Here is a 72,089-nt window from a genome sequence, read left to right as displayed (position 1 = left end):
CAACATTTTCATAATGCTCTCCGCATGCATGGCACCACCGCCCAACTGTTCCAAATCGCTCGTGGCGTACAACTTTCAACGTGTGAAATATTATGCAAATTTTATTAATTACACATAGTTCTCGTCTCGACAGTTAGTTGTTAATGCATTCTTCGAAAATTCAGGTAGTTTTATTTAATTTGCCGTGTTGTGATGATCAAATCTTAAAAGTCAAATTTAACCCACTTCCAGTGGTTGGTTTGATCTGAAATATGATATGCCATAATGTAACGGAAGACTGAAATGAAATTTGAAATTTATTTTATTTGCAAAACATCATGTACATGTTGAGATGTTAAAAGTATATAAGATTGATAGTGAAGGCATGCAGAAAATGTTGAATATTAAACAAGATGAAACAAGGATAATAATAATTAAATTCAATGTCAACAATACTATTATTAAAGTATGAATACAAATACAAATTATCAATTTAAATGAAACATCATTAATAACGTAAGATACAATTTTATTTAACTTATAATTATGACGTGTAATGCAACTGAAAAACTTACTCAAATTAATAACAGAACTAAAGATAAAATTAAAAGGCAATAAGTAATAATTAGATTCAACGTCAAGTTTACAGAAATTTAAATTATCTAATTGAAAAGAAACTATAAAATATACGGAAAATTAGTAAATTAAATATATATATGAGCATCGGCAGGCCTCCCACTAAGTGGACTGACGACATCAGGTTGCGGGGGGATACAAGTGGCGAGTTATCGTTAATTAGTGGCATTCTAGGGGGAGGCTTTTGTTCAACAGTGCACTATCAGCCAAATATGTGGTCTACCACCTTAAAGTTGATAATCGCTTGCATGTGATAAAACAATAATGCCAATAGACATGACTGTCAACTTGAAAGTTCGACTTTAGCGACATATTCATTTGTAAGGAACTTGTTTAAAAATTGATAGACTACTTTTTTGGCTGATGGTTCATCTTCCGGCTGATGATGGCGATGATGAATGTAATTTGGATTATAGTGCAAATATATTCAACAAAAATGTCAGTCAGCACAAAATTGAATGTATTGTAGGATGATTTGTGTTGTAGGATAATTTTATAGGAATTTGGTGTAGAATGATTTAGTTTTGCGTGTTTGGACTTTGTAACCACTTGAATAATGTCATTAAAATTTGATTTTTTCATTATTGATCTTTTATTTCTGAAGATGCTTATACCGCGATGTATATTTTGTGAAAATTCTCACGATTTATTTAATTAAGTGTCATGGAAATTAAGTATCGGAACTTCATTTGCGAGATATAACGGTTCATGCGAGCAAAGCCACGGGTAAAAGATACCTAATTAGTTTATAATTTACTATTATAAAATGCCATTGTACAGACAAAGAACATGAAATAAACTCAACCAAGTAATAAACTCTTCAGTTTACTTTAAAATAGACCCCTATAACATAATAGAACGTCATTCGTTTTCCACTGCGGTCGACATGCCTGTAGCGCGGTAAATCGCCGCCTGCGCCGCGTGGCCCGGCCACAAAACTGCCTTTTGATAGACAGCCGCGGCCGGAATCCAACGTTCAATGCTCGTGTCGGAAACAGTGGAGAATTTTTCATTTAAGCGCCATTTGTGATTAATTAAAGGCTTTTTGGGTCGCATGTCGGTTCGGTAATTGTTTTGGTTTAATTATCGTTATGTGGTTTAACCGATAATTGTGGCTGATAATCCAAACTAATAAATTAAAATAGTACTTAGTACTTATTGCGAATAAGAAAGTGCGCGTTCACGAAAATGTTAATGGTAACCTACATTCTGATGTTAATTTGTATTTTTTTTTTCATTTCTTACTAGGTTATTTCCATGGCTTCGTCTGCCTAGAATTCATTTCCTAGAATATGCAATTCCTCAGGATAAAAATTATCCTAATTTTTCTTCATACCAGATTACATCCTAATCGGGTAATCAGCCTAAGAGTGAAAGAGTAACAGACTTACAGAACTTATAGACAGACAGTTACACATCTATAAAATTGGTAGGATGGATTGAAAGGATGTAGGACAGGATCACAATGTTAATTGACGAATTAAATTTGAAAATAGTTATCTTAGCATTGGATACGCAGTTCGCACCATTGTCTTATTAGCTAATAATTATCGTTATATCGTTATAGATAAGAGAAAGGTGACAAGAACATTTGTGATAAAAAGCATATTTTTATTGTAAAAAAGGCCAAGGACATCCATCTGCTACCTGTTGGGTTGATGAAAGATTCAACCAACTAGAACAGATTATCCTCACGTTGACTAATTACAAGATCTAACCCAACCTAAAGAGGGAAAGGGAGGAGATAGTTAAAAAAAATGTAGGCGCTACTTTGTTGAGGTTCAGTGTATAAGGGGGCCTAGTGGTTTCACCTATCGTCTCTCAAGCAGAGGGTCGTGGGTTCAAACTCCGGCTCGCACCTCTGAGTTTTTCGAAATTCATGTGCGGAATTACATTTGAAATTTACATCGTGAGGAAACCTGCAATGCACAAACAACAAGTGGTGCGTGTAAAGTTCTCAATCCGCACTGGGCCCAACTATGGCCCAAGCCCTCTTGTTTTGAGAGGAGGCCTGTGCTCAGCAGTGGAACGTATATAGGCTGGGATGGTAAATGGTATACGGGGGAAAACCGACCCTTGAAAAAAAACAACCCTAAAACAATTGAACCGACTAAAAAAACATAAAAACTATTTCCTACCAAATTGAAGTCGGAACCTCAGCACAAGCCAGCAGGAGTGACAGAAGCCCATTAGATATTATTGAGGTGAAGTAGACGACTATATTCATGTCCACTCTTGCCTTGTGCTGAGGCACCGACTCTTTTACCTTGTACCTATATTAAAATAAACATTTAAACGCAACTAAGTACAATGGTGACTGTGAAGTTCCCAATCCACACTGGGCCCGCGTGGGAACTACGGCCCAAGCCTTCTCATTACGAGAGGAGGCTTATGCCCAGCAGTGGGACGTATATATGAGGACAAATAAGGTATCTGAGTCTTACACGCTGTTCAACAGAGCATTGCTTTTAACTTACCCAGAAATCGCATTTACCCCAAAAACAATGAGCGCACGGGTCCCGAAAATCACAATTACGCGATAACACAAAAAAAATATCGCGCTTTATCTCAGAAGCATAAAGCGCAATTACCCCGCCAAACGTTGATGGGAAGGAAGCACATTCCCCGAGAACGGGGGAAGCGTCCGCTGCGAAAAGCTAAATAGATATTTTATCACTTTTAATGCCCATTTAGCCGGCTTCGTTTGAATAACAACGTTTGCAATGAGTTTTTCGGATTGCGTCGCGATTCCGATGGTAAACGTAGTACTTTCTTTAAATTACACTATATGTACCTACTACTTACTTGTATTATCAATGAGACACATAATAAAATTTAAAAATTTTAGGCATTGTGTAGAGAACATTAGAAATATTTGTTACTTAAAGAAAGAAAAGTAAACCCTTCATTGAGAGGGAGCTGATCATATCTTGACAAAACTGAACCGCTATATTTGGGAACGTAAAATATTCCACAAGTGCTCTTCATAAAACTTCCATCGAAATTTCAGTGCTATTCCGGAATTTCAATTCAATTGACAGACTAAGTAGTAAGAGCGAGTAAAGAAACAAAGAAAACATTCGTGACAACATGGGAAGAATCTATAAAAATAAAATAAAAAATAACATAAAAAATATGCATGTCAGGAAATGATCCCAAATCAGCAATCTTAAAGGTTGCTTTGGTTGTATCTTCATTTGGTTTGGTTGAATCTTCATTTATCTTTTCTTCTTCGTGATATAAGAAAGTAGGCATTCTTTTTCAGTAACAGAACTTCCCAATTTGATTTAACGTAAAAAAGCCTTTCCCAGCCCCACCTTACTCAGCAATTTATCCAGAAAGCGACAACGTTCCCCCTAAATCGAACACTAAATCTAAACATGCAAATATTTCATTCAAGTCACCGAAATGGGCAATTACAGAGGGCTTGCAGAAAGGAAGCGTTGTGTAAAAAAACGTTCGCGACCGCGAAACGCTAACCGGACGGAGTAACGTCGGGCCGAATCATTGGGAACATAATGTCACGGCGTTCTTTGAGTTAATGTCTTTGTTATGCTGTCCAATTCCAGCTTTTTGTTACAGAATAAGAATGTTGTATTATGGTATGAGTATGCGGCTGTTTCATAATTTTTATTAAAGCGATGGTCGTTAGCGTAAGTAAATATTTTTGAAAAAAACTGAAGTAGGTAATAACGGTAGTAATAGTAAGTAAACCATCATCTTAGGGGTACATAACTCCCACTGTTGGGTACAAACCTGTTACTCAAAATGAGAAGGCCTGGACTTCAGGTCTTACGCAATGCATTGCGTACCTATTGAGAGGTTAGTGAATAAATAATAAATAATTCACACCAATTGACCTAGTCCCTAAGTAAGCTTAGCAAAGCTTGTGTTATGGGTACTAAGCAACGGATAAGTATAATTTTATAGATAGATACATACTTAAATACATATTAAACACCCAAAAACCGAGAACAAACATTCGTATTTTTCATACAAATATCTGCCCAGACACGGGAATCGAACCCGGGACCTCAAGCTTCGTAGGAAGGTTCTCTATCCACTAGGCCATCTGGTCGTCTAAATGCTTCCTCACAAAGTCCTGAATGATCAGAAGATACCTAATGATCATTCTTGATAGTCATTACTTGCCCGTGTAAAACAAGAAAGTCCATTTAGGGTAAAAATACAGGCTGTCCCATAAACCAACAAAAATTTAGCTTATTACAGCAATTGCAATGTGACGCTCGTAGCAGACTCATAACCGTAAAGCTGGTTGCAAATATAACAGTGTCATAGTTTGTAGACCACACGCTGCGTGCCGTGGCATAATCGGAGGAGCCTGTTCATGCTGTAGACTGGGTGTAGAAATACCTATTAATTTATGAGTTGTTGGAACAGCCTGTAATTGTAGACGAGGCAACAATAACGAAGAAAACTAGTTTTTTTTTAGTTTGAATTCAGAGTGTTATCATAATAATAACTTCGGCTAAGTACGAGTTGGACTCGTACATCCGACCGTGGTTCTAGTCAGGGTCAAAAATATGCATGCCACAAAATACCTGCCTGCTACATAAAGTACAGCCACTGACAGAAAATAGTTCTACATTTTATTTAAGTGTGAAAGCTTGTTTGACATTACCACCGCTAAATGTTATCTTGATCAGAAAAACAATTTTCATTACAGGATATGGAATAAAAATGAAAAGGCTGCCTTTCCTCGCTCTTCAGGATTGCTTAAATAATATTAAACCTGCACCTCTTCAAGCAATTTTACTTAGCCAATTGCTTTTAGTGTATATTGTCTATGATAATAAGTAAGCATTCGTCGATTTTGGTAGCGCAAAGATACGCGCAGAAGATTCGCAACCTTGCCTTTATGGTGTGCTTTTTCTGGCGCTCAATTGTAATAACATTACTACCTATATTTATTAAGAAGTAACGAAAGCGAAACACTGACCAAAGCCTCGCTTTATCATATTAATTACACTAACATATAGTTAACACCCACAAAAAGGCGACAAATAAGTCAATGGGTTTACCTTTGACATTTTATTTCTCTGAACTGCGGTGTGGTGTATTGAAACTTATATAAGTAAAAAGTTACATTGTTTATGCGTGACCAAGACGTAATTGATCCAGTGGACTAGCCCACCTTACATATATTGGGCTACCATTACAAATGGAGGGCTGTCATGCGATCGCACATCCAACGCGACTATTACAAAATTAGTTAAAAACAACAAAAAGGCCTTTATTTTTTATTTTTAAGGGGTCTTAATGTAATGAAATAATAATAATTTCAATATCATAACCATATCTAACTTAATATCTCGATGTTAGTAACAAATCTATACTTAGACCATAATGATGTCTGAAATAAATATGTTATGATTGATTACGTATTACAATATTTTCATCCAAGAATGCTTTTTAAAAGTACCTGAAGGTTAATCGCGATGAAAACGTTAAGAGCTAAAGATATAAGAAATTTGGGACTGTGATAAAATGGGACGGATAAATAAATCATCATCATCATCATCATGTCAGCCGAAAGACGTCCACTGCTGGACATAGGCCTCCCCCAAGGCTCTCCACTCAGACCGGTTTGTGCTTTCCGCATCCACCGCGATCCCGCGATCTTAACCAAGTCGTCGCTCCATCTTGTTGGAGGCCTACCGACAGCTCGTCTCCCGGTCCGCGGACGCCATTCGAGAACCTTCTGGCCCATCGGCCATCCGTCCTGCGAGCAATGTGCCCCGCCACTGCCACTTTAGTTTCGCAATTCTTCGGGCTATGTCGGTAACCTTAGTTCTACTGCGGATATCATCATTTCTAATTCTATCCCGCGGATAAATAAATATTTAACTTATAATTACATTAATGCGTAACCCAGTAAAGTGGTTCTATGGGGTGCTTGACAAATGACCGATAAACAATCACATTTGCTCTTTAATAGAATTAGTTTCAGTGATAGATTGATAAGAGTGAAGTAATGGGCAAATTAAATCATGATCTGGGGTTGATTACGCATTAAAAGGGAAATAATGAAATTTATGAAGCAATATCACGAATTCTAATTAGTAAAGTTCAAGGTTTTTAACCGACTTCAAAAAAGGAGGAGGTTCTATGTTCCAATGTTTGTATTTTTTTTAATGTATGTTCGCCGATTACTCAGTCAATTGTGGACCGATTTTCAAAATTCTTTTTTTATTCGAAAGGGGTACTCTTTTGAGGTGGTCCCATTGTCACCAAGTCAAGATCTGATGATGGGATCCTAGGGAAACCGAGGGCAACCCTAATATTTTTCACCTATGGCGATTTTGGCATTTTTAGCATTGAAATAAGCATTTACATTCAGAAAGTACCTATCATTTGCTAAACTGGACCTGATGAAGAAGACCGTAGATGACCAATGGAACTCGTCAAAGCTAAGTAATGCTCGCTCGTCTATAAACGATCATGATTAATATACCTAGATAAGCGGCTAAGAAGGAGCTTTAAGTTAATGATTTTTTCGAACTGATCTGATGCTGAAGCCGGAAGGTAGGCAACGGAACTCTGTTATAAAACAACGTACCTAAGCCGTGTTTGGGCTTAATGGAATCGTTGTGAGATGTTCTTTGGCTACGAATCACTAAAAAGTGAGAAATAAAGAAAATTTTTAACAAAAAAGTAAAACCGACTCCAAAAAAAATTTCATTTTACGTAATGCGATAAGAATAAAGCTAAAGACTTTGGATACATCATACAACCTAAGTCTCTTCAAGGGTTACTGAACCAGTGTGATACCTTTGGTCTCATCTGCACTTTTTCATCAAGTGAGATAGGAGTCAATCACCGGTCAATGCTATTATGTAAATAAATACATGAAATAAAAATAATCTATAATTATGTATTTTTTCAGGTACCGTTGCGTCTCTAATACATTAATAACATCGACGTGATATTTAGATTAATTACTTATTTAAATATATTGTTGCTCTAAATTAAAATGTTCTTATGTTCAACGATACACATAAAAAAACATTAGATGGAAATTAAATAAAAATAACATCGAATAGAATAAAGTGGACCCCACTCAGCATAGTGTTACGGGAAGCCGCAACGCTATTTTTCAGTGGGACCCATGTGAAAACTAAAAAATATAACTAAAAACATACAACACACTATGACGACACGAACGCCACATCGTTTAATAGTAGATTGTACAACAAGAGCATAGAACGAGCCATTTTACCTCGGACGTTCATATTAGTCACCCGAGCCGAGGGTGGATAGACACGTCGAGGGGAAAACGAGTTTAATGCTCAAGTTTTACACTCTGCTTTTCACTTCGATTGCGAGGGGATGAAATAACAGCAATGGCGACATTGTTCACTTACTAGGTAGGTACCTTTTATTTTTCATGCATTGTTAATATAATTATTTCTTTTTAGTTTTATTGATTTATTTGATTGATTTTTAGTTTTATACAAATTAAAAATTATTAAAAAAATATAGAAACTTTTTTGTTTGTGGCTGTTTACGCCTGATTCCCTTGGTCTTAGACGTAGATTTTACTTTATGCACTAGAGCATAAAAAATTATTTTATGTCGCCTAGTATAAACACGAACTTTACGAGCATGAGAATTGAAAAATATCTTTAAATCAAGTAATCAAACTAGCTAATCAAGAATACTGTCAGACTATCAGTAATTCTTGATTTTCAACTGTTTCAAGCGACAAAGTATGAAGACCAACATTTGGAGAATTAATTTGCACGTAGCAACAGGATTGCAGACTGTTGCTTATGTCGGGAGCATGTTGAATGGGTTAATTTAAATTCAACTGGTCAAAGAGAAGGAAGTAACAGCAATTTTGCTGTGAAATAAAATGCACTGTATGTGTAGAATCTTATTTAATAACAACGTATACTTAATTAAAGTTTGAGTAGAAATATTAGCTCTATTCTTTTGGTTGTGCAAATGCCTGTATCTTTCGGTTCAGATAGGAATAATAACCTTACCAATATTATAAATATTTCAAGAGCGGCTGAACCAAAAATGAATGAAATGAAAGTGAATAACTAAGAACCATCGCAAGGAATTTGGCTTCTACAAAAAAACTACATAATAATAGGTATACCTATTCAGTTCTACAGGATGACCATTTAAAAAGTTCTGGAAATATTACAGTACCGAAAAAAATATGACTGACAAATTATGTAAACATTATAGTTATGACTTTTAAAAATTACGCGACCGGATACGCACCCAAGTTTTCATCATCATCATATCAGCCATAGGACGTCCACTGTTGGACATGGGCCTCCCCTATAGACCTCCAGATGCCTCGGTTGGAAGCGACTTGCATCCATCGTGAACCCGCGACTTTAACCAGGTCATTCCAAGTTCAATGGCATGGAAATACCTCTATAATAACCAATTTCCTGAGCACCCACACTTACGCATCGCAATTCTGTGCATGCGCAAAAACTTTCGACAAAACAAATTGGCGATGAATGAAATTCGCAAACCGCTACCGCTGGCGTTCCTGCAGACTCGAAACTCGAAGTTCGTATCGTACCGTCCCTCTCGCTCTCGTATTAAATAGTATAAGTGTCAGAAGGACCGCACGACACGAACTGCGAGTCTCGACTTTCGTAGTAGCCCTGCTGCAGCGTGCGACTAAACTCGACTGCAGCGATGCGACGTGCCTTGCATGTTTAATGTCGAAAAGCGGATTGAATGAAACTATTGTTCAGTAGCAGTTGAATAACAAGTTTAAGTCGCACTGTTTGAGTAAGATGGTTCCGTTATGGTTTGCTAAGAGCTGGTTAAGAGCATGTTTGCTTAATTGGAAGGATTCAGGCTTTTTATGCTAGGATTTTTATGAGCTGCATTGTAGTGAATCTTAGGCCTGTTAAAAGTTTTTTTTTTCAATTCGCCTGGATGGCAAACGAGCAAGTGGGTCTCCTGGTGGTAAAAGATCACCACCGCCAACCTAGAGACCTAAGATGGGATACCTCAAGTAGCAGTAATTTCTCCGGCTCTTACTCTCCACGCCGAAGCGCAACAGTGCAAGCACTGCTGCTTCACGGCAGGATTAGAGAGAAAAATGGTGGTAGCAATCCGGACGGACCTCGCACAAGGTCCTTCCACCTGCTATTTTTTTATTTAAATGTTTTGCATTCTCGTCTTGATGTTTTTATTGAGTTATCAAGTTCTCAATCGGCAATATACGGAAAATAAAAAATATCAAAGATACAAATAACCAGTGATGAATAAGCTTGAATAACAATTGCATCTTCTTTAATGTCATGTTTGTGGAACCCCGGTATCGACAAACGGGGTGAAGAAGGTACACAATGCCTTTCAAACCGAACAGTTTGTCTCTTCAGTCAAATTGAATAAGAATCCCACCGTGCATTGTTATACTAACGGCCTTATTCAGGGAGACTGTTTTAAACAAACTTTAGCAGTTGTTCGAGTTGGTATACCATCACCTTTGTTTTGAAACAATTGGCTAATCTAATGACTCTAAGAATGACTAGTCATTGAGTATCGAAGTATTTAGTCTCGTGCTAATAGGTACTTTTCAATCGATAAACAACTAAGACACATAATCTCATAAAGATCTCATAGCATAGATTACGTACACGTGTAAATTTGGAACGTGATTCAAAATGAGTATTTTAAGCTCAGTTAATACTGGACAAAATTAGTCTCATTAAGTTTGCAGTTTCCATTTGAATTCGTCATTTAATTTCAACAAAGCATCAACTCTCTAAATTTTATCTGGCTCATTTTAAGAAATAAGTTAATGCATTGTCCAGCATTAACAGAGCTTGAAGCACTAATTGTAATATGTTCAAAATTTACCTTGTACATGACGCCTAAGTCTTTTCTGTATTAAGACTGAAAATTTATGATCCAGCACTTATACGATAACCTAACCAACAAAAAGTTGCAAAACCCTCGACATTGTCACTTCAAAGTTCAATATCTCAAAAACGGCTGCACCGATTTTGATAAAACATGTCTAAAAACCATTGCTAGAAAACCTGCTTTCAAATAAAAAAACTGCATTTAAATCAGTTCACCCATTTAAAAGCTACGGTGCCACAGACAGACAGACAGATAGACACACATAGCGCTCAAACTTATAACACCCCTCTTTTTGCGTCGGGGGTTAAAAATAGCACCAAATGATCGATGCGTGCAATGCGCTGCAGTAGAAAAATTTGCTGAGTGCAGAAATTGCAATGAATTTAAAATTAAATATTTGTGTCGGACGTGCTTCGACCTTTAATATATGAGAGACGCGTGTATTTCATTTTTAATAATTATGCCTGAGTCACACGATAATTCCATGGTAAAAAATGCAATGAATTGTAATGAAAACTTATTTATATACACTTGTTATAGAAAAAATGCCGCGCACCGAGAGTTCCGAACAAATTCTATGAACATCCAGTGTTAGCAATTTTTTTATAATTATGTAGACGGAGGTAAAAAACATACAAAAACTTCTCACAGGTTTTCGCGTAACGGACAGGTCTGTTTTCTGTCTGTAGGTACACTTATTTTAAATTTTAGGTTCTATTATAGATAGTTTCAGTGATAATGATAATATCAGCTTCATCAAATACCACAAAGGGGTCACAAAATGATTTGCAAATTTTGAAGCCACAATTCACAAACTTATTACCAAATAAATATAAGGTAATTGCATAATGAAATTACAGTTGAATTAAGAATGCTCTTATTTATTTGAGCAATCTTTATCGAATAACACCTTCTCTCCCAAGAGCTGCATTTCACGTAAACTTGTTTGGACAAAACACGTCGTTTTAAGTCTTCCTCGCTAATATGGTTTGATCACGAAGGATTTGTTTGGAGTGTTTCTTGTAATGCGTTCATGTATCATGTACCTTGTTTGCGCTAAAAGGATTTTTCTTACCATGCCTGTGTACCATCGGTTTACGTGAAATTGATTTATACCAGTCAAAGTTTATTAAATTTTTACCTGGAAAATCCTTTACATACTACTCGTTTGCTCTTGACATTTTTTCAACTCTTCAAACACGAGTATTTCACTACTTGCAGTAAGTTTTTTAGCCATCTATTGATGATTGCCAGCTTTATCCTGTTTTTCTTCTATTATGATTTGACGATAAGAGTCTAAATATATCTAAATTATACCTACTCTAACGGTTTTTGTCTGTTTACTTTCTTTCACCCTATCTCAATTTCGTTCTACGCATTTATTTAACTTGCGATTGTGTGTCTGTACATTTTGTATAAATACGTTTGTTGCACAGTTTATTGTAAAAATAAATAAAGAATCACAATTGCCAAACTTCGAGATATATGTAAAGCGGAGTACTTGCAAGAAAAATCGTGCAAATTGCATTACATTGCGGCGTTCGATTGACCACTACAAACACGTTGGCTTTACGGCCTCGCAATGTAAATAAATAATGCAACTTGCACGATTTTTCTTCCAAGTCTAAATGAAGCTCAAGGGCGGTCATTAAAATTTGCAAACTACCAGCTGTTTATGATTTTTTAATACCGCCTGTAATACGAGCAAAAAATCAAAACATAGATCGTCCTCGTCAAACTGAACAACATTAGTTCAGCGACTTTTAAAAAAAATGGAGTCTTTGAATTTTCCTTTTTTAATACAAATTAAATACTGCTATCAATGTACGCCATCCTAGAACCCAACTGACGTTGCCATACAAGCATCAATCATTTTGCTTTACATTGCTTCCTCGAATAAACTTTAAAGTGTAATATAAATTAAAAAACTAATTATTTTTAAAAGTCGCTGAACTAATTTTGTTCAGTTTGAGGAGCAAGATCTATGTTTTAATTATTTGCTCATATTACAAGCCACACCCGGTATATTGGTAGAATCACTACTAGTGTTGTATATTAAATTTAGCAGCTTCCAATGATCTTTGCTAACCTGGTACCAGGTCCTGACTTATTCATCATCACCCACCTAAAACTAAACCCAAGCCAGAAACTTGAAATTTGCCAGACGTATTCTTAACCGTCAGAAAGGTGCATTATGAAGGGATTTTTTGAAATTCTCACAGGATAGAGAATAACACGATAATAAAATAATAACATAATGTCATTTTGATTTTTTTTTATTCTTTTCGTTTGTAGAGTATTAGAAATGAAATTTGAATATATATTTTTTAATTAAGTAGGTACAGTCACTAGCACCATAAATATCTGATACGACTCTATTTCTTAGGCCGGTAGGACGTGTCATATATTTTTGCACGCTCCGCTGTGGCAGACATTAATGCAAGTGACTGTACTTAAATCGAACTGTAATATTTTAATTGTGGTCTCACAGCAACTAATACTTTAAATTCAGCTGGCTAATAATAATAATGATGTCACATAATTAGACATCAGTTTAGTACATAAACAAGAGCTTAATGAGACCACGTAAAGCTGTAAAAGAAAGTCAAGTAACCGCGGCAATGCTGGCCTCACCTGCGACCGGGAAAGTTGTCATGTTAATTACAAACACCGCCCTGCAGTACACAGAAAATCCACATAAAATAATACTTATTAAAGCCATTTGAATTCCATGGTGGTCACATACAGGGAAATATCTTAAATATCACCATCATAATTATTAACATCCATCATATAAGTCGTAGGAGGTCCACAACTCGAGAACATTGCGACCCCAATTGCACAGGAAAAATAGTATTGTTACGTTCGTGGGGTGGGTTCGTGATTGAAAAGCACTTTTAACACCGATGAATAAGAGTAGGATTTATTTTCACACTGTTACTTAACTTTACAAAACACTTAAAAACAGTTCACAGTAATTTCGCACTCGAAAACTCACTTACAAGTCGCTTTGATTCTCTTCGATGTTTATCGCTCGGTATCGCATTCGAAACTGTCCTCCGCCGCAACCTCACCCGGCTTATATACCCCCGGTGAATCGGTCCACAAAGTTCGAGAACAGTCCAGCTAGGACGTCATACCTACATCTCGAATGTTCCGGAAACGAGTAGAGTGTCTGTCTCTTTCATGTGCTATCTCTCTCACACAGTTACTAGAATATTCCGGAAACAGGATCATCAGTCTGTTTCTCTCACACATATAGGCTATCCTTGTCACACACCTTCTCGAATGTTCTCAGTATAGCTGTCTCTTTCTAATCGTGCTATCTCTTTCACTCCTATTGAAAATTTCGCCATATACTGAAATGTACTTCAAAGGCCCATAAGGGGTCCTGAAAACGCCTGAAAACGGGTTTTCAGGTTATGGCGTCATCGGATAGAGGGTGGCCTGAAACGGACTGAAAACATGTTTCAGGCGCCTGAAAACAACGGTAACTTGGGTGAAATTTTGATAAACTAATATGTGATAGAGCATCCTCTGAAACGGCCTGAAACGGTATTTTAGCCTGCTGAAAACGCCTCCAAGGGGTTGAAAAACACGATCAAAGCTTAGCACCTAACCCACCGTCGTAACACTGCCCCCTCCTAAGACATGCTCGTCCCGAGCATCATTAGATCCATGGTACTTGGCCAACCGATCAACGTGAACAATCTTACAGGGGCTACGCGCGTTACGCTGTATCCGGTAAGTGACATCGTTGATCCTAGTGACTACTCTGTACGGCCCTTCCCAACTCGGTGATAATTTCGGGGACTTCCCTTTTTTTCGCATAGGGTTATGTAGCCACACCAACGATCCTTCCTCAAATCTCGTCTGGTTAGACTTCCGGTCATATCTGGTCTTCATCTTTTCGCTGGCCTGCAGTCCGTGTTCACGAACATGATTGTGAACACCATCAATCCGGTTTCGCAGTTCACTTGCATATTCTGAAATCGTCTTTGGTGCATCTGGAGGTCGTCCGGTCAGTAGATCCGCAGGTAAACGCAATTCTCTTCCAAAATTAGCACACGCAGGTGTCACGGCCGTGCTTTCGTGAACTGCGGTCCGATATGACATTAAAAAGAGTGGAATATGCCTGTCCCAATCTTTTTGATGGCTGTCAACTACTTTGGCCAAATGTCGTTCCAGAGTCTGATTGAATCTCTCGACCATCCCGTCTGACTGTGGATGATAGGACGTAGTCCGAGTTTTATGAATTCCCATGACTCGGCAAGTCTCCTGAAACACCAGAGATTCAAAATTTCTTCCCTGATCGCTGTGGATCTCAAGAGGTACTCCATACCGACAAAATACTTCCGCCACTACAGTTTCCGCTACGGTGACTGCCTCTTGATTTGGAATGGCAAACACTTCAGGCCATTTGGTGAAATAGTCCATGACCACAAGAATGTACTTGTTTCCGCGGTCAGAGATCGGGAACGGGCCTGCGACGTCCAAAGCAATTCTTTCCCAAGGTGCCCCCACATTATAAACTTTAAGCGCACCTCTACTGCGTGTATGTGGCCCCTTGACCGACGAGCAGCTAGTACACTTCCTACACCAGTCTTCCACATCTTCCCGACAGTGTATCCAGTAAAAGCGTTGTCGAATCTTCATCAGAGTCCTTTTTACTCCTAGATGCCCGCCGGAAATGCCATCATGAAAGGATCTTAAAACATCGCTAACTCTCTTTCTTGGTACGACCACTTGAAGGTGAGCATCCTTTCCGTTCGCTGACTCCCATTTCCTACACAGTACGCCATTGTGCATAATCAGACTTTCCCATTGCGCCCAGTAGCTCTTGGTCACTGTACTCATCGGAGCTACTTCACACCACTTTGGTTTGGGCATTCCACCGTTAATCCAGTCGTAAATGGGTTTTATGTCACGATCTTCCTGTTGTGCTTCTTGCATGACAGCGTCACTCCACTCTTCGCTAACAGTGTCGGTCCTCAACATCTTCACGCAGTCCTTATCCTCTTGTCTTAAACAGTGTTTGCAGTCATCCGGACAAGGCCTTCGGGAGAGGGCATCTGCATTTCCATGTGACTTTCCACTTCGATGCTCGATGGAAAAGTCATATTCCTGCAGTTGTTCGATCCAGCGTGCCACCTGACCCTCGGGTTCTTGAACTCTAACAACCACTTTAAAGCAGCATGGTCAGTCCTGATTCGGAACTTGCGTCCAAGCAAATATTTGCTGAAATGCTGCAAAGTTTTAACGACTGCCAGCAATTCTCTCCGAGTGACGCAGTAATTTCTCTCGGGTTTCGATAACGATTTACTGAAATAGGCTATCACAACTTCCTGATCTCCTTTGTTTTGTGACAAGACTCCTCCGATGCCAGTATTGCTTGCATCAGTGTCAACAACAAACTCGTTATCCGGGTCGGGAAATTCCAAAATCGGTGTTTCACAAAGTCTCTGTTTGAGATCTGAGAAAGCTGCTGCACACTGATCATCCCAATTAAATGGTCGTTTCTCTTCCGTCAGCTGGTGCAAAGGCTTTGCTATATCCGAGAAGTTCTTCACAAATCGTCGATAGTACGAGCAAAGTCCTAAAAAGGCACGCACTGCTGTCTTGTCTTTCGGTGTGGGCCAGTCCTTAACTGCGCTTATCTTCTCAGGGTCTGTCTGGATGCCTTCTGATGAAATTACATGTCCCAAGTAGTTAACCTTACGCTTGAAGAATGAGCATTTCTTCGGACTTAGTTTTAATTTGCGTCACGCAACTTAGACAAAACTTGCTCCAGTTTCTTAAGGTGGTCATCGAAATTTTTACCTACAATTATGATGTCATCCAGATACACTAGGCAAGTATCACCCAGTAGGCCGGCAAGTATTTGCTCCATTAACCTCTCAAAAGTTGCCGGTGCATTGCACAACCCAAACGGCATAACATTAAACTGCCAAAGTCCTTTACCAGTTGAGAAGGCTGTTTTCTCTTTATCTTTGTCCTTGATTTCCACTTGCCAGTAGCCACTTTTCAAATCCAAGGTGGAAAACCATTTCATGCCGTTTAAAGTGTCCAAAGTGTCGTCTATCCTCGGCAATGGATAACTGTCCTTCTTAGTCACGTCGTTGAGTCTACGATAGTCAACGCAAAATCTCATAGTTCCATCCTTCTTTTTCACCAAGACTACTGGAGAACACCAAGGGCTGGTCGACGGTTCTATTACTTTGTCCCTCCTCATTTCCTTGATCATGTCTTCGACTTCTTTTTCTCGAGCTACTGGAACTCGCCGAGGTCGCTGTCGAATAGGCATGACATCTCCAGTGTCGATCTCGTGCTGCACTACTCCAGTTCTCCCGATATCACTGTCATGTGCAGAGAAGACACTCCTATAGCGCTTTAGTAGATTACGCGCCTTTAGAAGTTCTTCCTCCGTGAGATCATTCTCGCAGTTTTCCAATAATTTTCCAATATCCACAACTTCTTCTTGCAACTTGTTCTCGTTTGGACCATGGCAACTCCGTATCCATGAGATTGCCTCGCATGTCCCCATAAGGGTTCCTTTACTTAGGACGTGTTGAGTGTCACTTAAATTAAGAACCCTTATAAATGCTGCAGATGACGTCATTACCACTGTGCGAGCTGGTATCCACGGCTTACTGCCAGCTATTTTCTCTATTAACACGCAGGAATGAGATCCTTGTCTCACACCATATGGCAACTTCACTGGAACTAGGGCTTGCGATCTCGGTTGAAGAGTAGTCCTTTTAGCGCAGAAGACATGTCCACCCACTTCACCCTCCATAGGAACTTCATAAGCCCCAAATTTCAGCACGCCGCCTTTTAAGTCGATCTTACATTCGTACTTCCTCATAAAATCTAGACCAATAATACAGTCGTCTACGATGTCAGCAATGATGACTTTGTGCCAGTACTTCTTTTCTCCAATCTTTACTGACACTTCTTGCTCCCCTTGGACGGAAATGTACTGGCCGGTAGCCGTTTGCAGCTGAAGATGCATTGGTCGGACTAGATGATCTCTGATCAGGTGTTTTAGCAGTCGAGAACTGATCACAGTCCGAGAAGCTCCGGTGTCGATAGTAAGGTGACATGGTACTCCACCAATTTCTCCTATGACAGCCAGACTGTTCCCGTCATTCGCCTGGGAGATCATAACTGGGACATTTTGACCACCAGCCAGCACTCGTCCCATAGTCCTGGCTTTTACTCGTTTCCCTGCTGCTGCCGCTCTGGCTACCAGAGCTTGCTGGCCTCTCCATTTGGTCCGAGTCTCGTCGCCTCCAATATCTTTTCGGGCAGCCAGATTGCATGTGTCCTCGTTCCCCGCAGTTGTAACACCGAGGTCCCGTTTCTCGAGGTGGAGCAATCGGCTCCCTGGCAGCGACTTCGCGCACCCTGAAGGATCTTGTTGGGTCCTGTCGTACAGCTTCCACCTCGAGGGCATGGGCAAGCGCATCCTTCAAACTCCCATGGTGACCCAGTCGTACAGCAGCCCTCACTTCAAAGTCTCGAATCCCATCTATGAATGTCTGCACTAGCATTCCATCCGTAAAAGAGGATGAATCTTGGTATGCTTTTTGGACCAGTTTCTCTATTTCTAGGGCCCACTTTTGTAATGACTCATTACGACCCTGGGTCCTATCCTTCAGTTGAGCTCTGTAGACGTGCTCTAGATGACTGTCACCGAAGCGTGCTTCTAAAGCTTCAAGGAGACGGTCGTATGTCTTATTCTTTCCCAACGTTTCCAAGACACTGAGAGCTTCATCCCGTAGCGCCAAACTCAGTGCCGTTTTTGCATAATCCTTGCTCCAGCCATTTGTTTCGGCAACTAACTCGAATTGGTGCTTGTATGCGGCCCATGAAGAGGTACCATCAAATGGTGGTAATTTAACTTTTCACCTCCTGTGGCTGGTGCACCCGATAAACTAGTGGTGCCGTTGGCCACTTTAATCTCCAACTTCTGGAGGCGATTCTCGTGGCCTTCTACCTTTTCGTTGACACCGTTGAGGCGCTGTTCGTGATTTTCGACTTTAATGTCAACTGCCACAATTTTATCCTGGACCTCAGCCATCTCCTTTTTCCATTCTGCGGTTGCGTCGTGTACCTCACGGAGGAGTTCGAACTGGTTCTTTTGTTCCTCCTGTAGAATCCTAGCTTGTTCTTCCTGAGCTTCCTTCTGACCCGTAGCTCTTGCTGCAGGATTCTAGCTTGTTCCTCCTGCTTTCTAGCATGTTCCTCCTGCCTTCTAGCTTGTTCCTCCTGCCTTCTAGCTTGTTCTTTCAGGAGGACCAGAATCGCACTGACGTCTATTTCCGACTTTGGGGAAACTGCCACCGCTGTATCTGACGCTGCGGCGGTGTCTGTAGGGTCCCCAGCTGCGGCGCGGCTTCGGGTCTGCATCCTCTCCTTCTCTTCTTCTCGCGGAGTAAGCGGCATTTTCAATCCCACTTCTGACACCAAATGTTACGTTCGTGGGTGGGTTCGTGATTGAAAAGCACTTTTAACACCGATGAATAAGAGTAGGATTTATTTTCACACTGTTACTTAACTTTACAAAACACTTAAAAACAGTTCACAGTAATTTCGCACTCTAAAACTCACTTACAAGTCGCTTTGATTCTCTTCGATGTTTATCGCTCGGTATCGCATTCGAAACTGTCCTCCGCCGCAACCTCACCCGGCTTATATACCCCCGGTGAATCGGTCCACAAAGTTCGAGAACAGTCCAGCTAGGACGTCATACCTACATCTCGAATGTTCCGGAAACGAGTAGAGTGTCTGTCTCTTTCATGTGCTATCTCTCTCACACAGTTACTAGAATATATCTGAAACAGGATCATCAGCCTGTTTCTGTCACATATTTTAGGCTATCCTTGTCACACACCTTCTCGAATGTTCTCAGTATAGCTGTCTCTTTTAATCGTGCTATCTCTTTCACTCCTATTTAAATTCAGCTGGCTAATAATAATAATGATGTACATAATTAGACATCAGGGGTACATAAAAAGCCTGAAAACGGGTAAAGGTAAAAGGTCAAGTAACCGCGGCAATGCTGGCCTCACCTGCGACCGGGAAAGTTGTCATGTTAATTACAAACACCGCCCTGCAGTACACAGAAATCCACATAAAATAATATGTGATAGAGCATCCTCTGAAACGGCCTGAAACGTATATCACCATCATAATTATTAACATCCATCATATAAGTCGTAGGAGGTCCACAACTCGAGAACATTGCGACCCCAATTGCACAGGAAAAATAGTATATTTTGGCGGCAAAATATGTACATCAATGAAACTTTGTTTATAACTTTATCTTAACTAGAAATGAGGATCTGCTGAGTCCTACCTAAATTTAGACGTCCTACCCCCTCCCAGGGGGTATGGGCAGGGGGCAACGCTTAAAAAATGCAAATTTTACAAGCTAGGCGAGTGAGGTATCATTTTCTATGTAACTTTTTGCGCTGAATTGAATGAGGCCATACCCATACTCAATGAGTATAACATATAACATAGAACAGTCTAAAAATCACTTACCAACAATGGTTTCTCAAGATGTGCATGTGATGGTAATATTATTTGCTCTCAGTAATCCTGAGAAGCCTATATTGCTGCTTAAACCCAAAATTGGTCAAGTTAAAAATAAAATATTTAGTTTTTTATGTTTTCAACAAAAACCCTTCATATCTCGCAAAATATTGATCCTATGAGTTTTTTAGTGAAAGAAAAAGTTAAGTTTTAATTTTCCTGAAATAATGAATGTAAAATGGTTTTACATGCCCTTTATTTTGATGCTTTGCTATCTGAAAAAAAAACTTATGATTGATCTGTTCATTTGCGTATGAGTATGGTCACATAATTTTCATCAGATGACAGTAAACGGTTTAAATTAAATTAAGTGTCCTAAGAATGTGCATACTGTCTTCAATATGTACTGTGACGGACCCAGGAGGGTAATGAAGGCGAAAGTGCATTCCTCTGTACATTATACAGCTCAGGATAACTACGAACCTGATTTATATACGTTTCTGTACTTTAACTGAAGATTCATTTTATACAGGATGTTCGTTGTTTTTGTTTGTTGTTAAAAGGTAAAAGTTGTTTGTAAAAGTGAGGTCGGCGTGCTTTTAAAAAGTTATATATATGTGCGGAAAAAGGACTATATGATTAGATTAAAGGTTCGTTATGAGTTTGAATAAATAGATACTACAATATGATCACCTATAAGTAGGTACTAGCGCAAGATAAATCTTTAGTTTTGGTCGATGTACAAAATTTATACAAATCCAAAATTTTTAGAAGCCGGAAAGTTATGATTTACTCGTATTAAAACTAAAATTTGTTATACAAGAAAAGTAATTTATTTTCATTCATCAAACCGTTTTCTAGGTTCATTATTATCTGTGTTATGTAACAGATATAATGCGATATAGTTTCAACTAATGCGGCATAATACTACCTACTTCAGCAATAGGCCACATAAATTAACAGGAACTTAGTAAGGAATGAAGAAATAAGTAATTTTTTCTTTCATTATTTTTTATACATACGCAAGTTTATCATTAAGTTCTCAGTACTGTTTTTATTTTAAATTGATTTTAATGAAATTATTTCTTTCTAATTTATATACAAATAACAATGAATATACAAATATTCAACTTCTTATCAACTATGACAAAATGAACAAATACGTTTGGGTAAAAATGTACCACCATTTAGTTTTAGAGCTCGCTTACACTTCACACAAACGCCTCACCAAATCCAGAATAAAAGAGGCAACCGTATGGAAATGACCGGATGGGGGCGTACGGTCTAACTGCCGGAACGCGTGGAACATAAACTGAAAGCGCCGCCCGCGTCCGGTCTGTATCCGGTTGTATTTCGTATTTATAGACGAGTGTGATACCGCTTTATGGACCGGTTTATCTTACACCTGAGTAACGCTTCTGTCGAATTGACGAAAGGATACTTCGGCATCAAAATCAGTAAACTTCCAAGTGTGTAAACTTGTAAATGATTCCCAGACAGACACACACACACTCTCCCCCGACATTGTCACTTTGTCACTGTCACATTGTCACTTCAAAGTTCAATATCTCAAAAACGACTGAACCGATTTTGATAAAACATGTCTAAGAACCATCGCTAGAAAACCTGATTTCAAATAAAAAAACCGCATTCAAATCGGTTCTTCCGTTTAGGAGCTACGGTGCCACAAACATACACACATACCGACACACACACAGACACACATAGCGGTCAAACTTATAACCCCCTCTTTTTGCGTCGAGGGTTAAAAAGAAAAAAACAGATGGTAAATATGAAAGTTTTGTTTTATGTGTGCGTGCGTACCTGTAGGTCTGTGTGTATTCGTTAACACAGTGGCTGGACTCTGACTGGGATAAAATCTCGAGACTAACAGAATATATCTGCAGATATTTGCAGAAAAAATGCCAAATCGGCCGCTGATTTTGCAGAAAAAGACTGCACTATAGGTAGTATTGTTGATGCAACGTGAATGAAACTGTGTAAAACCCTGAAAGGAATTTTAATTTAACTGCTAGACTTGCACGAGTGTAACTGTGGGTAAAAGATAGTACAAATGAAATCAGCATAATCATTTTTCCTAAGGTAAACAAAGTCTGTCGAAGTACAATATCGTCAATATACAATGTAATGTCGACGTGCCTTGTCTATGAATTATATCACAGATCCGCGCCAAAACTGTACACATTGTAGCGGAGTAATACTCTCAATTCGCAAAAGGATTTATGCTTGGATCTAATATTTGGGACACACAGGCCAATTTTTCATCAAGTCAGAAGCAAAATGCAATTGAAATGAATTGAAATTCGTCACTTTTAAAGGTCTACGCCCATGAATTAAAACCAATAAAATTAATAAAACAGTTTATCAATTAATAAAACTGATTAAGTAATTGTAACACATTGAGGTGGTTTTCCAAGTTTTTGTTGGTTAGGTTAGGTTGGGTTATGTTATTCTACTTATTTAAATATTGTGGTCCCACTTTCTATACCAACGTTTTCATGATTTTTTTGAATGTTATAGTATAATTATAATGCAGTAAGCTAGGTTAGATTAATTTAATAGCAGCTCGGGCAGTAAGGGCTCCAGTTGTATTTCCCACGCGGCACCATTGAGGCTTAGGAACTACATACACCTACACCATTTCCTCGCAGGTGAGTGCAGGTTTTGCAGGTATTGCAAAAAATTTCGCGAGTAAAGTTATTAAAGTAAGTTATCAAGCTAAGTAGCAGTGTGTCTGACCCGCCGATACGTCTGGCAGCAGGCCATGAAGTTCCTTTATAAATCAGTGTTTTGACGCGTCCACGTACCCTAACGACGGACGGCGCGGGATGAAACGCCGGTAGAATGGAAGATGCTGGCATCAGTTGTAGTCGTCATTTGTTAGTGTCTCTTTTGTTTAATATAGGTATGTAAAAGTATTAATAAATGCCTATGAACTGAAACAATTTTATTACTTTGCTAAGTAATTGTTCATTGATATGCACTTGCGCAAAGTAACGCCTGATTCAATTAATTATTTAAAAAGGCTAAGTTATTTCACAATAAAGATCAGGATGTAAACTATCTTAAATTATTCTTATTGTTTTACTGAATATGATTAAAGTCTTATTTGCTTACTACCACGAGATGAAACTACGTCATAAAAAGTAATTTTGAATAGATGTAGAAGTCAAATCAGATAATAGAATTCTTCCCAAATGTGTAAGTATCATTACATAACTTTTCAACTTCTGATTGAAGGCTTCCAAAAGCTTTAAATTAAACAATAAAAAATCTAAGTTTGTAAGCTATTACCAAAAATATTTCACACGAAAACGTCGACGAACTATGTACCTAACTGTTAATGACATTGCTGACACCTCCAAGCCCTTCAAAGAATCCTCGGTAGCAATTTAAAGTTTTGACGCAGCTCCGATGGGGAGCTAAACTTAAATCGATACGTTTATCGATGGTTCATGAGCGATTACACGAAGGTACAAGCTATACGTAAACTACAACATCGCCATGTCTGTAAGCAGTTTGTGTCCCTTATAAAAGCCATAGTGGATTTTCCGTAGCAAAAAGGACTTTACATTAAATAGACTTTTTTTTTGTCATCTGCACCTATATAAGGATTAGGTATTATTTATGTTGAGTATCAAATATCCTAGTTTTTTTTTTGCAGATTTGACTTAATTATGAAGTTTTAAACTGCCAGCCATTTGGCCAAATGCCACGGGGCAATTTCTAGATACAATTTGGTTTAAAATACTTAACTAGTTTTTAAATAATTTAGCTGTTTATTAGTTGAAGGTCTCAATTTGTGTTGTTTTCTTTCTGTGTCATATTTTCATAAATAAATAAATTGACCTAAAAAAACGACTAAAATAAAATAGGTACTGGCAATCACGAAAAAGAAAACTATTTACAGTGAAATATAAATGTGGTTGTGAAGTAGCGGCACCATTTTTTTTCAAATCATACGTCACCATACACCCTAGGTCTATTCATCTAAATATCAAAATTTTGAATGCTTCTTTATTATAAGCAGTACACTTATAATTGATACTAGCTTTTGCCCGCGCCTTCGCCCACGTGGAATTCGGTTATCGCGCGCTGTTCCCTCGGGAACTGAGCCTTTTTCCGGGATAAAAAGTAGCATATGTCACTCTCTGGCCCATAAACTATCTCTATACCAAAAATAGTGTCGATCCGTCGCTCCGTTTCGACATGAAAGACGGACAAACATACAAACACACAAACACTTTCGCATTTATAATATTAGTAGGTACCTATGGATTATTATTAGCAATATTTAGAGTTTTTTAGTATCGTTCTATACTTCGTTTTTTTGCATTAGAAAAAGGGTAAACAATCTTGACGAGTCTTTTTATTGAAAAACTTAAAAAAAAACAGTACTTATCTATTACTTGTGATACCAAAAAGCATGTAAATGATCATGTGTGCTTACAAACTTGCTAATTGTTACTATTTGCTGTGACTTATTTTTCAAAAGTGTTTTTCAATAAAAAGACACGCCAAGATCGCCGACCTTCTTTCTAATGCTAAAAAAAAACGAAATATACAAGTAGGTACTTATAATTTCCGTAGCTTGCCAGGTTTAAGTTTATTCCATTTACTTAACGTTTAGTACTAGCAACATTGCCATGGATCGTTATCTTTTATCTATCCGTAAACATTTAGCAGGCGCTTTGTTGTTAGTAGCCTACATGAAAACCGTTCTAGAATTAAATTCAATAACGATGTATTTAATATTTATGTCAATTAAAGCGATAGGTAGGTGTATTTAAAATCGTTGAACCAGTTCTTATGATACCTGTTTCTAGATGAAAAGAAAAAACAATAAGATAAACTGTCCCAAGCGTACATCTAACCCTGCGAGAGTTTGGCCACTGTAATGTCACACATTATTACTAGGAACCTTTTAACCGGTTTTTCAATCGGGATAGTGGTTGGACGGTACCTCCGAGTTGGAAAACGGTGTTAAATACTCGTGCTGCGTCATCGATGTGTGTGAACGTACCTCTACAGAGCGATGTTGTTAGTGTTGTGTGCTACCCTACATTTGACAGTTGTAATGATGATGAAAACGCGGGTAGTTGTGTGCCGGTGTCAGTTTCGTCGGGTAGTCGCGCGAGCAGAGCGGCGGCGCGCAGTGCGCGTGGTGCTGCAGCCGCTGAGTCGCGTTGCTCCGAAGACGAAGGGCTACGGATTAGCCCGAAACATGTCGAGCTAAACTCGATTTAAGACGTGAGTTAACCGGGTCATTATATTTAATATGAGTGAGTCTCACGGTAGTTTCATGTTCAAAAAAGAACCTTTTAACTCTAGGCTGACGACGCATCGGCAATCTTCTGATTTTGAAGTTGCCAATAGTTGGTGCTCACTTACCTGGTAACTCAATGGGTGGTTTTCAATCCTATTTCATTAAAACATCAACATCAGTAGCCTTACAATCCACTAAACACCTAAATATTATTCACATACGCCTACTGTAATAACCGGTAACTCTTTCTTCACTTACGCGTACCAAAAACCTCAGAATCCTTATTGTTTTTAAAGAACTTCATATCACTGATGTAAATGCAAAGAGCCCAGGCGTTATTGCTAGCTGTTGGTTTTAATGCGACTCGACTCGTGATGTTACCGTTTCATATAATTGAATTCTGCCCGTTGTACCCCCAGATGTCTTTGCCTCCCGACGGGAGCTTGCTATGAAATATTTGATAGGCGCTTCGATATGAGGCTTGCAAAATTTGAAAGTTCATGTTGTTTGTTTATTTATTTCGTAAGTAAATCGTAAAAACATTTTGTATCAACGACGGCTAAAACAATTTTTAGTCGTAGTGCGATTTTTATTAATCTTTGATTAAAATGAGTTTTTGTAAAAAAAAATATTGCTGTCCAAACAACTTAGCCGTTTTCAATTTCAAGTCAATTCAATCGCTACACAAGATTTGATCCAAACAAACAGACACTGCAAATTAAAAAAAAACTTGTTAGATTGAGTCAAATGATTAGTAGTTAAGTTAGTAGTTAATATAAGACTCAAATGAGTCTAACATCTAGTAGAATGGTATACGGTTGTGTTGCTCTGAAGATGAGCTCTGGTTGAGTTCGAAACGCGTCAGTGTAATGTGGTGGCGGTGATAGATGGGTTTGTGTGATTTGTGTGTGTTCTTACAGTGTGGAGGTGGAGGAACTGCAAGAGCACGCATATTTTGCATAAACTTAGCTATCATAATAAGGTCGCGGGTGAGCAAAGAAATTCTTTTAGCTTACAAAAATTGTAACCATCTTTAGACCTTGAGAAATTTCACCGCATAATATATACTGGCGCTTCAGTTGGTGTAGGTACGTTCAGCATCAAAAGTAGCTGCATACTTTTGTACTTTGTCGTTTTCAGCAATGTAGGTACCTACTTCATCATCATCATCATCATCAGCTGAAAGACGTCCACTGATGAACAAAGGCCTCCCCCTTAGACCGCCACAATGAACGACAACTCGCCACTTGCATCCACCGGTTTCCCGCAACTCTCGCGATGTCGTCAGTCCACCTGGTAGGAGGCCTGCCAAGGCCTCGTCTTCCCTACCTACCTACCTAAAACCACACAAATTTGAGAAACGTGTTAAAACGACAAAGTAAAAAAGTGATCCGCTACTTTTGATACTGACTGTACGTAGTTTAGATGGTAAAGCACAAAGTTACGAATTGACGAAGGACCAGATTCAATTCCAGGCTTAAGTCTTTTTTTTTCAACTTACAATATTATTACGCAAAATGATATCCTTTGTACAGTTTTATTATATCTAAATAGTCACACGCTGAGTACTGTATTCCGTTCTAACTTCCATGTCTTGTTTAACTTCCGGAATATTTGATATCGAAATATTGCACAGGCTTTGAATATTGCAAAATAAACGTGCACATTTGACCTGACTGGTCATGCATGAGCAGAATAGGAAGACTTTAGCAGGCTACTCCAAAAGATCCCATTTCAGGCACAATCCATGCACAACGCTGGAGTTCAAAGTTGTTTGAATTTGTAAGAAGACAGAGCTGTTCATGGTTACTAGATATAATGTATGTACCTATATAAACTCTTTTTTTTCGGTCAAAAAAAAAGACAGAATTATAATTGACGAATTTTGATATAACATGATAGAATGTTTATGAATTAGTTAATTCGGGTGTTGTTCCGCGTATCTTGATTTTAGAGCAGCTCGATATTTCGGCACAGTTGAATGCGCCATGATCACGAGACGACTGAAGAATTGCGGGTATGCTGGTATAACCCAAAAATCAATCTCTAAAATCAATCAAAAAGTGCTCTAAAATCAAGGTATGCGGAACAAAACCTGAATTTAATTCATAAAATTAGTAATGACCGCGATAGTCTAAAATATTGTAGTTATTTTTAACATTGAATTAAATTTTGATGGATTTATATACAAAGTATATATTCATAATAATTAATAATAATGTTTCAAAATAATTAATTATAATATTTTAATTACTTATCATGGTAAAGTTTTTTTTTTAATTCGTATAATAAAAATGTTGATTATGAAAAGTAAAATGTACTTAAATTGGAAAAAATAAAATAAGTTTTCAAAGATTCTGGGCAACCAAGCTTCGCTCCTGCTAAAATTCGAATAGGTACGGTCACGATCCTTAATTTAGGACCCACTTGAGATCGAATCTGTCATTTTGTATGACAATTCAAAGATTTTTTTTGACAAAATGGGTGTCAAATTAACGCTCGTGACCGTACACGGTGCTTTCCTAGGGATTATCCCGAGCTAAGGTGCCAAAAAATGGTCTTTGACCAATAAAGTTACCTACAGAACAACATGTTGTACAACTACCAGAGAGCTATGAAGCGCATAATTTTAAGTGTCCAATGGATAGGTGAAGTCACGCTACTACTACACTGCGCTCCAAAACTTGCATGGTAGACGTAGGCAAAGCTACTGCCAGGCTCTCAATGCTATATAAAAACAAAAACATCGATTTGGTAAGTATTGATCCAAATTAGCTTTAGTCCACTGCTGGGTCCATACAATTTGAAGCCGCAAGCCAAACAGCACGTGTGGGTGACAGGAGCTGCCCGCGCCGTACATGGGCCGGTTAATTTGCTCGGCGGCGGCGTAAATCACGAGCGTGCGCATCCTGCCCCGCGGCGCGAGCGCAGGTCACAGAGGGGAAATGGCAGACGGTATAAAGATTTTATGCTAACGAGCAAGGTCCATCTAACGAGTAAATAAACATTTATCATCATCACTGTCCGCAATCAAGTGTTGTGAGTGTCCTTGGATTCTAATGGATTACTACTAATTAGGTGACCTGATGCTAGCTAGCATTTTTTTTTATTTCATAAAAAAATACTACATCACCATCTACATAATTTTCTATCTCGTTTATTTAGCAGAAAAATTTTGGCGTATCACATTTTTGGTGTATTTCCGTGACATAGGTTTAATTTCGATAGCAAAAAAAGCATTTTTTACAATTTAAACTAAAAAGAAAACAAAAGCTGTATTTATTCTTTTTGACATACTAAATGAGTAAAAAAATAGCATACCGTTTATGCCATTATATCGTCAAACTTGGTCATGCTATTTTCGAGATATTAATTTTCTTTATGGAACATAATTAATATTCATCCGTAAACTTATTATTTTTTTACTGCACTGTGCTATTATTATGTCTCATACTAACTATCGAAATTCTCCATGAGAACAACTATGCGTAGGCACATAACCACCCTTTTACAAATCCCACTCTTTGCAGCTGCTGATTTATTTATTCTCATCCGCCGCACGCGCATTGTCGATATTTCATCGCATTCACTTTTGATGGTGCCGCTTTAATATTTGCTTGTATTGATTCTAAATGATACTTTGGGGTGGAATTAGCTGTCAATAAATAAAGTTTGATTGCCGATGTGCGTTGTAATGTTTTGAAATGAAATGGGTTTCGGTTATTTTACTTTTTGGCAGGTTTGTTCTGCATGTGGAACAAAACAATCATTTTACTCATCGTACACATTCTACACAAATTATTATATGTAAAATAAGTATCTACTCTTTATTTATGGAATTTAAAATCATAATAAAGTTATTTCTGAACCAAAAAAATCAAGAATACTTTTTTTATTGCTAGATTATGAGGTACAGAGTAGATTTTTAATATTAATTATAAAAAATCATTTCAAAGTATTTATTTGATACAATCATAGTTTTATTTCAAAGAACACCCAGCTATACTTAGCAGCTTGGCTTAAAAGTTATTTTGATATTGCATTCTTAGAATAAACAACATTTTAGGTAGGTATTGTAATCTTCGAATTCTTTCAGAAATAGCATGAACGTGTGAACAATTAGTAATGTTAAACAAAAATAAATAACCGTTATAATTGCTCCACGAAACAGTTTCAAATTATGCGACCAAAAACGCTGAAACATGCATAAGCGCGCGGCTTATTCTGATGCTAGAACCCTTTATAGAAATGAAACCATCTCTCACTAAATTAAGCTTTAAATGTTTACAAGATCTCTTGACATTAAAACTGGTGAACCAATACCTAATATTATGTTATTTTGAACATGAAACTACCGTGAGACTCACGTATTATGTTATTGTTTGTTGCTTTTCCATTATTAACTAAAAAAATGACAAAGACTCAGCGACTCAACGATATATGCACATAAAACCAAAAACTGCCTCAAAATTTGGGGCTTTTGAGAAAAAATCTGTATACTCAGCTCAAAAGCCCCAAATTTTGAGTTACGACAGTTTTTGATTTCATGAGCGATATATATATGTTGGCCGTAACTTATAAAATATGTAGTAGCTTACTATAGCCTAGTATTTATATTTGTTTCACTTCAGCGGTACTTACCTTTTTCTTTACACTAAACTGACCCATAGTTGACCCCCTATCTCACCTGATGAAAAGTGCAGATGCAGTCAAAGGTGTATCTGCCTGGTTAGATATTATGAAAGGAGGGCAAATAAGTCTGAATTGAGTCTAAATTATCTCTGTTTTTAGAACATTCTACTAGAAGCAACTTTCGAATTGCTATCGTTTTATAGAACCTAGCTATTTCCTACTCTCAAGAATAAGCCTTCAGCTAGATATAATTCAACAAAGCATAACAGTATGTCAACGCCGTTCTGTTAATCCTCGGTTATGGGCTCGGCTGTTATAATTTTAACCTGTATTATTTTATATTCCAAACATTATCGCGGCTTAAGCCGAGTATCGTATTATTTATACTCTCCACGTGTATTAAACAACTTTACTTTAGCCGTATCATTTGTTTTACTTTGTGCGGTGAATTTATATTTGTTTTTTTTTCACGGTTGCTGCGGTTTTGAATTTTTACGTTCAGTTACGTACGATCGAATATTATAGTAAGTTTTTCAGTTTTCATGCTCGCAAACTTCGTGTTGTCGCTGGATTTAGGCGACAAAAAATGAGTTTTGCGCTCTAATGGATAAAGTAAAATCTTCGTTGAGCAAGGCAATCAGGCGTCAACAGCCACGAATAAAAAAAAGTTTATAAAACTTATTTTTATATTATTCCTTATCTTTAAAATTCCTGTTTTATATTAAATTAAAATTAAAACTGGTTAATTCTAATAAATAATCATTTGTAATTATATGAAGTAGCATAGTTGTAGATGAAAAATCAAAATCACAGTCTCTCGTCTGATTATTTGAAATAAAATATAAAACTGGCAATGGAATAAATGATTACCTTCATATAAATAAAAAAACAGGTCCGTAGGTAAGCTACCATGATATTATGTAAGGATGAATTTAGTTTCATAATTAAAAAGGAATGTACCTACATTAAAAACAAACTCTCAAGTCCTGCTAATAAGTTTCTTGTAATTATCCCGAAACCAATTTGATTTTGACATGGTATTAACTAACTAGTAATAATAAAAGCAATTATAACCATGTCACATTCGATCCAAAAGGATGGAAATAATTACGCTGATACAATATTAATAACAGTGAATGAAGAAGGAATTCTGTCTCTTGCCGAGACAAATGTAGTATTAATGAGTGCGTCGCTTGCCGACTGAGCGCAGAATAGAAACCGACAGAGACTACTAACGAATTATCTTGAACAAATGAACAAAATGAAATAAAGAATTTAAGAAGAGATTTTTCTTTACATTTTAATTTCTGATACAATCTTTTTCTACTGACTGTACTTTTTGCTGTCTATATTTGTATCGCATTGTCATCCAAAGGAATGTTTACCAAATTTCATGTCAATCTGACTGCTAGAGGTGCACACAACACAATATTGAAGTAAATTGAGGTAAGTTGATCAAATACGGGCTCTCTGTATATGTACCTGTTTTCTGTACTGCTTGCTACGTATTGGTGTGCAATAAAGAGTTATTGTTTTGTATTGTATTGTTTTGTAATTTCAGTTCAAAATCGCCCTGATTTATGATTCGATTTTGGTAAAGGTGAATGAAAGGTTTTGAAAGAACTAATCGACGGTGTCATCAGTAATCCTACCGCCTAGACAATTTTGTTGACTGTACTTGAATTGTTATCTAAACTACATTTCCGTACCAAATTTTAAGTCGATGCCATTAACCATTGAAGAGTTCCGTGCTGCGGAGACGATCCTGGCCAGACTACATAATTACATAATTATGTCAAATTTCAAGTCAATCCGATTACTGGAAGTAGTTCAAATTTAACTTGCAAGATTTGACCCGTACATACATTCGTGGTTACAGTTCTATCGAATAATGTTTTTTATCGTGTTTGTCGGGGTTTGCTGTTATCTTTTTTTTTAAAATCAACTTATTGGTTGTAAAATGAATTTAAAAATATAAGTTTGTCGGATAAGTTCCTATTAATCTTGTTTTCTCAATAAGATTCAGTAAACTAGTCGAGGAAGCAAAATAAAGTTCATATTATTATTTATATGAACTTTTCCGACAAAATACGATGACAAAACATTATTTCACTACATCTGTATGTACATACACTGCAAGAAATAAAAGCTTGTAAAATCGTTGTCTCTGTTCCAAAGCTACACTACATCTATGAGCGTCCGGCGGCCGGCAACGCGCGTGTGACGTTTAATTTTGTTTGGAAATGATTGATGGAGCCGTTCATTTTCATACTTTTGTGCACGGAATCATTTTGATCTAACTAGAATCGCTGGATGCAGGACAAAGGTGAATTGACCTGCCGATCTAAATAATACTGCATGTTTCCATGTTAGTGAATAAGTATTTCTTGATGAGCGTAGCGTGCTGGAAATTGATAGAAATATGCGATGAATGGTATTAACCATATGCCTAACAAAGCTTTTAAAATTTTCCTTTTAAATTAAAAACAAAAAAATTAGCAAAAATTTATCGATTTATTTGTGAAGTCAGATTATCTCTCCACAGACATAAAAATTGATTTTTGCCTTTGATTATGAGGTCTAATCAGCCATTTTGCTTTCTTGGCGGTTTAAGATCTTGTATAAAGCACAGTAATGATATTACATAAAATCGCTTGCAATGTTAAAAAAAAAAGTTTTTTTTTGTCATATGGGTACTCCGCGCTCACAGGGTTCATAGAAGCAAAATGCGCGCAAATTGCGCCTACTTTTAAATCCTACCGTTAATTGTTACTATACGCTACGTAATTTGTTTCAACGATCATGAGAACGACATTAAAAACTTTTCAACGGAAAGCAATCAATAAAATACAAAAGTTACTTTGACTTTGCTATGCGGGTGACACTTTGTCACAACAATGTCAGCGGTCAAAATGAATCAATAATTGACGTAATAAAAGCATATACGGGTATGTCTATCCAGCACTACATTAAACTTTGACATCTATGTCGAAAGCCACTTTATACGAGTGAATATAGGGGAGATCGAGCGGATTTAAAAAAAGGAGTAAATCGAGAAATTAACTTGATTGTGACACGCATGGTCATTGTTCATGTACACAAATAAAGAATGCAACAAAACCGGCAAAGAGCGTGTCGGACACGCCCAAAATAGGGTTCCGTAGCCATTACGAAAAAATTAAGTGTTACGAAAAAGTTTACGTCTATGGAAGGTACACTTAAAAAAAAATTTTTTTTAAGTTTTTTATTGTACCATTTTGTCGGCATAGTTTACATATTATATATCCGTGCAAAATTACAGCTTTTTAGCTGCAGCATTGATAGTGCCTGAGCAAAGCCGTGGACGGACAGACAGACATACAGACAGACAGACAGACATGGCGAAACTATAAGGGTTCCGTTTTTGCCATTTTGGCTCCGGAACCCTAAAAATGATAGGCTGAAATCAATTCAAGTATAAAACATTAACTCATTTTCCCAGACCCTCTTAAATAATGACTTAAGGGAGTATGGGAAAAATAATGGTTTAAAGGGATAAGTTCGCCTTTTACTTGTATCTCGATTATTGTCCATTGTGTTTCCTGCTTTATTTTTGAATACTATAGTGTTTATGTACATACATTTACCTATCGTTGGCGTCGATGATTAGTGGGCGGATGACGGATGCAATTTACGTCAAAATCATGTCTAACGAGATACGTAATATGGTATACAATTGTTTTAAAAAAGAGAATATAATTAAAAAATCTTTAGATAATTTTATTGTTATGATTGGTTATTTGGAGTATTTTTGTATTTTTATTTCAACTCCAATTTTTTTACTTTTACGGTCATCCCGTAAAAACATCTGTCCAGTGGTGGTGTAGGTAGGGGTGGGTACGCAGCACGGAATGCTGAGGACCTGGGTTCGATTCCCAGCGCTGGTCTCTTTTTCTGGTTTTTCTGTGCACCCTGTCTCGTTTAGTATTTTCGATAATTTTGTTGTTGTTGTAAGTAATCGTATTTTTTTATATTACATAATATTTTCAGTGCATTCTTTTTGTAGTTCAAATTCTAAATCAAATACGTTTATTTGTCAAACATAGGTACTTACTTAGGGAAAACGACCTCTTTACATCTACAGATGTAAGAGGTGCCTATCCTAAAGTCATACTTCACCATTATTAGGAACATTATCCCATCACTCAAATTTCTATAATTTTATATACAAAAATATTAATCGAAGTTTAATAAAAGTCTTATCCATCTTATGCTTTCGTCACCATATTGCATCCACCGTCCGCCCTTTGTCGATGATACTGCAATGCCACGTGTAACTAAATGGATAATGCCGTGTCAACAATTGCATTTTTCTTTCAGAAGAGCGTTAAAATTAAAATATCTCCGTGGAAATCTCCAATGTGCTATTTTTGTAGGTTACGCGGCATTGCAGTAGGTATTATGGACGCCATATTACTTTATGTAACCTACCTAGTACCTAGCATAAGTTGGATGGGAAGGAAAACCAATGAGGAAACTTGAGATTGGTTACAGTACGGAGAACAATCCTGAACACGACACGACGGTTTCTTCAAAACAATTTTGGAAGGAAAGATCGAAGGGGAGAGAGGAAGAAGTTGACCTAGCTAGGCGCAGCTACATCGATCAGATAAGGGAGAAAGTCGGCGTTGCGTCGTATCAAGAGGTCAAGAGGATGGCTCAGAGGCGGGATGTTTAGAAGATACTCCACCGACAAGAGTATAACTCTTAAGATAAAGAAGAAGAGACCTAGTACCTACGACATTACTATGTATACTATCGACAACTAATGACAAAACAATGAAACTTTTAGTACCTACAAAACAAGACATTAACATTCATCATATACTTACCCAAATATTACTTAAAATCTTTTTCCCATGCTACCGTCAGCAAAAACATTTTGTTAACCATCAAAAACAACGCGACCCTAATTGACCGCGACTGACAATACAACAGCTAACGACCGGGCAAATATCAAACCGTGAATTACATGTCAAAACATACCGCTATCACTATTAAGCTGTAGTCCGTACCGGTGGGAAAGTCAATATTGTTTTGTCGGCGGTACTTCGAGTTAGGAGCTCGAGTGATTTGTAAATCTTAGGCTGAGTAGATATTACAGAAAGATGTTTGGTACCAATTTTTGTGATATACGAATAAGTGACTGTTTATTAGGTCATCTCCATTGACATAAGATATTTCAGTAAAAGATAATGTTGCGCATATTTTATTGCAAAATTTAATTACTCCACACTCGCACGAATCCTCACAAATATCTACACTCCATTTTCACAAATCATAGTCCATTTTCAACATTCACTGGCATATTTGAAGAATAAAATTGATTCTAAAACTCTATCACAGTAGTACTTCTGATAAAACCAATACCTGTACTTCACAAGATTAAATACGTATGTTGTTTTTTTAATGTTTCATCATAGGGTAAAATTTTCCAGTTTCTGAATTCTCAAAGGAGAATCTACGAGCTTATGGATTACTCGATCGGACCGCAAAGAAATAGTGCAATAGAATCCAACTGAATACGGGTTTGTGTTACCATTTCATACTGTGGACGGATTTAGATTTAATTCTATGTGTAGATAGCTTGATGTTTGAAATATCACTGAGGCTGTTTTCATTCCGATATTCCCACAAGATAACTATTCAAAATCTTAACCACTGAGTCTAGATACATTAAACTTTGCATGTGTATTCCAAGTGCAACGATAATGAAAACCATGATGTGATTTTTGCGTACCCGCTTGGAAAGTTTCTTAAAACAAAAGTTTGTTTCCAAATTAATTAAATAAACTATTCTAATAGTTTATTAGTTGCGATGGTTGAATGTACATAATTCAATCGAATTAGTGGCACTAAAAGATTGGTATTGTGAATACCTAAAATATTATTATTTTTTACCTTTTTAAGTAGGTAAGTGACAAGCAGCGGATTGTCAGCGTTGGCAGTGGATGAGTTAAAGACGTCTCTGGCTTGTCGTTCATCGTTCTCGTATTTGTCCATAGCGTGAAATGAAGATAAGTGTTCAAGCGGGTTTCAGTAGTGGATAGTTAAAGACGTCTCTGGCTTTCCATCCCTCGTATTTGTCCATATGCGTCAGATAAAGATATTTGTTTAATTTATATAGATATCTGAATATCGAAAATTAATATAGGTATCTAAAGTTAAAAAGTCGACGGTCGGTATTCTGCTACGTGCTTTTTTTATTTTCATCACTATATCTTTTGACAAAAAGATGTAAAAGAAAATCTCGGTAATCTGAAAAATGTAAGAAGCCTTTACGCGCTACGATTACAAAACAAGCGAAGTCATGGGTTAAAACTAAACTGACTTGACTATAATAATGAGCATGATTAAATACTGTTTCAAAATAAAGGTATTCATCACATCATATCCTCACTTTGTCACTCATACTCATAAAAATATCATCAAACAAGTTTAAGAGAATTCGCTGAACCGCTCATAATTTCTCTGTAGCTTCATAACATTTTCACACTTTATATTTACAGGCCGATGAGACTCCGACCTAAATTTGTTTGATGCAATCATTTTCGGGGAACCAATAAATCGTTCACCGCTAATCAAATACTTTTATTTTAATTAATACGCGTTTCATCCATATTATGGCGATTTTTGGGGGTACGTACTTGGGAGGAAAAACGGAAGCGTTTAAGGATCACACCTACACACACACACCTGTCTGTCCGTCTATCAATACCCTTTTGGAGTGGAGGTATCAAGCTGAGAACAGAACGCATAAAAATTGCCATCGTTTGTATCATACAATAGTAAGAAATGAGTGAAAATGAAATTGAGAGATTCTGAGAGATATACAAGCGTGTTAAAAACATGGTTCACTAATGTTTCGCAACTAACGTTTGGCAACCTCATTCATTTCGCAACTGTTTAATATTTCTGAAACTGTAAATATTTCAGGTTTTTCATAAAACTAACCTAACCTAACCTAAAGGGTTCTACTCGTACACGAAGGCCCTGTAATAAATCCTGAACTATTTACAGTTTTAGAGTTTGCGAAATGAAAAGTTGCGAAATAAACGGATACCTAAAAACATATAAAGAGAACAAAAAGGATTTTGATATCAAAGATATTTTAAGAAGAATCAGCTAAAAAGAAAAAAAAAACTAGATTTTTTCATCGTTTTAAAAGATTAAAGGCGACTTTAGCATGAGATCGAGCGTCGAAACCGATCTTACTGCTTCCACAGAATTTATGGCCGTTTTGAAGTCTTCGTGTGAGGCATCCTGTTTTAAACTTCAGTATAGATGTAATTAAATAAACGCCGGTTTACTAGCGATAAATTTAATTCAACACCCGATAAAACATTGATAACAAAAACAAATAATGAAATTGATGTGATCATGAGAATAGTCACGATTTCACTTTGCAGTTAGCAAGTATACGAAGTGTTCTTATGTTTTTGTTTATATTGAGCTTAAATTGAAACTACATATCAAAAATTGAAGCAATGCAAGATCAATTCAACTGTTCTGTCGGTTTATATTTACTCCATGTAAAAATTTGTTGTCTAGTCAAAGACGACCGGATATGATTATGAAGCTTCCGGTCTTGGATTCGGTTCTCGGTCGGGGTAAATATATGTATGAATAATACGAAAGTTCGTTCTTCAGTCTTGGATGTTTTATATGTTTTTGAGTATGTTCATAATATAACGTTTTAAACTTTCGTGATTTTCACTCATAGTCAAAATACCACAAACAGGACTTATCACGCTAACACACACGCTATTCATAGTGCTTAATTTGGGAATAGGTCAATTGGTGTCAGTTGTCCCATAATGATAATTACTATTATAAAATTTATTAAAGGCTCAAACATACTATCTTTTACTTTAAAAAGTTATCATATTTTATGAAGAGTCAAGCGTCCTTACTTTAAAAATTCTACATTTTGATTAAAGTTAGCTTATCGAAAATACAAACTGAGACATGGATGCACAGAAAAACCAGAAAAAGAGACCAGCGCTGGGAATAGAAACCAGGTCCTCAGCAATCCGTGCTGCGTGCTATAACCCCTACACCACCGCTGGACAGGAAGCTAGACACGAATTTTTCCTATGCATACATATCTCAGGTTGCTTATTTCTACTACGCTACTTATGCAGCAGCACTAGCGACATCTATGTTCCGCTCTCATCGAGAGACGTCACAATCTTTCGGAACCAACCGCTCACCCAGACAAGAGATGTTGCTACTAAGCAATCAAATTATGATTGGTTTAAAAAAAAAAACAAAAAAAAACAAAACAAAGTAACAAATTTGGAGATGAAATAAAAAAAATACAAAAAGACTCCAAAAACCAATCAAAGTTAGCTTATTATATCGTAAGAAATTAAATCAGTGCTTTGTAATTGCTGCGTCATGCAATACTTATAGATCTAGGTATGAAATAACCAAACCGTACTTTTTAATCGCACGATAAAAGCCTATAGTAATCTCTAAAGTAATCAGTAATCAGTTATACAGTCAGTTAATCTTTGCTTTTTATAAGATTTTATAATGAATCACTTTTTTATGTTTATTAAAACACAATAAAACACGTCAACATGCATTTATAAAATGTATTTAAAAAGTACTTAAAATAATATTTAAATGTTTAATATAAACAATTTAAAGATTTATATGATAGCTATATACTTAAGTGTAATCTTCATTTGTATAAGACTTCTAAACATACGAAGTGTTTTTCAGATGTTTTTGTGACACACTTTTATAATGAGCTAAAATTGAACCCAAAAGTACGCATTTCAATCGAATTATTTAACCTGAATATTATGAAACATATTTACGAGGACTTTGGTTTACGACATCGTAAACGTTTAAGTATTTTAAGACTTTTTATATTTAGTGCTTTTGTCTTAAAAATGTCAGCCTTCAAAAGCAGCGATAGCATTAAATTTTAACCCCTAAACTCCCGCAAATGTCTCCGCAATTTATATTAAAATTATAGCTGCTGCATCTTTATTTTTTCGGATACCCAAATAAGCACTGTAAAAACAGGTACCTACTTGTTATTATAAATTAACCCAAATGAACGCAGAATGGGCTATTCAGTCTATGTGATCAATAATGATGAGCAGTATGTCACCTGATAGGTTATATATCTAACTTCTAAATTTTTTACGCTTGCAGCTGGTTCGCCTGGTTCCAAATCTTTGTATAATAAAATATTTATCGCGACAAAGAAAATGTGAGTTTCAATGTAACTATAAAGGTTTTCGTTCAAACTAAGATTCAGTGTCGTAGAGTGACAATTTTTTTTAATTAACCATGGTTTTGTGTTTAGCTTTTTATGCACACTCTTGTGTTTGTGGTCATTCTCATTCCATTTTGAGAATTCCATTCGTCCAAGCCGTAAAACAAAAAGACCTTCTCGATAGTACCTACTAGATTGCTTATAGTTTCTGGTTTCCAGGCTGGTATCCATAAAAATCTGCCTGTCCCTTGTATCTTAATATCACATTTTAAGACAAAATGTTGTCGTTATATTTCAACCCGGAATGATGGTACAGCCACGTGTAATGTGGTCCGACGTCAGTATAGACGACGTAGTATGTGGGATCGCATTTTGTGTGGCCCGGAGACACACCACACTTAGAAAGAACTCCACGTATGAACCAGCTGATCTTGTGGTCGTGCTGCATAGTGCCGACCACCAGTCCACCACCGCTGTCACCGTTGCGGGGGTTGATACCTGGGAAAAGATAGATTTTTATAAGCTTTTATTTAACTTAATACGTTCGTAAGTATGTATGTAAATAGATAGGTTGCACCGAGAATTAAAATTATGTTTATTTCTAGCAAAGCTGTCTCAAATTGAAAGTCAAATACTTAATATCTTTCAGAAAACCATATTCAATAGTAAAACATGTTTTAATTTTTTTTTGTTTTTGTGTTCACAAATTTAAATATTTTACTTATTTTTTGATACATATTGAGAGTATTATTATTATTATTATAGAAAAAAAAGTATCAAAACCTTTTAAAAAACTGTTAAATAAGAATCCACGTAAATGTAGTAAACATTGTATTGTAAATTTCGTAACAAGCCACGAACGTAATCTGTTTATCATTACAATATCAGCGTGCGTTAAAAAGTTCAAGAAGCGCGCGTAACTGTATGGCTCAAATTATAAACAAAAAGCGTAACATTCACCAGATTCCGGTCCATATCCAGCGCAGAACGAGAACTCGTTTAGCAAACTAGTGTAGATGACAGGCGAGAATGTTATGCACGTGGAGTCGTTCTGAACCATGGTGTATGCTGATCGAAGAACTTCAGATGGTTTGTCATTCTCTGTATAGCCGAAGCCCACAACCTACGGATTGTAAAGTGAAAATGTAAAAATCCCAATAAAATTCCAAAGAACGTGCGAAAAAATCATCATGATGGTATGTAATAATAATATGTTATTTTTCGTCATTTTATTGTAGCGAGAGTCAGAAAAAGTTTAAATGAAAATTTTTATCGATAAATTTGAGCTTCAAAGTAGCGTCCAAAAATACTATAAATACTAGCTTTTGACCACGGCTTCGCCCGCGCGAAATTCTGTTATCGCGCGCTGTTCCCTCGGGGACTGTGCATTTTTCCGGGATTAAAAGAAGCCTATGTCACTCTCTGGTCTATAAACTATCTCTATACCAAAAATCACGTCAATCCGTCGCTCCGTTTCGACGTGAAAGGCGCTTATACAAACGCACACACTTTCACGTTTATAATATTAGTATGGATATGGTTGATGTTCATCATCAGTCGGTTTTACATTTTTGTTAATTTTTTTCTTTATTTCTCTCTTTTTAATGATTTGTAGCCAAAGTACATCTCACAACGATTCCATTGAGCCCAAACACGGCTTAGTTACGTTGTTTTATAACAGAGTTCCGGTGCCTACCTTCCGGCTTCAGCATCAGATCAGTTCGAAAGAATCATAACTAAAAGCTCCTTCTTAGTCGCTTATCTAGATATATTAATCATGATCGTTTATAGACGAGCGAGCATTACTTAGCTTTGACTAGTTCCATTGGTCATCCACGGTCTTCTTCATCAGGTTCAGTTTACCAAATGATACTTTCTGAATGTAAATGCTTATTTTAATGCTAAAAATGCCAAAATCGCCATAGGTGTGCCTATAAAATTTGAGATTTGCCCTCGATTTCCCTAGGATCCCATCATCCGATCTTGATCTGGTGATAATGGGACCACCTCAAAAGAATACCCTTTTGCTTAAAAAAATAATTTTGAAAATCGGTCCACAATTGACTGAGTAATCGGTGAACATACAAAAAAAAAATACGAAAATTGGAACATAGAACCTCCTCCTCTTTTAAGTCGGTTAAAAAATGAATACAAACGATGCTCACGATTTTGTTGTGCAAATTTGCTCGGCGGAACTAGCGTGGAAATTTTTCAGGTGAGTCTTCCTAATTTAGAAATTCTAATTATCGATAGTTAAAAAAGTATGACAACTTATAGTACCGTCGCTTGTTTTCCATACAACTGCGTTTTTTCATACACCGGACCCCAAATACAGATAGGCTGCACGTAATTGGTGTATCTGAACTTGTTCACTTTAATTATGGCCAAGTCCGAAGTAGCCTGAACGTCGGTGTACCCTGGATGAAGGATTATCTTCTGAGCCTGAAATCGCACAAATAATTATTTTTTTAATTCATTAACCTCCTGAGTCCTGACATTTTTTAACAAACTTAGTACTTAAGACCTGCTTTGTTATTTTTGATATTATTTCAAAATTCTTAGAATTCTTTATTCTATGAACAATTTGTACTTTATAAAGTACATTCGGCCGTTATTCTTAATCTTAATTGGTTCTTTATAAAGTACTCGAGGGCTCTGGAGGCTAGAACTACCCTCATAAAGCAAGAGGCTCTCAAAAAACAAAACACTTTGATTAATTATTATACCATCTGATGCCGAATGTCTTAAGGGGCTACCCGAGGTTCATCGATTTTTGACAAGTTTTGAATCGTATCTTCTTCTTTTGCACTACAGATAAAATTATAAGTCAAACGGCTATCGGTTCTCCAATCTTTTATCTCCATTTTTGTATACCGGATTTTGAAAAAAAAAAAAAAAACTTAATTTTGTATGATTTTTTAAACATTGTCTGAAAAAACACTTTTTTCGTATCTCTATTGACGTGAAAGATCTATATACGAAATCTACATATTTGGGCTCGTCTTTGACGTCTCTAAAAACTGGTCGAGGGTTTTCATTTGAAACTAATTAACACAAAAGTTATGGCCAGAAAATCAGTTTTTTTACCTAAAATTGTTCAACTTTGATGCCAAATATCTCGAAGACAAGGAACTTTGAAGTAAATATGGGATACTTTTTTGATTAAAGCCGTTGTTGTTTATATAATAAGCTACAAAAAACATTAGAAAACTAAGGAGTCCAGATTGAAGGTCATTGGGGCATAGGATCCCCTTATGCTACACAAGTAAATAACTCAATACTGATTTTTTGATATAACGCTTTTTGCTTAGGAGAGCAGAATACTAGTCTTAAAAAAAACTTTATACCAAGAAATTTAAACCGCCGAAAAAACTGAAATGCAAAAAATAAAAAGGTTTTAATTTTTTGGTTTTCAGTTTTTTCGGCGGTGTAATTTTTTTGTTAAATAGTTTTTATTTAGTATTTTTTTCCCACCTTTACAATTTTTTTTCCAAATTTATACGTGACCAACTTCAAGGTATACCTACTACTATCCAATAAAAAAAAGAATTACCAAAAAAGGACTACTCTATACAAAGTTATGCGCGTGGTCATATATATAGGGAAAATATATATACGCGTCGACTTGAGAACCTCCTCCGTTTTTTCGTCGGTTAAAAAGCACAGGAGGACGTAATCGTAACTACGTTAACTACGTAAGCACAAAAATATCTATCAAGTGAAGTCTACTAGACAAGAAAAATGCTTGACGGTAATTGCCAATGTAATTTATAAATGAGCAATTTTTATAATAATATTTCTTTCGGAGATCTCGGAAATAACTCTTACAATTTAAGAATGCTATGTGGGAGTTTTCGGGGGCGAATACTCGAACTAATTTGGTGTTGTGAAACGTACGCCCACGTACAAAAAACGTTATGTATAACAAATATTAATTACTTATGTTTTACTTGTTTCTATGGTACGTAGACGACGAAAAAATGTAACGAGCTTTCAATATTTCGACGTATTTGTCTGAGTTTAATGGCTGGTGGGTGTTAAGTTGTAATGTAGTTAACTAAAACTTCAATTTAAGCGACTTAAAGCGTGTAAACAATTAGTTTTTTTTTGTTTCATATTGCTAGGACGGTTGAAATCGTGGGTATGGTCACGTGCCAATTTTTGGAGACCCCCACTTCATTAGCTGCTAATTTTTTGAATTTTTAACTTTTTAATTTTTGTAATGCTAATAAATAACTTATAAAAAACTGACGGTAAACATATTGATTGCCTTTTTTATGGCACTTCACAAATGACCCAAAACTCATGCCTCTACACCACAATAAGCGTGGTCATGATGCTAGATGTGTCAAAATATCAGCTCACTAAAATTAAATCGTGATGCATATCGATGCGTAAATTAATTCATCGCCCAAAATACTAAATATTCGTAATATAGGCATACTATATTCTACCATCGTCCCTTGAGTAACATTGTAATAAGAAACGAGCCAAGCCAAGATAAGATTCCTACCTTTATGAAATAACTGATCGGATTATGGTCAGAATTGCGAACTAGTTAGAAGAACGAATTTTATTTTTTTATTTCTTGACATTTAGGTGGGTACTTCAGTCATAATGTTACAAAAACCTAACGTAGAAACTTTTTAGTACGCGTGAATGCTTTGGCTCAGTCCATTAAAGACCATAATTACATTCAAATATTACTCGTATTATTTTAATCTGTAAATCAATTCAATAACCCACTCCTTTGTCTTTCCTTGTCATTTGTTATTGACTGTGGAATACTCCATTGAGCGTCCCGTACGCTCTTGTTGAACTTACTTGACAGAGCAGGAATACCTACTGTTATTTATCAGGCTTGAGTGGTACAGACTTCTTGGCCCTTCCATTTTCTTTGCCAATTGATTTAGATGTAGCTTGACTGTGTTGAAAAAGTCTAGGTAAATTGTGAAGTCATTAAACGCAATTTTATTAGATCTAACAAGTTTCATTACAACATTATGCAACTGTCTCATATCAATCATTACCAATCTCTACTGTTTATAAACAATTCCGAGCAATTACCTCACTATGACAATGCTCTATTATAATGCTCAACAGGTAAACCTAAGATTTGTTTGTCAACACTAAACCGGGCGTGGCGCAATCTGCATTTTAATTTAGTAGCTACAAGTACCTGGCCACATCGTCTGGACGGACTAATTTCACAGGGCTGCCGCGCGCCGGTCAGATTGCATATATTTGTTAGTCTGTTATCAGTAGATTATTTATCTATTTGTATTTGTTTAAATTATTTTTCTTTATTACTCTGTAGGATCGGGATAAAATCCGATTGAACTATAGAAAATCCGATTGAAGTTTGACCCGATAGAACTATGATAGAACGTTGGATTAACATTTGTGAAATTTACAATATAATTTCTCTCACGGGATTTTTTTGCGATATCTCATAATATAATTATAGAAGTCGCGGGTAAAACCGCGGGTTTTTTTTTTAAAGGAAACAGCCCTAACGTAGTGAGAAGAGATAGAGATACGCGATTGAAAAAGTGGCAAGACCGAAATTGCTCTTTATTGTGTCGAGCAAGAGTAGATATTTATTAAAGCGAGTTTGCAGAAATAATCTTCAGTAGGTACTTATACTATTATGTATTGTGTGACTAAACTTACAATCAAAGACTGCCGTCCAACTTGGTATAAGTCCGAGTGATTATTGACTCCCGCGACAATTACCACTAGGTGGGCTGCGATCAAGTCTCCACCTTTACTGACACAATGGCCGGCTGTAAACAGCAAAATAATATTCAAGTCAAATAATCTAGATATTTATGCAACGGACTTTTATACAGTCGAAGAAACTGAGGGTGAAACCTTTTCGATGCAAATGTCATATTAACATTCCACAAATCTGGCAAAGAAGTCAGCGGGATATTGAGTATGAAAAGGTTCTACTCTGCCATACGATTCAATTTTTTAAATTGCTAATAATAACTACTAAATTTCTACCTGTCAGAATAGCAGTTCTAGATATAATGCTTCCACCACATTCGTATCTTGTGACGTCATTGTATAGGTCCTTCTTTAACAGAGCCACGTGCCACGGCCAATCACCGGCCAGAGATTCTGTCCGGACAGACGTCAGTTCGGCGTGCTCCAACGATCGCCTTCCACAGACGTGTCTGTAGTTATCGTGTTCATTTGTGGTTCGATTCAGCGAGTCGATGGTTAACGATGCCTGAAGAAGTGCTGTTTTCATTAGGATTTACTGTTGTAGTATACGTCATTGCTAATTTCAAGAAAATACTTTAGAAACACAAGGAGTAAAGGGACGACGTGGAGAAACTGGTGGCAGAAAATGTTTTTAATTAACCTCAGAGAGGAATCAGTATTGTGAGAGAAAACGGATTGGAATTTAATATCACCCCTTAACTGAAATTAAATAAGATGCTTTTATTATAAACGCAGTGTCGCCGGCATGTTTTTGATAAAAAGTGAGAAGAGAAACTGATCTCATTGAAAACAAATGACGATAGAATTTTCCTCGTCAGTTGACATCGACTCTGCTTTCCATTTTACACTCTATCATTTCAAAATTAGGGCTTATAACGGTCTAGCATACCTTTATAGCGTCATTACAAAGCGTGGCATTGTTCAGTGAGAACTTCGTTACTGTAGGTACTTCGGTCCCATTATCAGCCAATCTCAGGTAAAAGAAATATTGTTTCGGCAGCGCTCCCTCGGGTTTTAGAATGAAATTGTGCCAGTCATCTCTTACAGACACTGTGGAATTTTGGGAGCTCTAGAAAAACATTTCATCATTTTAGTATACATTATCTTTCATTCAGACAGGTAACATAAATTTGCTTTTAAATTTAGTACCGGAATAGATATTTTTTTATGAATAAAATAATACTTTTATCTCGTTTTGATAAAGACAAAATGGCGTAAACAGATAAAGGCTAGAATATGGCTTGACTTATGTACCTAAGCTAAGCAGCGTTTATAAACAAGGAACTTCAACTCTATCAAATTAGTTTCATTCACGTTTTAATGAAAACTTTCTGAAACTTCTTCGAAGATAATAAATTACAACTTACCCCGTAAATTTCCACTTGTCGTCCGAATTGAATATCAATTTCTGCTGCACTCAAATGCGGGTACAATTCAAAATTCACTACCGCACGCCATATAATTTGCGTAACTTTATCGAAATGAATGACACCCAAACCACAAGGATCGTACCTCGTTAAAGCAGGTCCATGTATAGCCATAGAACTTACTCCGTTAAGTAAAAGCACTGCACATGCCCAATAGAACAAGCGGTTCATTTTATTGTTTTTTTTTGTTAAAGCTAACACCTTCACTACCTATTTAAACAACCTAACAAACACTAAAACCACGCACAGATTGACAATCATTGACACGCAATGTTACCGAACACTTAATACACTGTGTCCTAATTTCACTCAAAACTATAATACAACGAACGCCGTCGCACTGTGACAGAACAATTGTGGTCACTTGAATGAAACTCGGTCTTTTTAAGTGAAAGTTTTCAGTGACTCATGGACGAGACATATGTTGCAAAAAGGCTTTGTTATAATTTAGTTTTTACAAATTTATTAGGTCAGTATTAATTAGTCATGATGACAAATTATTTCTAGTTATAGTATTATGCGTGCCAAGTCTGGTAAAGGTAGATGACCCAGTAACCCACACTCTTTGTTATACAATAATTCGCAGATGTTGTGAACAGGTGTATCTAATAAGCTGGCCATGAGTGCACTTCTGTTTAAAACTACATAACTTCGAACAATGAAAATTAAGTGTGTTTATTGTTTGTTTACTTTATTATTTTATTTGGTTATGAGTAACAACGCATAATAGTTATTTGGGTTTAGTATTCAGTATTACTTTATTTGGTTTTATTACGCATGTCATAACAATTTGTCTGTCGGAGCCGTATTTAGTACAAATTGGTGTACATAATATGTCTACTGAAATATTAACAGTTGAATGACTCTATCGACATTTTTGAACTACCCAAGTTTAAGATTTACAAAAACAAAGAAGATTTTGTATTGCGGGACGTAAACGCATCCACTAATAATATTAAAACATATTATACACTATTGTTGTCCAACTGGTATTACAAGTCGCACGTGAAGCCACAGGAAATGTGAATTCAAATTCCATCAGATGAACTGAAAATTGTTACCATTTAAAAAAACTAGACTTCGTTGGGCAACCTTATGCCTACCTACCTATACGTTCCTAATATAAACAAATAATGCAGTGGGATGTGTATAGGCAGAGATGATGATGATCAAATAGATAATGTTCTTTGGCAATGCTAATATATAAATCTCAATCAACAGTTATTTACCGCTAACATGCATTTTCACCTTAAAATCGACACGTTACATATCCGCGCAAAATGAGCTTTTGAACCGTTGCTATCAAATTGTGCTTTGCTCTAACTAATGCAATCCATTAGCTTAAAGGCAGATGGGCTATTCTGCATGGAGAACACAATTACGTCAACTTTGACGAATGGGCTCGTGACGTCGACAATACAAGTTCGACAGGAATCACCCGGCTCAGTAATAAGCCGTAACGTAATACTACGGAACGGACGACAGTCACGTTCAGCAAATACTGAACTCGCAAAATTATATTGATGTTAGTGTAATTCTACTTTAAATTTGCTTTCGATATTGATTTGGAGTTAAATGGATACTTAAGGTTTTGAAGGAAGAATGGATCGTTTTCGTTCATGAAGATAACTCGTTTTAGAGCTGAGACTTTGACGCTGACTCGGCAGCTTGTCCATCGACTACAAGTCTCCCAAAGGGCTATGGAAAGTGCTATGTTGGGGATTTCTCTACACGATCACGTCCGGAACACCGAAATACGCAAGAGAACGGGACTAACTGGCGGGCCATATTTGCCGTAGGTTCGATGGAAGATGGGGCAAAAAGTTTATGGAGTGGAGACCACGAAAGGGGTTCAGGAATGAGGGGAGGCAGACAGCAAGATGGACATACGATTTGGTGCGAACGGCTGAGAAGGACTGAATGCGGAAAACTCAGGACCGCACAGAATGGTCTAAAATGGAAGAGAATTTTACTCAGCATTGGGTAGATCAAGGTTGAAGAAGAAGAAGAAGAAGAGCTGAGACTTTATCGTCTAACGCACCTGGAATCACAATCGTTTTCAGCACTTCATTCTGTCACATGGCATAAGACGAGGATTGAAAGAGATGATGATTGCGAACATATATACTCCGTTCATGCTTATTCTATACTTTTATAAATAGGTATTGCTGGGGTAAACGAATTCTTGAGTGGGGACCACGAATCGGCAAGCGTAGCGTGGGCCGCCCTCAGTCTAGGTGGAGCGATCATCTTCGCAAGGTGGCTGGAGAGAACTGGATCGGAGTGGCCGAAGATCGTGCCCAGTGGCGTGCAATTGGAGAGGCTTATGTCCAGCAGTGAACTAAGATAGGACCAATAGGTAAGTGTGCTATCATGATGTTGCATGACTTGTGCAATGTAATGTGTTTTTGTCGTTAACAACAGGCTACACAGGCAGGTTTTAACAGGCTACTCTCTGTTATTAATTAATTATTAGTAACAATAGTAGATTGTACAACAAGACATAAAACGAGAAATTTTACCCGAGCCGGTACGGCGAGGGTGGATAGGAATGTCGAGGGGATAATGGGTTTAATGCTCGAGTTTTATACTCTGCTTTTCACTTCGATGGCGAAGAAATGAAAATATAGCGAAGTGAAAAGAATAGAAGTAAAAAATAACCTGATATTACTAAGTACCGTACTTAAAATACTTACATAAATAAAAAAATAAAATAAAACAAATTGCTTAAAGTGCCCTTTGGGCAAGGTCTCGAAGATGCTGGCAGCGTTTCCTCTTTGAATAGCTAAGCTAATTTTTTGTCCGAGGAAGCTGCCAGATCTTGGGTCTCCACTTTGACCCATTCGGTATTAAGACCCTTGGTCCGTGGGGTCCTAGCGCGTTAAAACTGTTCAAAGACATTTCCAAAAGGTTAGTAGACGTCACAGGGGACCGAAGATCTGGCAGCTTCCTCTGTATTTAGATTTAAACTAAATTATTATCGTGGTGGCCTGAGTGGTTTGATCTAATGGTCTCTCAAGTGAAAGATTGTGGGTTCAGGCACTGGCTCAGACCTTTGAATTTTTCGGAATTTACGTATGAAATTTCATTTAAAATTTAGCAGGAATTTCACGCTGAAGGAAACCATCATTAACTCGGCCTATATACGTCCAACTGCAGGCCTCCTATAAGAATAAGAAAGCTTGGGCTGTAGTTCCCACGCGGGCCCAGTACGAATCGAGAATTTCATAATGGTTAGTTTCTTCTCAGTTATGTACACTGTGTACAGGTCTCCCCCGATGTTTTCCTTCACCGTAAAAGGCTAAGAATAGTTAGGTATAATTTTAAAAATAGTAGCTATAAAATGCTATATTCACTTCATGTTACGATTTATTATTTTCGGTGGCTTCGATCCGCAGCCGTTATAATTTTATGTGCGGATTATGCCGAGTCGTAAAAAGGCTTTTACGATACTATAAATACGCCGAGTATGAATCTTTCTTATGGTATCAATAAGTTTTTTAAACGGAACAAGTATTTATCGATGGGAGGTTTACATTGTTTACGGGGTTTCATTATCACTAAATCTAAATGAAAAAAGAGCGCAATATTATTTTAAAACGTAATTATTATCTGTGCTTTAAATGCTATAATTTTATCTGCGACGGAACGAGGAACGGTATAATGCTTTTAGGGTAGGGGTTTTGTGTTTATGCGTTTGTATGTTGTGTGTCTGTTTTCATTTTTATATTCCCAAAAAAATTATTGTTAGGTCATTGTATCTCATAAAAAACTGAGATGAAGTAGTCTATTTTTAACCCCCGAAGCAAAAAGAGGGGTGTTATAAGTTTGACCGCTATATGTATCTGTCTGTCTGTGGCACTGTAGCTCTTAAACGGGAGGATCGATTTGAATGCGGTTTTATTTTATTTCAAAGCACTTTTTCTAGCAATGGTTCTTGGACATGTTTCATCGAAATCGGTTCAGCCGTTTTTGAGATATTGAACTTTGAAGTGACAAAGTCGAGGGTTTTCCAACTTTTTGTTGGTTAGGTTATGGAAAAAAAATCAATTTCGCGTAAAAGTTATGTAAATTGTATATTAGTTATAATAATTGATGTTATTGTAACTCTGTGCGTTATTTTTTATGATTGCAACCATGGTGGGGACCATCATCTATCCTAGCAATGATAGACAAAATTGATTCATTTAGATAATTAACTCTGGTTCATATCGTTCAAGACAATTCAAGGATTTACTAGCAGTAGATAAAATTGTAAACAAAAGAAGCTTAAAATAACTTCTATTTAAACGGAAGGAAAACATTACTCTTACTTAAGATATACTTTTAACTTGATATTTCAATACGAATCCCATTATGAACATGCCATCATAGAAGCAGATACCGTTGGTTAGGATAAAAGTCATTTTGGGTGCAGTTAGCAATAAATCTGCCGGCTTAGCATTAGATCGCAGGTTCGAACCGAGACAGATGTTCCTTCTATACTTAATGTGTCTTCATATATCCTTAACACTACGAGTATCTCTATGTTATTTATAATTTATATCCACGTTCTAACTTAACCTTTATTCGAGCTTTTTTTTGCGAACTTGCATGCAACGTTCGTATGTTTGTAAGTCGCAGTTTCAAAATTTGCTATACTTGGTGGATGTCAATTGGATGATTAAATTGATATTTGGCATAAGTACTTATGTAAGTTCGATGACAAATGACAATACAATATTCTGGTAGTAAAGTTTTGGTGGTCTGGCCAGTATGTATCGTCTCTCTGCCGGAGAGAACTCTTTAACAGTTTATGGTACTTGGTAGGTACAGATATGTAACTTCATAGGCAATGAAAATTAGCAAAAAAACTTTTGTTGAAAATGAAAATACAAAAATTTGTACACTAATACTTTACTTGCGATGTTTGTTTAATTACTTTGTCAATTCGATACAGAGAGATTCAATTATCTTGATTAATTCCAGAAACTTGAAATTAAATTAGACTCATCATTTATCTTTTTAAAATAAATGCATCAATTATCGCAACCTATCTCACTGTGTTTATCAAAAAGTTCAAGCAGCGCTAAGGGCTAATAAACACAATTGATTTTACGCCCTGACAAAAGTACCATAAAGTCTAAATTGGGTTGTAAAATTAGGCGAAGCGTAAAGAATGATCTGACAGAGCCACATTATCTTAGTTTGCAGACGCAAAACTTTACAACTCTGGGCATGATATTTATTGTAATGAAATCGCAGTCGATATCGTTTTCCTGTGAGCGAATAGTTTCATCGTAAATTGGTCAGTTTAGGTTAATAAATGGTGTAGTTTGTCGTGGGAGTAAGCTTGCTTTGATTACAGTATGCTTTGAATTTTGTATCGAGTGATTTATCCAAAAACAAGTTAATTTAGACAAATTTATGGACGCCTATAGTAATTGCATTCATTAATCATTTTTACTTTATAGTTCAGTTGAGAGCCAAGTTTAGTTCTAGAGAAATTTCTAGATAATGGTGTTACTAAAGTTTTGGTCTCTCGAGGGTCGTTGCTGATAAAACTTGTATCGGAATATACCGATTAAATAAGCGCTCAGTTCTTTGTTAAAAGCAAAGTTTATAAGGGTTTTATAATAATTCGGTTTTATAATAGTTCGCGTGGATAAATGACTCGCTATGGTTGTAACTTGACTACCTACTCGATATACTTTATAGCATTTTAGTGTAGCTAAATGAATTTTATAAAATGCTATTCTTATAAGTTTTTTAACTACCTATGTATAATATAACACTTAGTACTTACTTAACTCGTTTGCCATCCAGTCGAAAAAAAAACTATTCACACTGTAGTATTTCGTTAATAAGAAAATGTAATATTGACGTCGAGATTTTTTTTTTAATCAGATTACTTTATTCCTATTTCTTTTTCTTTTTTTCAGAACAAAAGTATAATTTATCAGTAGATACCAGCTATATGAAAAGACGACTATTTGTTTTCATTGCATGTCATGACAATAGGGATAAGGAAACCAGGGACACTAAGCTATGGCCGTGTTATCACGGCCCGTGATAAGCTTATCTAGCTTTAGATGATTTAGTTTATTAGATACTTGGATATATTTTAAGGGATTTAGTTCTTTAAAGTTAAGTTTTAAGTTAGGTACTTCGCAGAGGTTCATATCAATGATTTCATTTACATGCAATTATGTTTGTGTATGCCGGTTAGAAAGGTTAAAGGTTCTGATTCATATTAGGTATATGTTAAATTATTATTTAGAGGCCTCACATATGTATTAGATAGTAAATTATATTATTATAATAATTTTGCATATAACATTTTGATTATACTCGTATCTATTCATAAAACACCAACAGAAATATCATTAAAATTTAATTAAAAGTAAAATTACGAACTAACGACCTAGCATATTTGTATGTCACTATCTATGGCCTCGCTGACAGTTGTAACGTCAAACAGTAACCCAATTCAGTCTGCTCCCGAGCCCGCAGTGCACAAATCACTGGTCTTTATTAGATTTAGGAAAATTTATCGCACCGTCGAAAGCGAAAGACGGATCGTGTTGCTTCCGGTGACAGTCGTGGGGCCGCAGTAAAAGTTCGTAACAGTATCGAACTACAGTTCGATATAGATTAAGATGAACGGGAGACGGAGAACAGATAGCCGTTGGCATCGAAAAAAACAGAAGCCAAGTAGTAGGCAAATACCATATTTAAGATACTGACATTCTCGAGTGTTAGGAAGCAGGGGATACCTTTGCAGTAGAACACTACGAGTACAGTGATACGGAGATGTGTATCCCTGTAGGCAGATACGTAAAAGTACGAGGGATACCGACGTAGCTAAGCGATTTAGCTCGTTGAAGTGCCAATGGGCAGGCCATACAGCATAGAGAAAAGTGGACGTTCTTTGGCTGATATGATGAAGAAGATGATAGATTGAAGCTTATGAGGTCCATATTTGAAACCCCACAAGCTTGATTGTTTTGTTAATTTATGGATATACTACCTACTTGAATTTATTGAAAATACTAAAAGTTTTTATTTGACATTCGTACTCGTGTCATAGATCCTTAACAATCAGTTTTGTTCCTTCGGACAAAGAAGTTAAATTTTCAAAAAAAAAAAAATGTAAAATTGATGGCGTAAACTCACTGCAGCTTGGATGACAGTTTGTCATTTTTAATTTATCGTCCATTTTTGGGTTCCGGAGCCAAAATGGCAAAAACGGAACCCTTATAGTTTCGTCAAGTCCGTCTGTCTGTCTGTCTGTCTATCTGTCTGTCTGTCCGTCCGTCCGTATGTCACAGGCATTTTACTCGAAAACTACAAGATGTATGTGTTGCCAACCTAGAGGCCTAAGATGGGATACCTCAAGTGTCAGTAATTTCACCGGCTGTCTTACTCTCCACGCCGAAACACAACAGTGCAAGCACTGCTGCTTCACGGCAGGATTAGCGAGTAAGACGGTGGTAGCAACCCAAACAGCGTGCATACAGCAGCGTGGCGCGGCGGGCGGCGGGCGGTGGTGCTGGGTGTGGGCGTGCACCGTGTCGCAGAGCGCGCGTTGAAACAAAAGACGGTCGCATTGCCTGCCAGCGGCCTGCAAAGTTGTATGAAATCTCTTTGCAGGCCGCTAGAGTGACTGCGCGCACGCAGCTAGCCGCAGCGCCTGCAGCGCGATACTTCTCGGCCTATTATTTGTGACACAACGTCAATATTTCATGTCATGTTTGAGAAAAATATTTTGTAATAATGCACACAAATCATTAGAAAATATATTATTTTTTTATAAAACTAATAAGATTAATTTTAATCTCGTCAACTTTCATCGCGTATAACGGAACTCAATTATAATAGAGTTTGACTTTGCATAACGACCGAATCGATTCCACAATCTTGTCAAATCGTTTTACTCGCGTCATCTGTCAATTAGTACGAGAGCGAAGGGCCTTGAATGCACGTCTTTGTTTTGAGTGTTTCGTATTGTTTGATGTTTTGAACTGTTACTTTGTTATTCAATTTCGATATTACGGTGTTTGTGTTTTTTTTTACCGTTATTAGTTTTTAAAGACCGCATGGTTTGTGAACACTTGCTACGCGGGAGAAGCCGCAGGCAAAAACTAGTTAAAAATATAAACTTTCACTAATAAAATCGATTACATACCCTTATCTTATTTAAACGAAAATCGCAAAAAATCGATTCGAATTTACATTGTCACACTTTAATTGCTTGATGACAGGTGTTTTAAAGAATTTTGAACCTCGAAAACCAAATGCAACCAGTTCCACTGCCACATTTGTATCCAGATCCCGTAGTCAGTTAATCCGCATTTGCGAATCCACTGCGGATTGTCCAGCTACCGGTCTCATTGAATTAAGTGGTCAAAGTGTTGAGGCTGCGGCGGCGCGTGTGTGGCATGCCTTATCAGTCCTTTGTATACACTGTGGAAAAATCAGTGAATGGGGGATTTGCTTTTAATATCGATACACGTTTGCCAAATCGAGAATGAACAAAGTGTTTTATTTTTTATTTTTATTACATTACTAGATACACCTCGCAGATTATCTCCCGTGGAAGAATAAAAATGGGCACAAAAAAATGATATTGGTTGAAAATAATTCATAGTGCACGTTTATTTACGGTTCTCTAAGAATGTGTTTGGTAAATTTCAAGACTCTAGTCATGTTACTTTGTGGAAATCCATACGGAGTTCGCTACAGAGTAAGTACAAATTTTAGGTCCCAAATATGTTTGGAAGTAAAGTAAAAACCCTTTATGCGTCTAAGATTCCTACCGCAGCGAACAAAAGAGCTGATGATCTTGAAACGGCTGAACCGATTTTGATAAAACATGACTAAGAACCATCGCTAGAAAACCGCATAAAAAAAACCGCATTCAAATCGGTCCACCCGTTTAAAAGCTACGGTGCCACAGACAGACACACATAGTGGTCAAACTTATAACACACCTCTTTTTGCGTCGGGGTTTTAAAGATTGCATTTTATTTTAGTAAACTTTGTTCCCTTTTTTTTAACAGATGACTCAAAAATGGTTACCTTAAGTTGATTATCGGAACAGAAACACATTTAAACGGTGATGACGGAATGAGTTTGGCTTAACAGAAAAGAGTGGAAATGAGAGGGAAGGTTCAGTCGTAGATTATTTAAGTAAAAAAAAAAACTAGCAGTAAACAAACTCATTTATTCTAGTATTTTTTATAGCAAACTTCATTTATATGAGTCCTTTTAAGGACTTTAAATAACAAGATTGAAATATCTAACCATCAGGAGACCCACTTGCTCGTTTGCCATCTAGTCGAATAAAAAAAACCGAGTTTCTATACGTTTTTTCTTTATTTTCATAAAGAAAAGAATTTTCGCGAATACGCGCGGGAGTTGCAGACAGTCTCTCACCGGCTGCTGACTATAGCATATTAAAATGCGTTCCGAGTGGGAATGCTAACAATCCCTGTATTAGTTGTTTAGTTTAACTACGGGGTCTCATTTTTTTCTCACATTAATATTGCTAGTGCAAGACTGCTCCTATAATAGAAAAGATGTGAGACAGAGACGATGACGATTTGACCATGAAATTTATTATAATAATCATATTATCAATATATTTACTCTTATTAAATTACAGCTACACATTTTTATATATAGTTATCACAAATTTAATTGACTTCGTTTTTGTACATGTATCTCAACATGTCAAATGTGTTATTTTTTTTACAGTAAAGAGTTTACACACATACATAGGTACTTAAAGTACATATTAAAAAGCTAAAACTAAAACAAATTATTTAAAGTAGTTCCCGTCAAAGTCAAAGTCAAAATATCGTTATTCAATTTAGGCTATAACAAGCACTTATGAATGTCAAAAAAATCTACCACCGGTTCGGAAAAACCTCTGTTGAGAAGAATCCGGCAAGAAACTCAACGAGGTATATTTTTTTTACAATATTATTAAATGATATCTATAAATCACAAGTTTTTAACACAGCTTTATTTAAACGGTGATTGTGAAGATGCTGGCAGCGTTCCCTCTCTCTAAATACTTATAGCTAAGCTAATTCTTTGTCTAAGAAAGCTACCAGCTTTACTTAATAATATATTGTAATTTTTCTAAGTAATAAAAGACCGGAGTAGCCTCATTAGTTTAAACTAAACTCTTTTCCGCAGAGGTTCGTGGGTTTAGGGAGCTCGGACTTGCATTCCTGGGTTTTTCGAAATTTGTGTGTTACATTTTAAATTTGCTATAAACCTTTCCATAAAAGTAAACATCTTTTGGTAGCCGAAAACTGCCTAATTCCTATCTTTTCAAATAAGTACACGAAGAACAAAGAGTAGCGGTTGCCATTTTATTATTCCAACAATACGAAGTTGACGACACAGTTGCGATGTTTTCTATGCATATTCCATGTTTTAATATTGAAATAGTGCTCATTTAGAACGCATGCTTAACAGTCCACTATATAAAATAGCAGCTGTTGCACGCGACGCAACGTCATCTTTAAAGTATTCGTTTATCTTGCTAAAACTAAGCATTTTTTGGGATAAAAAGCATCTTAAGTTAGTTTATTAATCTGTGTTTAAAATGTTACCGAAATCCATTAAGCCATTTTTGCGTGATGTGGACATCCAAATATACGAACTATCGTATTTATAGTATTAGCGGGGAGAAGGATTAGAAGGAAACCATTTGCTGCTTTTACTTCATGGTAGATTAAAAAGAATGAGTAAACTTCAAACAACTAGCCACAATGCTTAAGAATATTCCAAAAACGTACCACAATAGACTAAACGCAAAACGTAAACAGTGTTTCAGTGACCCAATTCAGGAACCGGGGGACGCTAGCGACAACCAAGGTAATCAATCAAGAGACGTCCGAACTCCAAATACAATTATGAACTTAGTTCATGTCACTGGTACAGTATCATGTTCTGTCCCGTGGTGATTAATTAGTACCACGTTGTAAAATTTTGTGGGACAAGCACTTTGAAGTTTGATTGGAGTCAGAGTAGGCGTTTGAGACGGATTTTAAATTAGTTTTAGATTAATGTTTCACACCTAGCAAACCTAGGACAACCGACTGGAAGACGGCCAATCGGAAGGCCTAGGTGTCGCTGGTTGGATGAAGTCCGAAAAGACCTGTGCGACATGCAGGTGGCAGACTGGCGCCTTGTTGTACACTTGTACAGGATAGGAACAATTGGCGGAGTCTTGTGTCGGAGGCCAAGATCCACTTTGGGTCGCTGAGCCGGCGAAGTAAGTAAGTTAATGTTTCAGCGGGTTAGGTAAGCTTGACCTCTGTATTATTTAATTATACCGGGTGTGGCCTGTAATAGTAGCAAAAAATGAAAACATAGATCTTCTTCTTCTTCCGGTACCATCTCCTATCGGAGGTCGGCGATCATTAGGGCTATCCTTACCTTAGAGACTGCCTGCCACTCGAAAGAGGGATCTGGTGCTCATTCCGAACCAGTCTCTAAGGTAAAACATAGATCGTCCTCGTCAAACTAAACAATATTAGTTAAGTGACTTTTAAAAATAATGAAGTCTTTGAATTTTCCTTTTTTTCATACAAATTAAAGAACTGCTATCAAGCCCTCCTAGAATCCAACTGACGTCGCCTGTGAACCTACAAACATCGTGGTCAAATTGTACGTGAAAGACGATACCATAATATGTTGAATCAAGAAATTTGGTGAACTTTTTTTGTAGGGGTGTTTCAACCATGCCCTGAAATGTTATGAATTCTTTTAGACTACCTTGTATTGTTAATCGTAATTTATGTTTAAGTTATTTAAATATTTAATATAACCTGAGACTAGGTTAATTTCCAATAACAGCAGACAAAAAACAATAAAATTATTTATTAATACAGCATAACACAGTACAAATCAAAATAAAGGTAACTAAAACTACATACAAACTAAACTTATAAATAAAAAAGTTGCCCAACATCAAAAAGAATAAGCATTGCCATGCAATATATATCTTAATATTCGATAATTACGATTCTTACGTATACTGAGTACATATCCAGCAATCATCAATTAGTAGGTAGGTACGAGTATAATCGTGATCAAAATGTACAAGATTGTTTAAAGCATACAGTGGCAAGGTACTAATGAGTGAGCTTAATAATATCTTTGACCTTGACTGTACATCGCAAGCAAAACTTTCATAATATTTATTATCAACTTCATTTTACCTCCGTGCAATGCAAAATACATTTTAAAAAACATATCCCGATTTCAAACGTTGGCTGTACTGAAGCGAGCGGCTATCTCAATATCGGGGATTGTGAGCAAACACTGGTTTAGCAGCACTAACTAGATATTGGCTAGCCCGATATAGCGTGGAGGATTATGCGGAACTACACGGAGTGCCCTGGATGTAAAATAGCAGGCAAGAATAACGAGATTTTTCCTCAGCCCACAGTAGCGTTCTGCTGCAAAGGCCTCCACTGCTATGTATATATCACTCGTAACTGTCAATTTCTTTGATATGGTAGTTACTGTTTGGACTGCCTCTGCTTAAATAGTCCATCCAACAGAACCCAATCAGTGCCAAATAAATTATAAACGGCTATATTATGACCATGACTTTGCCCCCATGGTCGAATTCCCTGTCTCGTCGGAATTCCGACAACTACGTTCTTATACCTTATCTACACCGTGAAGGGAATGTCCAGTCACCAGCACCAATATCTGATACAACAAGCGTGCATAAATATCTGATACGACTCTATTTCTAGGGCCGGAAGGACGTGTCAGATATTTTTGCACGCTCCGCTGTGGCAGATATTAATGCTGGTGACTGTCCAAGGGATTATGCAGTCGGGATTTTTCTTTTTAAATTTGTATAAGTTAAATATCGCGAGAAGCTTTGGTAAATAATGATTCATCATAATATAAAAAATAGTTACTGGTTTACATGCGATGAGCTGGATAGACGTCTATCACATATTATTCCAATAATTTATATTTTGTTTATCATTATTTCTAGCCAATATTACTATATGCCCCACTGCTCAGCACAACCCTCTTTTTAGAATAAGAGAACTATGACTCCCAATGAGCCCGGTGCAGTTTTTGCGTCACTTATTCAATAAAATTTCATTCGTTTAATTTGGAAAAAATACATTTTAGGTTATTAACAATTACTTATGAGCTAGTTTTAGTATCGTAAAAACACAGTAAATAAAAATTAGTTGTATCCATTTTCGCAGTAGTAGAGAGTCCCACCGGTCCGAGAACACGCTTAGCGATTTTCACAGAAGTTAATTTAACATTAAACAAAAAAAAAATACAAAATATTCTACGCTAAATAAAAACTTAAATCTAATTTTCCATTTTTTCTTATTCCTTGTAGCATGCAAGTTCCTATGACGTGCTGACTCGCTGGTATCGCAGAAGCCAGGAACAATATTTTAGCGGTTTAAAAGTATAAAGCGGAACGCTCGCTACGCAGAGCCGATTGCGTTAGGAAAGCTGAAAGCCTCTACGGTTTAAGAATTAAGAATTGTTTTATATTTTTTTCCCCATATGATTTGAATATTGAATTGTAGTTTTCATTATTTATAATTTTAAGCTCAACCTTCGTCGATTCTTAATTGAATACATAATTTATTTAGTCTACCTACATGTATCTAAATAATTGTCTTAGTATTTGTTTCTTTGCTTTTGTACAATAAAATAATTTCATGCATATAAGTATTTATTTATTTTGATAGTGGCTGGAATTTTAATTCTAAAAAAAAGATTGGAATTTCAGAAATGTCTAATCCAGTCATCGCTGTTCATAAATTGGCGTAATGCATCTAAGAAACTTATTTTCTTTTACTTACGAAAGATAAATCGTCAACTTCTAAAAGTATTTTCATTGCTACGTTTAGACTTCGAAACCGCGCTATTTAAAAAAGGGTATCATAGATACATGTACAACATACATACATTTAAAATGCTCCAAGCACTCTCTAACGAAGCGGGACGATTATGAATGTTAATATCAACTAATAATATAAAGAACGTCCACTATAAGAATACCCCTCTTCCTCCCTGTAATATTTTATTAAACAACTACCTTTCGGGGTCACTGACAGTACAGCAGTAGGTCTAATAAGCTGGCCGTCATTGAATCGAATGGTCATATTTTACATCACGAAGAAAACAATTGGTAAATATAAAAGAGTTAACTGATATTTCTTACGCCTCCGCTGCTCTGATTTATGTAACCATGATCGATGCAATTTATTTCAAGTTCTTTACGAATGCCGCTAGTTGAAATAATAAATTAAAATTACCTACATTATGTTTTTAAGAGTATATTTTTTTCTAATCCATAGTTCAACAAAAAAGAATCCAATCCACTGAAATGTTATTCTTTGAATTCGCTTATGTTTCTACTGAAAATTGATCCAAAATTAAAAAAAAAATTGTTGAAGGTTGTTAAACTAGGTCCAGTTCCAAGGAACCTTTTTTTTCTTTGATAATTTTTATTTTGAAAACCCTACTAAAAGTTCAGCCTATAATTTAACAACTTCTTTCAAAGCTTTATACTTATGTGTAAAGACGTAATTCTTAACGTAAATAGTATTCCCAGTATTTAGGTGATCTACTTCACTTTAATGATTAATGTGGTTATTGTTTATAACAGTCTTATTAAGACCCACTTGCTCGTTTGCCATCCAGTCGAATAAAAAAAGTAATTAATTAACAGGTAAGTACGTGAAACCTCGCCTATTGTATTATATTTTAGCAGACTATTAATATTTTGCAACTCCCGATCACCAATTAAAAACCATCGCGTATTAAATCTCGACACTATCTCACATCTTTTCAAGCAAGTTGCCACAGTATAAGTCCATAATTTCTTATTTTGTCACTATTGTTAAAAAGGGAAAATAAATTTAACACTTAAATACCGTATTTACTTTCTACGTGGTCAACTATTTCACAGTAAACGTGAGCTTAACTTGAATTTACGGCTCAATAAATAGTGCTTACGTACTAATAACTAGCAGGAGGGCATGACAGAACGAGATTATTTCTTCCAATATTCGCTTTAACACTCCCCTAGTCTCTCGAGACGCATAGTGTGACCAGAATACACGTATAGGTGCGATGTGTCAATGTATATGTCATGGAGGGAGCTCGTGACATCGGCCAACCGTCACGTTGGTCCAGAGGTCATGAGGGGACATAAAATAGCAGGGATTTTCGTTGTCACCGTATCTGTCTGACATAAATTTAATCCAACTTGTAGGATCTATTTCAGCGAGATGCTTAAAGTCCGTCTTAAAAAAAGGCATTATTTTTACGGCGTGTTGGTTTTATTACTGTTGTATCGAAGGCTTGAAATGGTGCTTTGACATTTAAATGTTAACAAATAAAATACATATAGGAAATAAAACTCATGATTATTTTATTCATTTTTAGGGTTCCCAAAGGGTGCCAACGGAACCCTATTACTGAGACTCCGCTGTCTGTCTGTCCGTCTGTCACAGGGCTCTATCTCTTGAGCCGTAATAGATAGGCACTTAAAATGTTCACAGATTATGTATTAGTATGGTCGCTATAGCAACAAATACTAAAAATAGAATAAAATATTTATTTAAGGGGGGCTCCCATACAACAAACGTGATTTATTTGCCGTTTTTTGCTCGATATTAATAATGGCAACAGGTAGACGCTTGAAATATTCACAGAATATTTGGTTGTATAATCAATTTAAAAATAAATAATTAAATAAAAATATAATAAATATTTAAGGGGGCTCTCATACAACAAACTTGTTTTTTTTGCTAATGTCTAATTATGTTGGTACGGAACCCTTCGTGCGCGAGTCCGACTCGCACTTGGCCGGTTTTTTAGTTTCATTTCATCATCATCAACCATAGTGTTGGACAAAGGATCTCCCCATATGCCTCCAGTTGCTTCAATTAAAAGCTGCCAGCATTTACCGTGGAACTCGCGGCTTTAACCAGATCATCCGTCCAACTCGTTGACGGAAGTTAAGCTGCGAGTTAAGTTTAATTTTAAAGAAGTTATTTATAACTAAGCAACTTTGTATGCATCGTGAGCGAAATTAGCATTTTACCGGTATAAAAAGTAGCCAATGGTATTGGACATTGTAGCTTTTTCAATGTGAAATGTTTCTTTTAATCGGTTGGATACAAACAATCACGCAAATCTCTACTAAGTCGCTACACCCCTGAAGACCACGAGCACTCTGTCAAATTACTGAGATCATGACAATTACTATGAGAAAGTTCTATGATGGGCCAGGAATCAATTGTTTGACAGTATGACACCTTTGTTTGAAGATGATTTTGTAAGTCGATCGCTACACTACGCTCACTCTTGACACAGTGGTCATGGTCGCCGTGAGGATCAGTAGCGTACACTCATAACGACTTTCTTGTGGAAATAATGTGATGGTTTCCCCTTGATCCTCGCACCGCAGAACTGGAATCCCGAGTTCTTAGGACATGGGGGCCTTTGCCCAGCAGTGGGACATCAATCCAGGCTAGATATGATAGTCCTCCATTTCAAATTTAACTGAAAACCAGAAAGCAGTTTGCTCAGAATCGAGAGTAGAGTTGATTACATTATGTTTTAGATTAGGTTGTATTTGTGTTTTTAAATCCCTTATTAATTGTACCCAGTCTAAAAGTCACGCCTGCAACAGGCGCCAATTATATATTTTGGCGAGGTTGCATACTATTTCGGTAATTTAATACTGGCCGTTTTGCTGTCAATGCGCGATTTTCTTCTAAAACGTCAAAGAGCAACTGACAAATACAAATTATGAGTGTAGTTTTGAAATGAAGTAGAATTATTGACTTAGCAAAACAAATGAATATCTTTTAAATATATAGGTATTCAAAAATAAATTTAATCAACTGACTTAAAATAAAAAAATATTTTAGGGGTGTCTGAGGTTTTCAGTTATTTTAATTAACACCTTGTCTAAAAGTATAAAAAAGTCGAGTGTGTTCGAAACTTATAACTGGAGAAAGGCTGGACTGTTTTTCATTAGTTATATTTGACTCCGTCCCGAATAACAGAATAACTAATAAAACTAAATAATAAATAATAATAATAAAATAAAAAATTGAGGAAAAAATAAAATAAAAGCAAAAACATTTTCTCATATAAAATGTTCATGAGTTTCGTAACTGTCAAACATTAAATGTTCTCCCCGTCGATACGGTAAATTCTCCCCTCAAATTAAAGAACGTATTTAAATAAAGGTTTCGAATCAACAATATATTATATACACGATATTCAGATACGGCGTATTTTAGATTTAAAAAAATATAGAATCGTGTCAGTAATGAAAAAGGATTGACATATTATATTGTTTGTGAAATATTTATGCCTGCGTTTAGAAATTAATTTTATGTTTAAGGGCGTTTTCAGAAAAAAGTGTACCTTTTCTTTTTTTTTTTTTTTTTTTGGAAAAAATACTGTTTTCCTACTCAGAATCAAGAGCACAATCGATTCCGATCGTTTAAAGAAATGTCCCCATTTTTTCATACAAAATTTTATGAGTCCGTTATGTTTTGTCATGCCCATACTGAGTGTATGAAAAGAAACGTCGCAAAACTGACATCTTTTTTTGGGGACATTTTTTTAAACTATCGGAATCGATTGTGCTCTTGATTCTGAGTAAGAAAAACCATATTTATTCCAAAATTAAAAAAAAGAAATGGTACACTTTTTTTTAAAACTCCCGTAAGCTAAAGAAAAAAGGCGCTGTTGTTGGTATATTATCATAATTTTAATGTAGTGTTTTTCGGGCAGACAACGTCTGCCGGTTCCGCTAGTTGGTAATAAAGAGCGCTGCTGTCCACTCTTACATTATGTCCATTTTGGCGCCTTTTACGATAGGTACCCACGGGAAAGCTATCCATCCTACTCTAAAACTGGACACGGGATGGTATCAATAAAAATTATGAGATAAGGACGTTTGAAAATAGGTTAAATTAAAAGAAATCTTCTTACACATTGTAAAAAACTGAAACGGAATTTGAATAAACATGGTCTTGCACTTTGGTTTGAAAATAATAATGCAAGTTATCGATAAGATAATATTCATATATATTTTCTAAAATAGTAGGTAGTAATTAACTTACTTACAAATAGTAGATGAGATGCCCACTTGCCCCTACATGCACATAATGTTCTAGAAATATTCGCCACGTTCACGTGATTAGGATAAGAGAAGGGATAGTACCCCATGGGGATGTTATCACATTCCTTTTGGCTCCCCCGGGTAGAGGTTATCGGGGACAATTAGACTAATGATCCTAGGTAGGAACAAGATGGTTAAAAGGTTAAACTAAACGGGAATTCTGTTAAACATTGATCAGTGTTTCAAATAGTGATAGGCAACAATGTAACTATAGGCAGTCTTAAGTTTAGACTTGCAAGAAAAATCGTGCAAGTTGCATTACATTGCGAGGCCGTAAAGCCAACGAGTTTGTAGTGGTCAATCGAGCGCCGCAATGTAATGCAACTTTAACGAATTTTCTTGCAAGTCTAAACTCGGCTTTAGCTCGAGCGTTCTGTGTGTACTTATGATTGTGTTTAGTGCAGCATTGAAAGTGGCCAAGTGCGAGTCGGATTTGTGCGTCGAATGTTCTAAAATTTTAAATTTTACAACCTTGACCGAATACAAAATTTTCATGTACCATCAGCAAAATATGTGGTCCATCCTAAAGTTGATAATTGTTTACATGTCATAAAACAATAATGCTAATAGATGTGTTTGTCAACTTAAAGTTCGACTTTAGCGACATATTCCCTTGTTTAAAAATTGATAGAACATTTATTTGGCTAATGGTACCTAATTCATAAGTAACTAAGTACTTAACTATTTCCTTTATTTTTTATCGAAAAACAATCTGTAGTTTCAGAGAAGGAAAAAAAGGACGTTTTTCTTTTGAGGTAAGAAACCAATGAAATTACTTATAGTTCCAAAAAATGCGTAATTCTAGGAAACTAAATATGGAAATATGTAATTAAAATTAATTAATTTACTGAACATTTCTCCCGCTGGATTTGAACAATGGCTCATGTTCTGAGTTTTTTTTTTTAATTTCCTGCATATATTTTTAATTTCATATTCCTAAATTAACCTGTTAATGACAAGAACCATCAACACCAAATGCAAATGCCGCAATTAAACGTAACCATTGGGATGGAGAAAATACGATAAGACTAGGTTGACGTAAAATTTAACGGAGCCGGGCAATAATAGCGCCTTTGCGCCCTACTGTCTATTACGACCTATAAAACAAAGTCAAATTATAAAGTTTGTTCAAATTGCGAGCCCTGGGGCTGCACTACCGAACTGAGACACACAGCTTCCAAGGGCAGTCAGCGATAGAACTATTGAGATAAAAGACGTCGTAGGAGTGAAGCTGTGGTAGCTTAGTTGTTGGAGTTATAGGCTCTCAAGTAGAGGATTCTGGGTCCGAACCCTAGTTTGTAGTTCTAGTTTGTTCCCCTACATTTGAAATTTACCTAAAGCATTTTGGTGATCGTAGACAGTTATGGACGGTTTTTTCCCGATTGCATGCGATTTCCCGATTCTATCTCCTATAAAGCGCCTAATATTTTTTTTATAAACTAATACAGTGTAAACAAAAGCACGGGCCTAGCGTCTTTGGCCTTTCCGGGCGAGTGGTTGCCCCTACCGAGATTTGAACCCGGGACCTATAGGTTCATAGTCTGCGTTACTAATCAATGGGCTATCAGGTTGTCTAAGAAAAAAACTAGCTTTTAAAAAGTTCTAAAACTCAAACCCTATTAAATAAGATCGTAGAATATAATATCTATTTACATAAATCTGAGACAGTAGTTTCGAAGTACAAAGATTATAGCAATTTGTTCACCGCACTGCACCCGTGGAACGAGTCGCATAACTGTACTAGAATTTTAAACCGATTAGATCTAAGTCAATGTTTGGCCGGAGATAACAGACGGTTGGAGATTTCACAGTTTACTGTTGACTGGTTAAGTGAGAGCAAAACAAGCTATCGGCTGATAAATGTAAATAACAGCTTGTTTAAACTTCCTCGGAAATCATAAATCTCTCATAATCGTCACCTTTAGACTATGGTTCGTAACTTCACCGTTCACTGCGAACTACTTTTATCGCTCGAATGGATATTGCTTGCTATTTCTTTTTTACAAGCTTTTATTTAGTTTCACCTGTCCCGTTGTCTGTCTGTCTGTCTGTCTGTAATCAAATATGGTAAGTTAAATTCTACCAACTTCCAGTAGTTGGATTGACTTGAAATTTGGTATACTCATGTAAATTGCGTGACAATACAATAATCTGGTAGTGACATCCTGGTAGTCCAGCCAGGATCGTCTCCACAGGACGGAACTCTTCAACGGTTAATGGCATCGGCTTAAAATTTGGTATGCAAATGTAGTTTAGGTGACAATACAAGTACAGTCAACAAAAAGTACAGTCAGCAATAAAACTTGTATTCAAAATGAAATTTTTACCAAAACTTATTAACAGTAGGTTTTACCTGCGTTCGTGAGAACAATTAAACTCTTGGACTTTGTTAAATTTTCTAGGGAATTTCCAAAAATTACGAGGTGGTTTTAACTTAGGTGCGCTGTATGGAGAATATCCACGCAAAACATGTTTGAGATTTTGGGATCTACATTATCAATGTGCATATAAAACCGCCCTCACATACCGCACGCGAAGACAATGGATAGTAATTATAAGTGTAAAAGTAATTCTACCTTTACGCTTGTCTCTTTGATTCGTCTTCTCCACAGCAAAATTGTTTGATTGGTCGTGAATAATCTGCCTAGGGTATTTTTGTACATCTAAGAACGAGCTTTTTTAATCCCAGTAAATGAATTCTGAGAAATAAAATATATTTTCAGCGTTTTACGCAGACGAAAATATGTGAAGGGTCCACTAAAAGAACGTGTCTAGTCACCTAAGCAACTTTTTGAGTTATAGCGGTTTGAACAATACTATGGTTACCATTTTATTTAAAAGTAAAAAAAAACATATTTTGTGAGCTCTACATTTTGAGATTAAAATCTCAATTAAAAAAAAGGTCACTAGGCATGTTCTTTCCGTGGACCCTTCATGTGTAGCTGCTAGTAGGTACCTAAACAAAAAACTTCCAGTTATTTCTAAAATTTTCAAGATGAAATTGCTTTAAATATTAATTTAACCCTATCTTACCTCGTTAAAAAAGTCATCATTTCCCATCCAGGAAACAATGAAAAAAATAATTAAACGACATAAAAACGTTAGCCCCATCAAAGCGAAGAGGAAGATCATATCGCTTAGAAATAAAACGTGAAAAAAAAACAGTTCTGAATTTAAGCGTTCAAATTGCGAACGTTATGTTCTGACGTTTAAAAAGCGAAAAGTTTTTTTGGTGCTCTCACCGCTTGGATTGTTTGGTGGTATATGCAGGCGATCATATTAAGGAGTAGAGGGATAGCTGGGTGCATTTTTATTTAATTGCCAAGCATGCAATTGGTGCAGCAAACCCTGAGATATAGGGCCAAATTCCAGAAATATTTTCACTTTTAATAGTAACTATTAGATTTCGTGAAGTGTTTCGTTATTCTAATAAAAAACCAGCCAACGCGAGTCAGACTATTGTATTGAGGGTTTCGTACAAAAATAAACTCGCTTGGACTTGAGTTTGGTTACGTTAACTTAATTTTTTCACAGCTTCCAAGGGATTGCACGGTTGAATATTTGACACTCATTTCAATTTCAGTGCAGCGTTCCTGAGAAAAAGAGTCTTGACAGATAGGAAGTCAAACGGACAACGAATTTCCATTTTTAGGGTTTCAGACCCGAAGGGTGACAAACGGAACCTTTTTAATGTCGATACACTGCCCATTTGTCTTTTTGTCTGTCTAAAATAATACAGGGTTGTATCACAGGAACCATAATAGACAGACATGTGAAATCTAATCATATTGTATATTTCTGTTGCAACTGTAAAAATAAATCCGAGCCTACTTATATACGTCCTACTACTGCCTCCTCTCATAACAAGAGGGCTTGGGCCATAGTTCCCACGCGGGCCCAGTACGGATTGGGAACTTCACACGCACTATTGAATTGCTTCGCAGGTTAATGCAGATTTCCTCACGATGTTTTCCTTCACCGCAAAGCTCGTGGTAAATTTCAAATGTAATTCCGCACATGAATTTCGAAAAACTCAGAGGTGCGAGACGGGGTTTGGACCCACGACCCTCTACTTGAGAGGCGATAGGTCAACCCACTAGGGCCCGCTAGGGGCTTGCTGTAAAAATAAATAATAAAAATTAAATTAAATTAAAAAAAGGTTGTCCCAACCAACCAATATAAAATTACCCCACACTGGATTAATTTTGCTCAGAAACACGGCATTTTTAACAGTGTATTTTTATAGATACTTACGGCGTTATAGCGTTTATATTGACATACCTAGATATTGTACAAAATTACGGTTCACGAGTCTTACTCACACATGGCCAATTTTTTTTTCTCAGAAACGAAATCCTAAAAAAGAAGTTAGTGTTCCGTTTTAAAAAATAAATGGGTTCTCTGTTACAGCGGCAGCAGACATCGTTAGGTTAATTGAATTGCTGATGGTATCGTCCGAGGATGGATAAAGCTTATCAAACGTATCTGTCGCTGCGAGATCAATCGACTGCCTCGTTACTGCCTCGCACAGAAATCAGGAATCGACGATCAGTCTATTACTGAATTTGATATTTGAATTCAGTTTTTATTCGCTTTTGTTTTGTTGTCGACCAGTGTTAATTATTCGTACACTTCCATATTTGAAATACGCGGAAGAATAAAAGTTGACCACGTTCCTAAAAAACCGAATCCAGAAGTCATTTGCTCATTTATAAAAGTCGATACTGGGACCTTGTAGGTACATCGTTTTATAAATCACCAGAATAAATATAGACTGTACATAAAACACCAAAACTTTACGGGCGAGTCAGTGCTAAAAGCGCCCAGTTTTTATTTTAAAAGGCCTGGCAGCCAAACTGTTAAACTTTCAAAGGACTGAAGTACCTGGGGGACGTTGGCCTACCCTTTATCATGACACCCCGTCCTTAACAATTAAAGGTTCTTGTATTTTACTGGTAAAGATTCATTCCTGTCATTGGAGTCTTAATTTCTAAGACTCGACTGTTTTTTGACTCTAGTAATTTAATCAAATATTGAGCTCTTTGAAACTTGTTGGAAACTTGAGTTTGCTGTAGGGACTCGAATTCTTTATAGCCGCTTGAATCCTTTATGATAGACTCAAGTTTTTCAGAGACTAGACTTTTTTGGATATACTCGTAATAAAATAGGAACACTTGCGCTATTTTTCTTATATTACCACGTGGCATCGTGACTCCAGCCCATTTTAAATACACATAATACCGCCGCTTTTTAACCTAAAAAGACTACACAAGACACAGCAGCTGGAATTTTACTTAAAGGCTTGAGTTGTAAGTACAAGACTCGACTTACGACTCGAAAAACTCTTAAGCTTAAAGTTTTGAAAATATGAATCGCCACTTCAAAATGAAGACTCAACACTAGATTTACTTTGTTTAACTTAAATAGTAGAATAAGTAGCGATAGGTTGTGTCTTTGAACTGCCAGTAGCAGTAATGCTGTTAAAATTTTACGAGAGGTCAATTTCATTAGGTACTGCTATTACTCGAAGCTGCCGTTCATTGAACTTTAGGGCATTAAACAGAGCCCTCGCAAAACAAACGTATTATTATGCCGTAAAATGTACGAGTGAAAAATATTGTTTTAATGCAGTCCCTTTGAGCTAAAAAAGTTTTTTCAAAAGGTCAGGTTGAATTTAGTTTATTATAATTATTTTTGTATTTGTATCTCAAGCTGCATTTGACAATGGATTTAAAATCTGAAATCTTAATTTGGATTTATGAAGGAACTTAAATATTAAAAAAATGTTTTTATTTCCAAAAAGCGTTTTCTGTTTAGATTTCGATTATGATTACCTACATTTACGTTACTTCTCTAGCAACAGGACCTATGTTATAGATCACATAATAAAAAGTTCTCAATAAGCTATCTAATGGCATTTTCGAGTTACCCCGGAGCTGTGCCCGGAGTAACTTTAGGTCTAAATAATATCAATGACTTAAGAATATAGCATCTTATTTAACCATAGAATACATAAAACAAATAATAACATGGAAATAATCATACTCTTTATACGGAAATTAATATTTACATATCTTTAATTTTTGTCAATAATTTAATTTTACCATGTATTAGTTATTGAATAAACATTAAGTACCTGGGCGACCGAGCTTTGCTCGGGCTAAAACTCGATAATAAGCGTTTTCCCAGAGATAAGACCAAGGTAGATCGATTTGTCATCCCCGAAAACCCTTACATACTAAACATCCTTTTGTCAAGGAAATCATAGTGAAATTGATTATTATTTAAAAGGTTGCACCCTGGGTCATAATTCAATTTGTTTGCCTGTACTGTTATGCTAGTGTGCTAGCACACTAGCATAACTCTAATTTTATCATGCCTAAAGCAAAATAAACTATTTTATTTCATTCCAATACATAGTTGTGAATTGCAAATATACGGCAACTGCGAAGCATTACAGCACACAACCCGAATCACATTACCTTGCCTTTCAATAAAAATGCAAAATCATGAATAATTGAAGAGACAACTTGCGCGGCCGGTTCCAATCATAATGACATTTTTAATATCCAATGCGGATTTGTCAGTCTACATCAAAGCGTTAAGTAGGGTGCTAAACCTCCATCAAGCTGACCTCACTTGATGTCAGGATCCTTTCAATTCTATCAGGGTACCTGATCAGGCCAATATTAACTCTTGAATCGGCCGAGATTTGCATGAAATTTATTAAATTTTTAAATCTTGCCTTCGATCTTGGAATAAATACTGTAGGTTATTTTACTGTTTAATCAAGGCGTCTCGATGGCTTTGGTGTTTTTAATAATTACCTAATGATAAAAAAAACGTTAATTTTAGGCTTTAGTACATCATGTTACTTACATTTTTATAATGATGTTATTTATTTAATTGAAATAAAATTTTATTTTATAATAAATTAGTGATGTTAAAAAGTTCAAATTTCAACATTGACACAATACTTACTTGAATTAAAAAAGTAATCAAAAATCAATAACCATGTAAGCAAAGCAGTAATGAAAACTAAAAAAAACCTAACATTAGAGGTTTTATTACAATGTTACGAGTAGAAGGGTTTTGTATACATCACTATGAACTCTACAGGGAAGGCTAAATGAAATTGCATTCAACATTCTGCTAAAGGAAAATATTGGGTAATCATTTTAATTTACTGTACAATAGAAACAAAAAAAGATTCATTAGTATTGTTATTTACTATACTATAATAAAAAAATCTGAATCAGGGAGTACTTTTAAATGCTTTTTAATTCTTTTTAATTTACTGCACGGTAAACTAAACACAATGCTTGTATCTAAAACAATGGTTGTAAAACTATGTACCAAAACTTCTAAGTACAGTAGATTCCTATAATTACTCGTATAATATTATTTTCCTTGTTTTGAAGAGTTCATCGAGAATATTTTTTCTCAAAATTACCCCACAATGTTGAATATGATGAATAATAAAATTATAAAAAGTGAATA

The 72,089-nt window shown here is 36.4% G+C and overlaps 1 protein-coding gene across 1 annotated transcript; it reads right to left on the bottom strand.

The window, feature by feature from the left end:
- Positions 1 to 38,569: 38,569 nt before the first annotated feature.
- On the bottom strand, positions 38,570 to 46,730 carry LOC141427075 (acrosin-like). Its single transcript, XM_074086305.1, has 7 exons — positions 46,319 to 46,730; positions 45,841 to 46,020; positions 45,228 to 45,456; positions 44,892 to 45,004; positions 41,499 to 41,660; positions 40,179 to 40,341; positions 38,570 to 39,716 (listed from the first exon to the last, which is right to left on the bottom strand). The coding sequence occupies exons 1-7, from the start codon at positions 46,547 to 46,549 to the stop codon at positions 39,487 to 39,489; spliced, it is 1,308 nt and encodes a 435-aa protein (XP_073942406.1). The 5' UTR covers positions 46,550 to 46,730; the 3' UTR covers positions 38,570 to 39,486.
- Between the last annotated feature and the right edge of the window lie 25,359 nt (positions 46,731 to 72,089).

This window comes from Choristoneura fumiferana, chromosome 4 (genome assembly GCF_025370935.1).
Source record: "Choristoneura fumiferana chromosome 4, NRCan_CFum_1, whole genome shotgun sequence".
NCBI lineage: Eukaryota > Metazoa > Arthropoda > Insecta > Lepidoptera > Tortricidae > Choristoneura > Choristoneura fumiferana.
This window is presented reverse-complemented; position numbering and strand designations above follow the sequence as displayed.

Coding starts and splice junctions, on each gene's coding strand:
- LOC141427075 (XM_074086305.1), bottom strand. CDS start 46,549: ATGAACCGCTTGTTCTATTGGGCATGTGCAGTGCTTTTACTTAACGGA. Junction 41,661..44,891: donor TTGGACGGCAGTCTTTGATT/GTAAGTTTAGTC, acceptor GTGCGATTTCAG/GCTCAGAAGATAATCCTTCA. Junction 39,717..40,178: donor TGGATATGGACCGGAATCTG/GTGAATGTTACG, acceptor ATCTTTTCCCAG/GTATCAACCCCCGCAACGGT.